This window comes from Tachyglossus aculeatus, chromosome 3 (genome assembly GCF_015852505.1).
Source record: "Tachyglossus aculeatus isolate mTacAcu1 chromosome 3, mTacAcu1.pri, whole genome shotgun sequence".
Lineage (NCBI taxonomy): Eukaryota > Metazoa > Chordata > Mammalia > Monotremata > Tachyglossidae > Tachyglossus > Tachyglossus aculeatus.
The window spans coordinates 13,814,909-13,886,997 of record NC_052068.1 but is presented as its reverse complement, the minus strand read 5'-3'; the positions used below and the strand labels follow the sequence as shown (position 1 = coordinate 13,886,997).

At 44.2% G+C, this 72,089-nt stretch overlaps 1 protein-coding gene and 1 non-coding gene across 3 annotated transcripts; both read right to left on the bottom strand.

Annotated features, from left to right (window-relative positions):
• Positions 1-37,032: 37,032 nt before the first annotated feature.
• On the bottom strand, positions 37,033-58,713 carry CXCL12 (C-X-C motif chemokine ligand 12). Of its 2 annotated transcripts, none has more exons than XM_038743504.1 (4): positions 58,575-58,706; positions 49,431-49,548; positions 46,453-46,536; positions 37,033-39,612 (listed from the first exon to the last, which is right to left on the bottom strand). In XM_038743504.1, the coding sequence occupies exons 1-4, from the start codon at positions 58,633-58,635 to the stop codon at positions 39,597-39,599; spliced, it is 279 nt and encodes a 92-aa protein (XP_038599432.1). In that variant the 5' UTR covers positions 58,636-58,706; the 3' UTR covers positions 37,033-39,596. The 2 variants fall into 2 exon arrangements, with proteins under 2 accessions (XP_038599432.1, XP_038599433.1); XM_038743505.1 differs by lacking the exon at positions 37,033-39,612 and adding an exon at positions 42,346-43,614 and having other exon boundaries at positions 58,575-58,713.
• Positions 58,714-71,247: 12,534 nt separating this feature from the next.
• On the bottom strand, positions 71,248-71,385 carry LOC119926175. The gene has a single exon (XR_005450074.1). It is a non-coding gene; the product is annotated as a small nucleolar RNA SNORA7 (small nucleolar RNA).
• Between the last annotated feature and the right edge of the window lie 704 nt (positions 71,386-72,089).

Genomic DNA, 72,089 nt, shown 5'->3' with positions numbered 1-72,089 from the left:
AGTAGCAGAAAGGGAGGAAATATCCTGTTGAAGTAAGAAAAACACAGAATTTATTCCCTAAACCCTAGCAGGGACTCCAAAATAGAGGAGCTTCAAGGCCCTCACTGAACAACAGAGAGTGGAAACTTCACAGCTGCCCACTTGGATGGAGTTTCAGACAGGACAGTCGTCAGTGTCCCACCGGGATGATGAGGTAGGGAGAATCAACATCATCAGTGGTAAGAGAAGCAGCGTGGCTCAGTGGAAAGAGCCCAGGCTTTGGAGTCTGAGGTCATGGGTTCAAATCCTGACTCCGCACTTGTCAGTTGTGTGACTTTGGGCAAGTCACTTAACTTCTCTGTGCCCCAGTTACCTCATCTGTAAAATGGGGAGTAAGACTGTGAGCCCCCCGGGGGACAACCTGATCACCTTGTAACTTCCCCAGCACTTAGAACAGTGCTTTGCACATAGTAAGTGCTTAATAGATGATATTATTATTATTATTATTATTATTATTATTATTACTTATGGAGCACTGTACTTAGTGCTTGGGAGAGTACAGTACATTTTAGAGAAGCAGCATGGCTCAGTGGAAAGAGCACGGGCTTTGGAGTCAGAGGACATAGTTTCAAATCCCGGCTCCACCACATCATCATCAATCGTATTTATTGAGCGCTTACTGTGTGCAGAGCACTGTACTAAGCGCTTGGGAAGTACAAATTGGCAACATATAGAGACAGTCCCTACCCAACAGTGGGCTCACAGTCTAAAAAGTCTGCTGTGTGACGTTGGGCAAGTCACTTAACTTCTCTGGGCCTCAGTTAACTCATCTGTAAAATGGGGATTAACACTGTGAGCCCCACACGGGACAACTTGATCACCTTGTACCCCCCCCCCCCAGTGCTTATAACAGTGCTCTGCACATAGTAAGCACTTACCAAATGCCATTATTATTATTATTTATTAATGGGAGAGAACAGGCAGCCTGCATTCCTCAGCTAAACATGCTAGGAGTAAGGAAGGAGTATAAATCTGGGTCTTCGGGAGCTTAGCTGGTGAAACATACCTATTTGATTTCTTCATTTTTTTATGATATTTGTTAAGTGCTTAATGTTTACCAAGCACTGTACTAATTGCCGGGGTGGATATAGACTAATGATAATGACAATAATAATAATATATTATATAATCATTATATGATAATATATCATTATTATTATTATTATGGTATTTGTTAAACACTATGTGCTGGGGTAGACACAAGGCAATGAGGTTGTCCCATGTGGGGCTCACAGTCTTAATCCCCATTTTACAGATGAGGCAACTGAGGCAAAGAAAAATTAAGTGACTTGCCCAAAGCCACACATCTGACAAGCGGTGGAGCCGGGATTCGAACCCATGATCTCTGACTCCCAAGCCCGTGCTCTTTCCACTAAGCCACGCTGGTTGTACACAGTCCCTGTCTTACATGGGACTCACAGCAGGAGAAGCAGCATGACATAGTGGATAGAGCACGGGCCTGGGATTCTGAAGGTCACGGGAATCCTGGCTCCCCCACTGTCTTCTGTGTGACCTTGGGCAAGTCACTTCACTTCTCTGTGCCTCAGTTATCTCATCAGTAAAATGGGGATTGAGACTGTGAACCCCACATGGGACCGGGACTCTGTCCAACCTGATTTGCTTGTATCCACCCCAGCACTTAGTACAGTGCCTGGTACATAGTAAGCACTTAACAGATACCAGAACAATTATGATCATAATTATTAATCCCCATTTTACAGATGAGGTTACTGGGGCCCAGAGAATAATAATAACAATGGTATTTGTTAAGTGCTTACTACGTGCCAAGCACTGTTCTAAGCACTGGGGAAGATCCAAGGAAACCAGGTTGTCCCACGTGAGGCTCACAGTTTTCATCCCCATTTTACAGATGAGGTAACTGAGGCAAAGAGAAGTTGACTTCCCCAAATGCAAACAGTTGACGACTGTGAGCCCGCTGTTGGGTAGGGACTGTCTCTATATGTTGCCAACTTGTACTTCCCAAGCACTTAGTACAGTGCTCTGCGCTAAATAAAATAAATTTTATTTATTTATAAATAATTATAAATTGATTAAATAAAATAATTTATTTTATTAATAAATAAATACAATTGAATGCATGAATGAATGAATGAATGACAGAGCTGGGATTGGAACCCAGGTCTTTCTTCCTTTCAGGACCATTTTCTAACCACTAGGCCACACTGCCTCTCATTCCTCAGGAATGTCCTGGTTCTGAAGTAATTGGATCAGAGCCTCCCTTAAACCAAATTCAAAATCAAATGCAAATGGCAAGACAGGAATAAATTATTAACGCCCCTATGGCAATCTATAGTTTTTTTTACTGACAGTTTGTTCAGTGCCCAGCTCTATACTAAGCGCTGGCGACAGTACAATTGTGATATTGAACTTGATCCCTGCCCTCAAGGAACTTACGCTCTGAGGGAGACAGATACAGAAATAATTTACAGTTGGGGGAAGTAATAGAGTGTAAAGATATGGATATCAGGATGAGACTGCCCAAGTTCTTAGATGAAGCACTGAACCGGCGGGTGGGTAAATAAAGGGTGAGGATATGAGCGATTAGTCAGGCAAGGCCTCCTGGAAAAGGTGTGATTTCACAAGGGTTGTGAGATGGAGAGAGATATGATCTGCTGAATGGGAAAGAGGACGGAATTCCAGGCAAGAGGGAGGACATGAGCCTTCCGTCTGTGGTGAAAAGCAAGAAAAGAAGGCGGCACTGTGAGGAATAATAATAATGATGGCATTTATTAAGCACTTCCTATGTGATCATAAGTATTAATCCCCATTTTACAGATGAGGTTACTGAGGCCCAGAGAATAATAATAATGTTCTAAGCGCTGGGGGAGATACAAGGTGATTAGGTTGTCCCACGGGGGGCTCACAGTCTTCATCCTCATTTTACAGATGAGGGAACTGAGGCCCAGAGAAGTTAAGTGACTTGCCCAAAGTCACACAGCTGGCAAGTTGTGGAGCCGGGATTTGAACCCATGACCTCTGACTCCAAAGCCCAGGCTCTTCCCACTGAGCCATGCTGCTTCTTTAAGTAGTTGACTTAAGTGGACCGAAGTGTGCAAGCTGGGATGTACTGGGATAGGAGTGAGGATAAGTAGGGGGGAGAGAGCTGACTGGGTGTCTTGTTGAAGCAGTCAAACAATGGTATTTATTGAGTACTTAATATGTGAAGGTTTCTGTGGCTTAGTGGAAAGAACACGAGCTTGGGAGACAGTGGTTGTGAATTCTAATCCCGGATCCACCACTTGTAAACTCTGTGACTTTGGGCAAGTCACTTAACTTCTCTGTGCTTAAGCACTCAATAAATACGACTGATGATGATGATGATGTGCTTCAGTTACCTCATCTGTAAAATGTGGATTAAGAGTGTGAGTCCCATGTGGGACAACTTAATTGCTTTGCATATTCATTCATACATTCATTCAATCCTATTAATTGAGCATTTACTGTGCGCAGAGCACTGTACTAAGAGCTTGGGAAGTACAAGTTGGCATATAGAAATGGTCCCTACCCAACAGCGGGCTCACAGTCTAGAAGGGGAGACAGACAACAAAACAAAACATGTGGACAGGTGTCAAGTCATCAGAATGAATAGAGATAAAGCTAGATGCACACCATTAACAAAATAAATAGAATAGTAAATATGTACAAGTAAAATAGAGTAATAAATCTGTACTAGAACAGTGCTTGTCACAAAGTAAGCACTTAACAAATATCATCATTTATTTATTCCTCCATTTTTACTAAGCACTTGGAAGCATGCAGTACAATTGAGCTGGTAGACACATTCACTGCCCACAGGGATCTTAAAGTCTACGGGGGGAGACAAACATTAAAGTGAATAACTGAATTATGGATATGTACATTTGTGTCAGGGGAGGAGCTGAAAGTGGAGTGAATATCAAATGCTTCAAGGGTACGGATCCAAGAGCATAGGTGATACAGAAAGGAGAATAGGGGGAAATGAAGGCTTAATCAAGGAAAGCCTCTTGGAGGAGATGGGATTTTAATAAGGCTCTGAATTTAGGGGGAGTGGTTATCTATTGTACATGAATGGGGAGGAAGCTCTAGGGCCAAAGGAAGGACATGGGCAAGGAGTTAAAGGTGAAATAATGATAATAATGATGGCATTTATTAAATGTTTACTATGTGCAAAGCACGGTTCTAAGCACTGGGGAGGTTACAAGGTGATCAGGTTGTCCCACATGGGGCTCACATTCTTAATCCCCATTTTACAGATGAGGTCACTGAGACCCAGAGAAGTTAAGTGACTTGTCCAAAGGCACACAGCTGACAAGCGGTGGAGCTGGGACTTGAACCCATGACCTCTGACTCCAAAGCCCGGGCTCTTTCCACAAATTGAGGTCCAATGAGTAAGCTGGTGTTAGAGAAACGAAGTGTGCAGATTAGATCTCACCTTTCACACCCCCTGCCCAGCTTGCCCACGCCCTGCCTCTGGCTCCAAACTCCCTCCCTCTTTAAATTGATAGACTATCACTCTTCCCACCTTTAAAGCCTAATTGAAAGCACATCTCCTCCAAGAAGCCTTCCCCGACTAAGCCCTCACTGCTTCTTCTCCCACTCCCTTCTGCATCACCCTTGCACTTGAATTTGCATCCTTCATTCACCCGTCCCTCAGCTCCTGGCACTTATGTATGTCTGTAACCTATTTTTATTGTCTGTCTCCACCTCTAGACTGTAAGCTTGTTGTCAGAAAGGATCACGTCTACCAGTGCTGTTACACTGTACTCTCCTAAGCGATTATACACCGTAACCACTTAATACATACCACTGGCTGATTGATTGATGGATTGGTTGTAGTAGAAAATCAGTTTGGTCAAAGAAAGGAAGGGCAGCTGTTGAGTGCTTTAAAGCTGATGGTAAGGAGTTTCTGTTTCTTGTGGAGATGGATGGGTAGCCACTGGTGGTTCTTGAGGGGTGGGGAGATGTGGACGGGACTTTTTTTAGAAAAATAATCCAGAGTAGAGTGTGTTCGGGAATGGGAAGAAACTGGAAGCAAGGAGTCTGATGCAGTAGTCAAGGTGGGAGAGGATGAGTGCTTGAATTAATATGATAGCAGTTTGGATGGAGAGGTAAGGACAGATTCTAGAGATGGTGTGAAGGTCGACTTGAAGGGATTTGGTGGCAGATTGAATTCATTCATTCATTCAATCGTATTGATTGAGCGCTTACTGTGTGCAGAGCACTGTACTAAGCGCTTGGGAAGTACAAGTTGGCAACATATAGAGACAGTCCCTACCCAACAACAGACTCACAGCCTAGAAGAAGCAGTGTGGCTCAGTGGAAAGAGCCCGGGCTTTGGAGTCAGACGTCATGGGTTCAAATCCCAGCTCTGCCGATTGTCAGCTGTGTGACTCTGGGCAAGTCACCTCACTTCTCTGTGCCTCAGTTCCCTCATCTGTAAAATGGGGATTAAGACTGTGAGCCCCACGTGGGACAACCCGATCACCTTGTATCCCTCCAGCGCTTAGAACAGTGCTTTGCACATAGTAAGCGCTTAACAAATACCATCATTATTATTATTATTATAGAAGAATATGTGGGTGAATATGTGAATATGTGCATTTGGTTCAATGAGAGAGATGAGTTGAGGATAGTGCCAAGGTTATAGGATTATGAAGGAGGGAGGATGATGATGTTGTATACAATGATGGGAAAGTCAGGGGAAGGATGGGTGGGAAGATGAGTTCTATTTTGGACATATTATGTTTTAGGTGTCAGTAGGACATCCATGTACAGATGTCCTGAAGACAGGAGGAAGTGTAAGACTGTAGAGAAGGAGAGATCAGGGCTGGAGAGGTTAATTGGGCAATTATCCGCACAGAGATGGGATTTACAGAGAGAGAAGATGTGGGCACAGATGAGTTCTTCAAGGGAGTGAGTGCAGATGAAGAATTGAAGGGGAGCCAGAGCTGAACCTTGAGGGACTCCTAAGGTTAGAGGGTGGGAGGCAGAGGAGAAGCCTGCAAAAGAGACTGAGAATAAACAGCTAAGAGAGATAGGAGGAGGACCAGGAGAGGAAAGTGTCTGGAAAGCTAAGGTAAGCTGAGCAACGAAGCAATGCTCACAGCTATCCAGCTCTGCTGCAGGGGGACAACCTGATAACCTTGTATCTCCCCCAGTGCTTAGAACAGTGCTTGGCACATAGTAAGTGCCTACCAAATACCATAATTATTATTATTATTATTATTATTACTATTATCAAATCATAAATATCAAGAAATCTGTCTCCTTCTTCAATGTATTCCAGCACAGTGGTTTTCTTTTTCCAAAAGGTATTTAAGTGCTTACTAAGTGTCAGGCACTGTAGTAAGCATTAGGGTAGATACAAGCTAAACAGGTTGGACACAGTCCATGCCTGACATGGGGCTCACAGTCTTAACACCCATTTTACGAATAACGTAACTGAGGCACAGATAATTTAAGTGACTTGCCAAAGGTCGCACAGCAGACAAATGATGGAGCTTGAATTAGAACACAGGTTCTCTGATTCCCAGAGCTGTACTTTATCCACTAGGCCATGCTGCTTTTCATTGTTAATAATGACAACAATAGTAATAATAATTGTATAACCAGCGTGGCTTAATGGGCAAGTCAATTAACTTCTCTGTGCCTCAGTTACCTCATCTGTAAAATTGGGGTTAAGACTGTGAGCCCCACGTGGAACAATCGGATTACCTTGCATTTCCCCCAGTGCTTAGAACAGTGCTTGGAATAGAGTAAGTGCTTAACCAATACCTTTATTACTATTATTATTATTATTATTAAGTGCTGACTATGTGTCAAGCACTGTTCTAAGCACTAGGATATTTACAAGGTAATCGGCTTTGACATAGTCCCTGTCACACATAGGGCTCACAGTCTCAATCCCCATTTTTCAGATGAGATAACTGAGACCCAGAGAAGTGAAGAGATTTGCCCAAAGTCACACAGTAGAGGAGTGGTGGATCTGGATTTGAACCCATGACTTTTGACTCCCAGGCCAGTGCCCCACTAGGCCTGGATTCTCTGGAATCAAGAACTGCCAAATGGCTGTGAACCGTTGCTGGGTAGGGACCATCTTTATATGTTGCCAACTTGTACTTCCCAAGCACTTAGTACAGTGCTCTGCACACAGTAAGTGCTCAATAAATACAATTAAATGAATGAATGAATGTGATAATAAGGGGGTTATAGCCCCTCAGGGCTACAGAATGTCCAAAATACTTCTTTCAGGCTCTATTTGAGAATTGGAAAATGACTCACACTACGGGAAAGAGTATTATTTGCCAAACTGTCTTATCTGTCTCTGATTTATATATATATGTGTATATTTTTTTTGGTTTTGTGTTAAGAACAACACTCTGGGAGGTTTCCTGGTGGGATAGTTCCTTCTTTCTGTCTTTCTATTTTATATTTGAACTAAAAAAAAAAAAAAAGGAAAATCTTGGATGAGAGAACATGTGGTTAGAAGACAGCAATGCCTTCTCTGTTAAAGTGAGGCGGTGCTGGGACCCCCTAGAAGGAGAGCTGTCGAAATCGATTTGCCAAGTTTCAAACAATTGAGAGTGAAGGGTAAAAAGTGGAGTGCTAAACTCCCATGAATATATGTTCAAAGCTGCGGTGATTTGCGGTTCCTGAGCAATCAGCGAAATTTAACAATCCAAGGAAAATAAATGGTTTTCAATCCCGAGCAGGAGAAAATGCTCTCCAATTGTGGGTTCTACAGCAGGTTTCTAATCCAGGTCCGTGGGATTTAGCAGATAGGATCGGAGAGCTAGAAGAGACGACAAGATGTCTAGTCTCCTGTCTCCAAGAAGGTCCAAATTTAAACCATTCAAAACAGATGGCTGTCTAGCCAGAATTTCCAGGAATGGAAATTCCACAACCCTGGATTCATTCATTCATTCATTCAATCATATTTATTGAGCGCTTACTGTGTGCAGAGTACAGTACCAAGCGCTAGGAAAGTACAATTCAGCAACAAATAGAGACAATCCCTGCCCACAATGGGCTCACAGTGTAGAAGCTGGGGGAGATCAGCTGCTTCACTGGAGCTCCCACTTACCTACCTGACTTTCTAGTATTGTCTTATGCTGTCGAGTGGTCTCTGACCCATAGTGATGCCATAGACACATCTCTCCTAGAACACCCCGCCTCCATCTCCAATCGCCCTGGTAGTGGATACATAGAGTTTTCTTGCTCAAAACCTGGAATTGGTTGACCATTGCCTCCTTTCGCCTCCTCCAGGAGGCCTTCCCAGACTGAGCCCCCTCCTTCCTCTCCCCCTTGTCCTCCTCTCCATCCCCACCATCTTACCTCCTTCCCTTCCCCACAGCACCTGTATATATGTATATATGTTTATACATATTTATTACTCTATTTATTTATTTATTTTACTTGTACATGTCTATTCTATTTATTTTATTTTGTTAATATGTTTGGTTTTGTTTTCTGTCTCCCCCTTATAGACTGTGAGCCCGTTGTTGGGTAGGGACTGTTTCTATATGTTGCCAACTTGTGCTTCCCAAGCGCTTAGTACAGTGCTCTGCACACAGTAAGCACTCAATAAATATGATTGATTGATTGATTAAACTTGAGTCTCCACCCTCAACTCTCTCCCAGGCCACTGCTGCCCGCACGGGTGAGTTTGACTTGTAGCAGATTACCTTCCTCTCGGCTAGCCACTGGCCAAGCGAGGAATGGAATGGTTAGCCCCCTGCTTGACTCTCCCTCCCATAGTCGAGACTGGTAGAGGACTGGAAACTCTCCAGGTGTGACCCTGAGAGGCTTAAAAAAAATCTATCTTACTTCATTTTAGATTGTGAGACAGAAACTATGTCCGATCTTATTATTCCTTATTGACCTCAGCTCATTGTGTGCAGTACAGGCTCAGTGAGTACCATCTTCATCATCCTGATTATTATTATTACTAATAATTTGGGCAAGGATCGTGTCTGCCAACTCTGTTGTACTGATCCCTCCTAAGTGTACAGTGCTCTACACCCAGTAAGGGCTCAATAAATTGCCGACTTGTACTTCCTGAGTGCTTAGTGCAGTGCTTTGCACACAGAAAGTGCTCAGCAAAAATGATGGAATGAATGAATAAATATGAGTGATAAATATGATTGATGGTTATTATCAATCAATAGTATTCACTTGTACTTCCCAAGTATGAATTAAATGTGATAGAATGAATGAATAAATATGAGTGATAAATATGATTGATTATTATTGTCAATCAATAGTATTCACTTGTACTTCCCAAGCACTTAGTACAGTGCTCTGCACACAGTAAGCACTTAATAAATACGATTGAATGAATGAATGAATTGAGCACTTACTCTGTACAGAGCACTGTACTAAGTTCTTGGGAGAGTATAATAGGGTACGTAAACACAAGTCTGGCTCTCTTTATAACCAGGAAATAACCTGTCTCTGGAAAATCCCATAGGAAAGACACAGTTCCCTGGGCCCCATCCTGCGCTTAAATAATGCCCAAGGAAACTGACTGCATTCATTCATTTCTTCACCTATTCATTCATTGTGGTATTTGTTAAGTGCTTACTATGAACCAAGCACTGTACTAAGCACCGGGGTAGAAATAATATAACTGGGTTGGACACAGTCCCTGTTCCACGAGGAGCTCACAGACTAAGGGGGAGGAAGAACGGGTATTGACTCCCCATTCTTCAGATACGATAACTGAGGCACAGAAAATTTAAGTGACTTGCCCAAGGTCACACAGCAAGAAAGTGGCTGAGTAGAGATTAGGACCCGGGTCTTTTCACTCCCAGGCCCATCTTCCACCAGGCTGTACTGTTTCTGTCTGTTGAGTTGATTGTGAACTTCAGGAATTCCACTGGAATTTGGGAACACACATCAGGATTAGCAGCAAACATTCTGGCCTGGGGAAATTTAAGAAGAAACCTCAGTGTGAGAAAAGCAATTCTAGAGGGAGGTCAGAAGAGTCTGGTGCCAGGGATTACTGACTTGAGAGATGTCATCTGTCAAAGGGAGGGCAGGTCATATGGGAACGGCATAAACCTAGCCTGAGCCATAGACCCCATCGAGGCAGACCACCCTTCTTCTTCCCTCTGTCTACAGATTGCTGCTTGGGCCTGTTTCATCTCCTCCTCCTCCTCCTCCTCCCAGGGAGCACTAACAAGGAGGACACAGAGTTCAGCCCAGCCCCTGGGGCAGTGTTTGTTTCAGGGTTTTGCTTCCCGCCCCCACTTTCTCCCCTCAAACAAAAATCCTGCAAATGACCTCTTTACAGCCAGAGGAATCCGGGGGAGGGAACCGAATGGATAAGCTTGTTCTTCCTCTTCACATCCTTGGCAAATAACTTGGAAGCCTCAGACTAGTGACCCACCTCAGATAAACCTTTGGGAAATGCTCTGACCAAAGAGAAACTTTGCAAGAGGCATAAATATATGTTTTTCTCCGGGGCGCCAAACTGAATCTGAATTGGCCGGTTTCAACTGCAACAGCTGCTGAAGGGAGCAGAGGCCACTGGAAAATTTTTTAAGAGTAAAAAAACAGACGGTACAAAATGGAGGCTTCATCATCCTCATCATCCCCCTCCTTCCTTTCCCCCTCCTACCCCTCCCCATTCCCCCCCGCCTTACCTCCATCCCCTCCCCACACACCTGTACATATGCATATATGTTTGTACATATTTATTACTCTAGTTATTTATTTTATTTGCACATATTTATTCTATTTATTTTATTTTGTTAATTTATTTTGTTTGTGAGCCCGCTGTTGGGTAGGGACCGTCTCTATATGTTGCCAACTTGTACTTCCCAAGCACTTAGCACAGTGCTCTGCACACAGTAAGCACTCAATAAATACGAAATAAATATGATTGAATGAATTAATGAATCATCATCATCATCACCCAGATTGCTCAAGAGATTCTGTTGAATACTCTTTGGCTCCATGGGTTTCTATCAGGCAATACGATCCAGCTCATCCAGTAAGCGAAGTTCACTCTGCTGTCCAGATCGTTTTTCTAGCTCAGTGCTTTATAGAAGGCTCCCCAATCTCAAAAACCACGTCCTACCTCTGGCCTGGAATGCCCTCCCTCCTCACATTCACCACACTAGCACACTTCCTCCCTTCAAAGCCCTACTGAAAGCTCAGCTCCTCCAGGAGGCCTTCCCAGACAGAGCCCCCCTTTTCCTCTTCCCCTCCTCCCCTTCCCATCACCCCGACTCCCTCTCTCTGCTCTACCCCCCTCCCCGCTCCACTACACTCACGTATATATGTGCATATTTGTTATTCTATATATTTTATTAATGATCTGTATATATCTATAATTCTATTCATTTATATAGATGTTATTGATGCCTGAATGAATTTCCCAGTGGCAAGTCTGCCACTTAATTTCCCTGGATAATATGAATTTCCCAGCATAGTCTTATAATAGGCATACTATTTTAGAGATAATTATCTGTTTATTACCTGGATTTATTTAATGCTTTTCCTTCGCAAAACTTTTTATGTTTTGTTGTCTGCCTCCCCCTTCTATTCACTCATTCAATCATATTTATTGAGTGCCTACTGTTTGCAGAGCACTGTACTAAGCGCTTGGGAAGTACAAATCAGCAACGTATAGAGACGGTCCCTACCCAACAACAGGTGCACAATTCTAGAGTGTGAGCCCATTGTTGGGTAGGGAATGTCTCTATTTGTTGCCGAATTTTACTTTCCAAGTACTTAGTACATGCTCTGCACACAGTACGTGCTCAATAAATACGACTGAATGAAAAGCCTCCAATGGTTACATATCCATTCCTGTCCTCATCAATCAAATCAATCGTATTTATTGAGTGCTTACTGTGTGCAGAACACTGTACTAAGCGCTTGGGAAGTACAAGTTGGCAACATATAGAGACAGTCCCTACCCAACAGTGGGCTCACAGTCTAAAAGGGGGAGACAGAGAACAAAACCAAACATATTAACAAAATAAAATAAATAGAATAGATATGTACAAGTAAAATAAATAAATAGAGTAATAAATATGCACAAACATATATACATATGTACAGGTGCTGTGGGAAAGGGAAGGAGGTAAGACAGGGGATGGAGGGCGCGGTGAGGGGGAGAGGAAGGAGGGGGCTCAGTCTGGGAAGGCCTCCTGGAGGAGGTGAGCTCTCAGTAGGGCCTTGAAGGGAGGAAGAGAGCTAACTTATGAATATCGGCTTTAAGGCATTCAATCGACTCTCCCCTCTACTTGATGATGCTGATGGTATTTGTCAAGCGCTTATTATGTGTCAAGCACTGTTCTAAGCTCTGGAGTAGAAGCAAACTAATCAGGTTGGACACAGGCCCTTTCCCACATGGGGCTCAGAGTCTTAATCCTCAGTTTCCAGATGCGGTAACTAAGGCCCAGAAGAAATAAAGTGATTTGCCCAAGGTTTGCACAGCAGACAAGTGGCAGAGGCAGGATTAGAACCCAGGACCTTCTGAATCCCAGGCCCCTGCTCTATCCACTAAGCCATGCTGCTTCCCATTTTCGTCCCACATCTCCCAGGATACTGCAGCTTGCACACTTGACTCCTCTCGAGCTAATCTACTCACTGTACCTCTTTCTCATCTCTACCCTCCCTCCTCCCCTTTCCCACTAGACCACTGTTCTCCCTTGGCTTCAAAGCCATTCAGAAATCCCACCTCCTCACCACCTAACTCCTCAACTCTCATTTCATCACTTCTGTGCTACCTTAGGACTTAAGTACTCACAGCTTACTTACATACCTTTATACTCTATTACCACCTCTTATCTGTAATTTATTTGAATGTGCATCCTTCCTCACTTGATTGTTAGCTCCTTGAGGGATGGGATCATGCCCTTTAATTACATTATACTCTCCCAAATGCTTGCAACTCATCGTAGGTGTTCAATAAACACCACGGACTGCTTGAAATGGGGACAAATTAAATAAAATAGGTCTTTATTGTGGAAGGGAATCTGCTGAGTGGTCTTTCTCCAAGTGGTTATAGATGATGCTTTCTGCTCTTGAAACAGCAGTGATGTTCTTACTTACAGCCAGTTTGGAGATGTTTAATTTAACTCAACACTTGACTTGAAAAAGTGATTTATCTTCTTCCAAACTGTATTATTCCTCTTGGCTACATCAACTAGGCAGAACGGATGGGCTCCATAGATAGCTGTATTGTGAGCCTAGGATGGTCTGCCCCGGCAATTAGCACAGTGCTCCCAATGTAGTAGTTGCTTAATAAACACTTTAATTGTTATTATTATCATTATTATTATTATTGTGATTATTGCTATTATCAAGCTCCTCTCCCTACTCCCACATTTTCCAGCATTCAAGTCAGTCTCTCAACTCTCTCCCGTGACGCTGCTGCCCAGCCCAGGTGAGTTTTGACTGGTAACATTAATTCATTCATTCAACCGTATTTATTGAGCACTTACTGAGTGCAGAGCACTGTACTAAGCACTTTCATTCATTCATTCAATCTTATTTATTGAGCATTTACTGTGTGCAGAGCACTGTACTAAGCGCTTGGGAAGTACAAGTTGGCAACATACAGAGACGGTCCCTACCCAACAATGGGCTCACAGTCTAGAAGGGGGAGACAGAAAACAAACCAAAACATATTAACACAATAAAATAAATAGAATCGTAAATATGTACAAGTAAAATAAATAGAGTAATAAATCTGTACAGACATATATACAGGTGCTGTGGGGAGGGGAAGGAGGTAGGGCGGGGGGATGGAGAGGGGGAGAGGAAGGAGGGAGCTCAATCTGGGAAGGCCTCCTGGAGAAGGTGAGCTCTCAGTTGGGCTTTGCAGGGAGGAAGAGAGCTAGCTTGGCAGATGTGCGGAGGGAGGGCATTCCAGGCCAGGTGAAGGACATGGGCTGGGGGTCGACATCGGGACAGGCGAGAATGAGGCTCGGTGAGGAGGTTAGTGGCAGAGGAGCGGAGGGTGTGGGCTGGGCTGGAGGAGAGAAGGGAGGTGAGGTAGGAGGGGGTGAGGTGATGGACGGCCTTGAAGCTGAGAGTGAGGAGTTTTTGCCTGATGCATAGGTTGACTGGTAGCCACTGGAGATTTTTGAGGAGGGGAGTAACATCCCCAGAGCGTTTCTGCACAAAGATGATCCGGGCAGAGGCGTGAAGTGTAGACTGAAGTGGGGAGAGACAGGAGGATGGGAGATCAGAGAGGAGGCTGATGCAGTAATCCAGTCAGATAGGATGAGAGACTGAAGCAGCAGGGTAGTGGTTTGGATGGAGAGGAAAGGGCGGATCTTAGCGATGTTGTGGAGGTGACACCAGCAGGTTTTGGTGACGGATTGGATGTGAGGGGTGAATGAGAGAGCAGAGTCGAGGATGACACCAAGGTTGCGGGCTTGTGAGACGGGAAGGATGGTAGCACTTGGGATGTACAGGTCAGCAACATATAGAGACTGTCCCTACCCAACCACAGGGTCACAGTCTAGAAGGGGGAGACAGACAACACAACAAAACATAATTGTCTTCCACTCTCTAGCCACTGCCCAAGCTAGGAATGGACTAGGGGGTCTCTGCTTGACTCTCTCTCCTCCTATAGTCAAGACTGGTAGAGTACAATATTAGAGGGAGGGGAACGAAGTATTTAGTCCCCATTTTAACGATGAGGAACCCGACAGGCAGAGAAGTTAAGTAACTTGCCCAAGATCACAGAGCAGATAAGTGACAGAGCCAGGATTAGAACGCAGGTGGTCTGCCTCAAAGGCTGGTGGTCTTTCCAGTAAACCCTACTGCTTCTTTAAAGAAGAATTCATTTCATCCCATTTTGTTCAGCACCCCATTCTCCATCATCTCTTTAGCTTATTGGCAGTAGCTTTTAGATTTTCCCGATATAGTCTAGCGGATAGAGCGCAAGCCTGAAACTCAAGAGAACTGAGTTCTGATCCCAGCTCCGCCACTTCCTTGTCGGGGACCATGGGTGAGTCACAACTTCTCTGTGCTGCAGTTTCCTCTCCTGTAAATTAGGATATAATGACTGACCTCTCTCCTTAAAACTGTGGGAAGGGGATCAGGTCTGATTTGATTAGCTTGACACATAGTAAGTGCTGAGTACATACCATTATTATTAGGAATGAAGGGCATTCTCATGAAGTTTGAAAACGTTCTGGGGCCTCAGAGTGACAATGCCACTAAAAATGCCAGAGTTTGGGTAAGACGAATGTTCTTTTCAGGTTCTATTTTGGAAAGACAGCACTCTGTGGATAGCAAGAAAGTAGAAACACGGCAACTATGCTTACAGTTGTGATTGGTGGTTGGTATCTTTTGGGACTGGTAGGATTTTTCTGTTTCTCAAGGGAGGAAAGTTTAGGGGTTGATCCAAACCTGAGAGAGGGGAGCTCTCTGTTTCCAACAGAATTGTATTTGGGTTTTAAACTGATCCCTGATACCCTGGAAGCAACCCCCGTTCTCCAACTCTGAAAGAGCAATGACCACTTCACTCATTTTGAACTTCAAAGCCTCACCAGAGTCATTTAAATGCTAAAACTAATGTTGTTATCCATGGGCTAACACTCTGCATTGACGTATGTATCTTTAGTCTCCTGTCATTCCTCATGGCCCCAGGGCAAGCTCCGGATCATTTTAAGTTTCTGGTCGGGTATGGGCCCAGGAATCCAGGTAGGAGTCCTGTCCGCATCCTCCCCCACACCTCAAAAGCTTCCTCTCCTCCACTCCTCACCTAAGATAAGAGGTTTCCCCTAATAATCACTTACTGGGGAGGTCCCACCCCTCTCTATAACTCCCTTGGGGCAGTGGATGTAGAGAATCTGTCCTCAATCAATCAATTAATAGTATTTATTGAGTGCTTTCTCAGTGCAGAGCAGTGGTCTGTCCTCATTAGAATTCTATTACAAGAAAATCTCATTCAATCATTCATTGAATCGTATTTATTGAGCACTTAATGTGTTGAGTACTGTACTAAGTGCTTGGGAGAGTACAATAGAACCATAAACAGACACAAACCCTGCCCACAACGACCTTGCATTCTAGAGAAGCAGCGTGGCTTAGTGGAAAGAGCCCGGGCTTTGGAGTCAGAGGTCTTGGGTTCAAATCCCGACTCAGCCAACTGTCAGCTGTGTGACTTTGGGCAAGTCACTTAACTTCTCTGTACCTCAGTTACCTTATCTCTAAAATGGGGACTAAAACTGTGAGCCCCATGTGGGACAACCTGATCACCTTGTAACCTCCCCAGTGCTTAGAACAGTGCTTTGCACATAGTAAGTGCTTAATAAATGCCATTATTATTATTATTATTATTATTATTGTTATTATTATTTTACTGATGAGGGAATTGAGGCACAGAGAAATTAAGTAACTTGCCCAAGGTCACGCAGCAGACAAATTGTGGAGTGGGGATTAGAACTGATTTATTAGCATTTATTTATTCATACTTATTTATTAGTATCAATTATCAATATTTGTTGCTGAATTGTACTTTCCAAGCACTTAATACAGTGCTCTGTACAAAGTAAGTGCTGAATAAATACAATTGAATGAATGAATGAATAGTACTTATCAAGTACTTTGTGCAGATCTAAGTATATACTTTTCTGCCTGGCATGGACAGAATTGCTGCACTACAACATGTGATATTAGTTTAATGCTTTTCTACAGCCCAATTTATGGATGACAACATAGATTTCATCACTTCATTCAGAGTTCTAATCCCAACTCTGCCACTTGTCTGCTGTGCAACCTGAGACAAGTCACTTAAATTTCTCTGTGCCTCAATTTTCTCACCTTTAAAATGGAGATTACACATCTGTTCTCCTCCCCTGTTAGGTGGTGAGCTCCATGTGGGACAGGGACTGTTGAATCTGATTTTATTGCATCAGTTCCAACACTTAGCACAGTGCTGGGCACATAGTTGTTATTATTATTATTATTATTATCATTGCATTTATTAAGCACTTACTATGTACAAAGCACTGATCTAAGTGCTGGGGAGGTTACAATAATAATAATAATAATGATGGTATTTATTAAATGCTTACTATGTGCAAAGCACTGTTCTAAGCACTGAGGCAGTTACAAGGGGATCAGGTTGTCCCACATTCATTCATTCATTCATTCATTCATTCATATTTATTGAGCACTTACTGTGTGCAGACCACTTTACTAAGCGCTTGGGAAGTACAAGTTGGCAACATATAGAGACAGTTCGTATGGCTCACAGTCTAGAAGAGGGAGCACATGGGCCTCATAGTCTTAATCCCCATTTTACAGGTGAGGTAACTGAGGCACAGAGAAGTGAAGTGACTTGCCCCAAATCATACAGTTGACAAGTGGTGGAGCCGGAATTTGAACCCATGACCTCTGACTCCAAAGCCCATGCTCTTTCCACTGAGCCATGCTGCTTCTCATTATTATCATTCAGTCAAAAGGACTTACTGAGCACCTCTTAGGTGCAGAGCGCTCTAACAAGCACTTGTGAGTGCAATGGAAGCAGAAAATATCGGTGTCCTTGATCTGATGGTAGAGGCAGTGTGACCTTTCATTCATTCAATCAATTGCATTTATTGAGTGCTTACTGTGTGTGGAGCGCTGTACTAAGCGCTTGGGAAGTCCAAGTTGGCAACATATAGAGATGGTCCCTACCCAACAGCGGGCTCACAGTCTAGAAGGGGGAGACAGAGAACGAAACCAAACATATTAACAAAATAAATTAATAGAATAAATATGTACAAGTAAAATGAATAGAGTAACAAATATGTACAAACATAAATACATATATACAGGTGATGTGGGGAGGGGAAGGAGGTAAGGTGGGGGGATGAGGAGGAGGAGAAGGGGGAGCGGAAGGAGGGGGTTCAGTCTGGGAAGGCTTCCTGGAGGAGGTGAGCTCTCAGTAGGGCTTTGAAGACCTGGTAGAAAGAACATTGATCTGGGTTCTAATCCCTGCATCACCTCTTTTTTTTATGGTATTTGTTACCATGTGCCTGGCACTGTACTAAGCACTGGGGTAGATACAAGCTGCTCAAGTTTGTTACGGTCCATGTCCCACAGGAGTCTCACAGTATGAATGCCCATTTTACAGATGAGGTAACTGAGTCAAAGAGAAGTAACTTGTTCAAGTTCACACAGTGGACAAGTAATAATAATAATGGTATTTGTTAAGCGCTTACTATGTGCATAGGACTCTTTTAAGCTCTGGGGAGGTTACAGGGTGATCAGGTTGTCCCACGGAGGGGCTCACAGTTTTAATCCCCATTTTGCAGATGAGGTCACTGAGGCACAGAGAAGTGAAGTGACTTGCCCGAAGTCACACAGCTGACAGTTGGCGGAGCCGGGATTTGAACCCATGACCTCGGACTCCAAAGCCAGGGCTCTTTCCACTGAGCCGCGTTAGAACCCAGGTCCTTCTGCCCTCCAGGCCTGTGTTCTAACCACTGGGCCGTGATGCTTCTCCTCCCACAGCCTCTTGTTTGCAGTGTGACCTTGGGCAAGTCACAACTTCTCTGTGTTTTTGTTTCCTCGTCTGTAAGACTGTGAGCCCTATGTTGGTCATGGGCTGCATTCAAGCTGTTTGTCAGTGCTTAGTTGAGTGTCGGACACATAATAAGCGCTTAACAAATACCATTAAAAAAGGTTCCTATTGGATAATAATAATGATTATTATTATGGTATTTGTTAAGCACTTACTATGGGCCAAGCCTTCTTCTAAGTGCTGGGGTAGATATGAGGTAATCAGGTTGGACACAATAAGGGTAAGGTTTTCTTTTTTTTTCTTTTTCCTTTTATTATATTTACAAAGGGTAGCATGAAAATTACCATTCTCCCTACGGGCCAGCTCCTCCAATGTTTTCTCCAGGCTTAAGAACTGCTACAACTTAATTTCTGAAGTGTCCATTACTTTTTCTGTGGAAACTATTGTGCATTCTAGAAGATTTGAATCAACGAATAACCTAATGATAATACTTAAAAAATGTTATTGTTTTTGTTCAGTGCATCTAGCTGCGTGGCTTAATTCATTCATTCATTCATTCATTCGGTTGTATTTATTGAGCGCTTACTGTGTGCACTGTACTAAGAACTTGGGAAGTACAAGTTGGGGCAAGAGACCGGGCTTGGGATTCAGAGAACGTGGGTTCTAATCCCAGCTCTGCCACTTGTCTGCTGTGTGACCTTGGAAAAGCCACTGAACTTCTCTGTGCCTCAGTTATCTCATATGTAAAATGGGGATTAAGACTCTGAGTGCCACATAGGACAACCTGATTATCTTGTATCTACCCCAGCCCTTAGATCAGTGCTTGGCATATAGTAAGCACTTAACAAATTCCATAATCATTATTATTATTGTTATTATATATATTATATTATATTATATTATAATATTATTATTATATTATATTATATTATATTATATTATATTATATTATATTATATTATATTATATTAATTATATTACATTAATTATATTATATTATATTATATTATATTATGTTATATTATATTATATTATATTACATTAATTATATTACATTAATTATATTATATTATATTATATTATATTATATTATATTATATTATATCATATATTATAATATATTGTATTATATATTATAATATAATATTTTATATTATTATTTCATTATATATATATACCTGTATATATGTATGTATATATGTATATATATATTTGTACATATTTATTACTCTATTTATTCATTTATTTATTTATTTTACTTGTACATATCTATCCTATTTATTTTATTTTGTTAGTATGTTTGGTTTTGTTCTCTGTCTCCCCCTTTTAGACTGTGAGCCCACTGTTGGGTAGGGACTGTCTCTATATGTTGCCAATTTGTACTTCCCAAGCACTTAGTACAGTGCTCTGCATATAGTAAGCGCTCAATAAATACAACTGATTGATTGATTATTAAGTGCTTTACCAAAACTGTGGTAGAGACAATACAGTCAGTTGAGTGTCGGACACATAATAAGCGCTTAACAGATACCATTAAAAAAAGTTTCCTATTGGATAATAATAATGATTATTATTATGGTATTTGTTAAGCACTTACTATGTGCCAAGCCTTCTTCTAAGTGCTGGGGTAGGTATGAGGTAATCAGGTTGGACACAATAAAAATCAAATCAAACAGTAAAAAATATCAATCATGTCAGATCCAGTCCCTGTCTCAAATGTACCACAGCCTAAAAGGGAGGGAGAACAGGTATTTAATCTCCACTTTACAGATGAGAATGTAGACTGTAAGCCCGTCCCCTCTAGACTGTGAGCCCATTGTTGGGTAGGGACCGTCTCTATATGTTGCCAACTTGTACTTCCCAAGCGCTTAGTCCAGTGCTCTGCATACAGTAAACACTCAGTAAATACAATTGAATGAATGAATGAATGAATGAATGAAAAGATGAGAAAATTGGAGCACAGACTAGTTCGTTTGCCCAGGTTCATACAGAAGACAAGTTTGCTTCCTTGTAAATGGTTAGCTGAATAAAATTTTCACCTGCTCAAGCCAGTTTCACATCCAGCCATATCCCAAGCACTAGAAGGCAAAGCACACCGTCACCTGTGTCGCAGGTGATTGGAGCAAAAGAGGAAGGAAATGGAATTAGATGACCCATAACCAGCCTCACAAAATTCTCACAAATTCCCTGTTATGGAAGATTAGTCACATAATCACTGGAGCTAAATCGAGACCTAAGGCTATTTCACACACCCTTGAAAGGGACACGGCAGTTAGCTTGGAAATGATCTGTATAGTTATTTCCGGGTAGGGCCAACGCACACACACACAGCAAAGAGATGTCAAGTCTAAGAAGAAACAAGTCCAAAGACAGAATTAGTGATCCCACCTTTCCCTGGATTTTTGTTCTTATTTGCCGTTTAAACCTGGCATACACATTAGTAGATTCCAGATCCCATTTCGGAGAGATGGAGCAGATACAAGGGTGGCCCCTTTCCTGAAGTTCCTTCACCAGGATACCAAACCTCTGAGTTTGACTTTCCATGTCAGGTAGAGAGAAGCTAGATACAAGTCCAAGCTAAAAGGGACTGATTTTATCTGGCTTAGAATTGAAATATTTTAATGCCACTTAGTAATCATCGAAGGTACACAGTGTTGAAGGCAGCTAAGAGGTCGAGAAAGAATAGGATGGAGGAGAGGTCCTTGGATTTGGCAAGAAGGAGGTCATTGGTGAATTCAGAAAGGGTTGTTTCCACTGATTGAAGGGGTTCATTCATTCATTCATTCAATCATATTTATTGAGCGCTTACTATGAGGAGAGGAAATGAGGGCGGGGGATAAGCAATTTGTTCCAGGCGATTGGAAAGGAATGGTAGGAGGAAGTTGGGATCAATGTAGGGATTTTTTTTAGCATAAGGGATACGTAGGCGTGTTTGAAATCAGTTGAGAAGAAGCCATTGAAGAGGGAGCTGTTGAAAATGATGGTCAGAGAGGGAAGGCGGGGAGGACGAGCGTTTTAATAAGGTGCAAAGGAATGGAGTCTGAGGCACAGATGGAGAGTGTAGGGGATAAGAGGAGGCAGGAGATCACCCTTGAAATACTACTGAGAAGGATGGGAGAGTTGAAGATGGAGGAGAAGGGTGGGACTGGAAAGAAGAAGGGGGGATAGATAGGGAGGGTCTACTTTACTGTTTCAATTTTATTGATAAAGTACATGGCAAGATCACTAGGGGCAAGAAATGGGGAAGGCCGGGGGACAAGGATTTTGAGGAGGGAGTTTTAAGTCAGAAACACCTCGGTCAAGCAATGGCCAAAGGCTGGAGAATAAGGCTGGAGTGCTTAGTACAGTGCAAGCGCTTAGTACAGTGCTCTGCACATAGTAAGCGCTCAATAAATACGATTGATGATGATAAGGCTGGAGAAATATTGTTCCCGGGAGGAGGAAAGGTCTGAACTGAATCAGGTTAAGATGAATTTGAGGTGGATCAGGTTGTCCTGTTGTCTGGATTTTCACCAGCAATGCTCTGCAGCTTGAGCACAAGTGTAAAGGAAGTATACTGAGGAGGTGACAAAGGGCTGAACATTGGTGGTCTCCTTTTCTCTCTACCGCCCTTTCCTGCTTCCCTCCTCCTCCAATATTGAGCAACTACTGTGTGCAGAGCACTGGACTGAGTGCTTGCAATGGTACGATATAAGCTCCTGTCCTCAAGAAGCTTACAATCTAGCAGGAGAGGCGAACACTGAAATACATTGCAGGTGGGAGGAAGGCTCCTTGTGGACAGGGAAGGTGTCTACCAAATCTGTTGTATGTTGTATTCATTCAGTCATATTTATTGAGCCCTGTACTAGGCCCTTGGAAAGTACTATATAGCAATAAAGGGAGACAATCCCTGCCCACAATGGGCTTACAGTCTAGAGGGGGGTATTCAAACATCAATACAAGTAAACAGGCATCAATCAATCAATCGTATTTACTGAGCGCTTACTATGTGCAGAGCACTGTACTAAGCGCTTGGGAAGTACAAATTGGCAACATATAGAAACAGTCCCTACCCAACAGTGGGCTCACAGTCTAAAAGGGGGAGACAGAGAACAAAACCAAACATACTAACAAAATAAAATAAATAGAATAGATATGTACAAGTAAAATAAATAAATAAATAAATAAATAGAGTAATAAATATGTACAAACATATATACATATATACAGGTGCTGTGGAGATGGGAAGGAGGTAAGATGGGGGGGATGGAGAGGGGGACGAGGGGGAGAGGAAGGAAGGGGCTCAGTCTGGGAAGGCCTCCTGGAGGAGGTGAGCTCTCAGTAGGGCCTTGAAGGGAGGAAGAGAGCTAGCTTGGCAGATGGGCAGAGGGAGGACATTCCAGGCCCGGGGGATGACATGGGCCGGGGGTTGATGGCGGGACAGGAGAGAATGAGGTACGGGGAGGAGATTAGTGGCGGAGGAGCGGAGGGTGCGGGCTGGGCTGGAGAAGGAGAGAAGGGAGGTTAGGTAGGAGGGGGCGAGGTGATGGACAGCCTTGAAGCCCAGGGTGAGGAGTTTCTGCCTGATGTGCAGATTGATTGGTAGCCACTGGAGATTTTTGAGGAGGGGAGTAATATGCCCAGAGCATTTCTGGACAAAGATAATCCAGGCAGCAGCATGAAGTATGGATTGAAGTGGAGAGAGACACGAGGATGGGAGATCAGAGAGAAAGCTGATGCAGTAGTCCAGACGGGATAGGATGAGAGCTTGAATGAGCAGGGTAGCGGTATGGATGGAGAGGAAAGGGCGGATCTTGGCAATGTTGCGGAGCTGAGACCGGCAGGTTTTGGTGACGGCTTGGATGTGAGGGGAGAATGAGAGAGCGGAGTTGAGGATGACACCAAGGTTGTGGGCTTGTGAGACGGGAAGAATGGTAGTGCCGTCAACAGAGATGGGAAAGTCAGGGAGAGGGCAAGGTTTGGGAGGGAAGACAAGGAGTTCAGTCTTCGACATGTTGAGCTTTAGGTGGCGGGCAGACATCCAGATGGAGATGTCCTGAAGGCAGGAGGAGATGCGAGCCTGGAGAGAGGGGGAGAGAGCAGGGGCAGAGATGTAGATCTGGGTGTCAGACATCAGTATAAATAAGTAGAATTATAGATATGTACATATATACATAAGTGCTGAGGGGAGAAGGGAGAAGAGCAAAGAGAGCAAGTTGAGGTGACACAGAAGTGGGGGGAGCTGAGGACAAGGGAGCTTAGTCTTTAGTATAGTTTTCTGCACACAGTAGGCACTCAATATATACCTTTGATTGATTGACTGATGACATCCTTAACAAATAGCAGTGGAAGTCCTTGTTCCTGTCCCTCTTTGAGGTCCAGAAAATGTGATTCCTTGAAGGATAGTATTAACCATTCAGCAGTCCTAATTCTGTTTCATCTACCTGCTGTCCGATGGTAACTCCCACTCACCAGGAGATAATCAAACTTCTTGTCTAAGACAGAACACCATTTTTTTTGTCAGTAGTGAGATGATAAGGCCTGTGAGATTCTCAGAATTCCTTGGAGGTATAGAAGGCACAGCCCATAAAAACTACTGAAGCCGAACCCAGAGACCTCTAACATATATGCCGCAGCCTAATTAAAACAGAATCATAAGGCCTCACAGCTTAGAGACACACCTCACCTAAAGAGGTAGAATCTACTTTGCACTTAATTAACTTTTCTTGCACTCATCTTCACTGTTTGACCTCAAAACCATCACCTCTTCTTGCACTCATCTTCATTGTTTGACCTTAAAACCATCAGCTCTTCCAAGTACCATCCTTCTCTCCCTATTTTCTACCATCTGGTACTAAAAACACCTCATTTAAAAGAGTGCTGGTTAAATTAGGGTTGGATAAGTTCTTATGTGGGTCGGGAAACCAGTGGCCCTCAATTCCCCTTGGTCCTGATAACCACTGAAGTTGAAATGAGAAGGACCTTGGAAATATTTCTGGTATTTATTTATGTAACTTGGTAAATGCTAAATATGTGCATAGTTAAGCTATCCAGGCATATGCTTCAGGTGTCCCTTTTTCCATCACCACAAATTTCACTATAAATAATTATCAAATCATTTCACACATTAACCGCTACATTCAAAGGCTCAACAATCTTGAAAAAGGAACTTACAACATATTTGTTGTTTTTTTAATATGTGAAGTAAGTCTGGTTGTTTATCTAAGGCGACAGAAGATTTGAACTAGGTGGGGTCATGCCCAGTTCTGGTCAATCAAATCAATCAATCAATTGTATTTATTGAGCACTTACTGTGTGCAGAGCACTGTACTAAGCGCTTGGGAAGTACAAGTTGGCAACATATAGGGACAGTCCCTACCCAACAGTGGGCTCACAGTCTAGAATGGGGAGAGAGACAACAAAACCAAGCATATTAACAAAATGAAATAAATAGAATAGATATGTACAAGTAAAATAAATAGAGTAATAAATATGTACAAACATATATACGTATATACAGGTGCTGTGGGGAAGGGAAGGAGGTAAGATGGGGGGGATGGAGAGGGGGGCGAGGGGGAGAGGAAGGAAGGGGCTCAGTCTGGGAAGGCCTCCTGGAGGAGGTGAGCTCTCAGTAGGGCCTTGAAGGGAGGAAGAGAGCTAGCTTGTCAGATGGGCAGAGGGAGGGCATTCCAGGCCAGAGGGGCCAGGGGTCGATGGCGGGAGAGACGAGAACAAGGCACGGTGAGGAGATTAGCGGCAGAGGAGCGGATGGTGCGGGCTGGGCTGGAGAAGGAGAGAAGGGAGGTGAGGTAGGAGGGGGAGAGGTGATGGACAGCCTTGAAGCCAAGGATGAGGAGTTTCTGCCTGATGCGCAGATTGATTGGTAGCCACTGGAGATTTTTGAGGAGGGGAGTAACATGCCCAGAACATTTCTGGACAAAGACAATCCGGGCAGCAGCATGAAGTATGGATTGAATTGGGGAGAGACACGAGGACAGGAGATCAGAGAGAAGGCTGATGCAGTAGTCCAGACGGGATAGGATGAGAGCTTGAACGAGCAGGGTAGCGGTTTGGATGGAGAGTAAAGGGCGGATCTTGGCAATGTTGCAGAGCTGAGACCGGCAAGTTTTGGTGACGGCTTGGATGTGAGGGGTGAATGAGAGAGCGGAGTCGAGGATGACACCAAGGTTGCAGGCTTATGAGACGGGAAGGATGGTAGTGCCGTCAACAGAGATGGGAAAGTCAGGGAGAGGGCAGGGTTTGGGAGGGAAGACAAGGAGTTCAGTCTTGGACATGTTGAGTTTTAGGTGGCGGGCAGACATCCAGATGGAGATGTCCTGAAGGCAGGAGGATATGCGAGCCTGGAGGGAGGGGGAGAGAGCAGGGGCGGAGATGTAGATCTGGGTGTCATCAGCATAGAGATGATAGTTGAAACCGTGGGAGCGAATGAGGTCACCAAGGGAGTGAGTGCCTGGAACTCTCTCCGACTCCATATTGACCAGACCACTACCCTCCACTTTCAAAGCCTTATTGTTGTTGTCTTATGCTATCGAGTCGTGTCTGATTCATAGCGACGCCATGGACACATCTCTCCCAGAACATCCCACCTCCACCTGTAGTCATTCCGGTAGTGGATCCATAGAGTTTTCTTGGTAAAAATACAGAGGCAGTTTACCACTGCTTCCTTCCCCGCAGTAACCCTGAGTCTCTGTTCCTGACTCTCTCCAATGCCGCTGCGGCCCACAAAGGTGAGTTTTGACTTGTAGCAGATTGCCTTCCATTCGCTAGCCACTGCCCAAGCTAGGAATGGAATGGACAGGCCTCTGCCTGACTCTCCTTCCCATAGTCCAGACTGGTGGAGTGTGGAAACCCTCCAGGTGCGACCCTGAGAGGTGTTAAAAATCTTATTAAGGTCAAATCTCCAAGACGCTTTCCCGATTAAGTCCTCTTTCCCCCGGGTCCCTTTCCCTTCTTTGCTATCTCTGCACTTGGATCTACGACCTTTGAGCATTTGGTGTTCACTCCACTCTCAGCCCCAGAGCACTTATGTCCATATCTGTAAATTATATTTTATAAATTATTTATTTATATTAACATCTATCTCCCCCTCTAGACCGTATGCTCTTTGTGGGCTACCAGCTATCAGCTCTGTTGTATTGTACTCTCCCAAGCGCTTACTACAGTGATAATCATAGTAGTAATAATAATGATATTTGTTAAGCACTTACTATGTGCCAGGCACTATTCTAAGAGCTGGAGCAGATACAAGATAATCGGGTTGGACACAGTCCCTGTCCCAAATAGGGGGTCACAGTCTTAATCCCCATTTTACAGATGAAAGAACTGAAACACAGCTAAGTGAAGTGACTTGCCCAAGGTCACACAGCAGACAAGTGGAAGAGCCAGGGTGAGAGCCCAGGTCCTGTGGACTCCTAGCACTGTGGTTTATCCACTAGGCCACACTGCTTCTCTGCCCACAGTAAACACTCAATAAATACCTCTGATTGAATGATTGATATTCATGCATGTTTGTTGGGGACAGCTCTATGTCCCGGCCTATATGTCTTCATTCACGTTTTTCAACTTTCTCCTTTTCTCTCCTGTTGTTTCCTCGCCTTCCCTTGCCTATTCTTGCATCATAAGCTCAAATTCCAATTAATAAATTAAAAATGTCCACCTTCTGCACCCCTTCGAGATCCAGAAACTATGATTGCCCCACGCTTATCTCCTTTTACTGACAGATGCCAGGAAAGCTTGGACTTTAAAAAGTCATTTTGTGTGTGGGGAACGGTAAAAGAAGGGAAATTTATGTGTTTTCAGTTACCTAAGTGCTATGGGCCTGTCGACCAATTTAAGGAAATTGAGAAAGTGCCTCCCATTCCCCTTCAGTCCAAACAGTACTATTGGTACTTGGTTCATTAGCCCATTAGTAGGGAGAATTGCTCCTAATGTTTTTTGTGCACTTGATCACAAAAAGTAATAGAAAGCATTAGCATAGCTCAGTGGAAAGAGCCTGGGCTTTGGAGTCAGAGGTCATGGGTTCAAGTCCCACTCCGCCTCTTGTCAGCTGTGTGACTTTGGGCAAGGCACTTAACTTCTCTGTGCCCAGTTACCTCATCTGTAAAATGGGGATTAAGACTGTGAGCCCCCCGTGGGACAACCTGATCACATTGTAACCTCCCCAGCACTTAGAACAGTGCTTTGCATGTATTAAGTGCTTAATAAGTGCCATCATTATTATTATTATAAGAGTAGTATTCTCCCCAGCACCTGGTTAGCTTGGAAGGTAGGGGTGACCTCAGATGTAATAATAATAATGATAACTGTGGTATTTTGTTAAGCATTTACTATGTGCCAGACACTGTACTAAGCTCTTTTAGGGAATACAAGCAAATTGGGTTGGACAGAGTCCCTGTCATTCATTCATTCATGGCTCAGTGGAAAGAGCCCTGGCTTTAGAGTCAGTGGTCAAGGGTTCAAATCCCAGCTCTGCCGATTATCAGCTGTGTGACCTTGGGCAAGTCATGTCACTTCTCTGTGCCTCAGTGACCTCATCTGTAAAATGGGGATAAAGACTGTGAGCCCCGCGTGGGACAACCTGATCACCTTGTAACCTCCCCAGCACTTAGAACTGTGCTTTGCACATAGTAAGCACTTAATAAATGCCATTATTATTATACTAAACTCTTGGAAGACTACAATATAATTAGTAGTCACAATTTAATGAGGTAGACAGATGTACAGTGCTCTGCACATAGTAAGCGCTCAATAAATACGATTGATGATGTCAAAATAAATTATATAAATTATAGAATATTGTATAAATAATATAATATAATTATATATAATAATATAATATAATTATATATTATATTATATATCATATTGTATATTTATAATATGATATGATATATAATATAATATATTATAATATGATATAATATGATATAATATGATATAATATGAATACATAAATTATAGTTGAGGAAATAATAAAGAATAAAGTGATGTAGATAAGTGCTCCCTTCTCATTCATTCAATTGTATTTATTGAGTGCTTACTGTGGGCAGAGCACTGGGAAGTACAAGTTGGCAACATCTAGAGACGGTCCCTACCCAACAGCGGGCTCACAGTCTAGAAGGGGGAGACAGACAACAAAACAAAACTAGTAGACAGGTGTCAATACCATCAGAATAAATAGAATTATAGCTAGAAATAGAATTGGAGAATTTCCAGTCCTCTAGCAGTCTGGGCTATAGGGGTTGGGGGAGAGTGAAGCAGAGGCCTACGATTCCATTCCTAGCTTGGGCAGTGGCCAGCGAGGGGAAGGGCATCTGCTACATGTCAAAACTCCCTTGTGCTGGACAGCAGCGACATGGTAAAGCGTCAGAGAGACTCAAGTTTACTGCGCGGAAGGAGGCAACAGTAAACCGCTTCTGGATTTTTACCAAGAAAATTCTATAGATCCTCTATCAGAACAACTGCAGATGGTGGTGGAGTGTCCTGGGAGAGATGTTTCCATGGCGTCGCTATGGTTCGGCGATGACTCAACAGCATAAGACGAGACAAGATAAGTGCTGCAAGGGGTTATGAGTACCTAGATTTTTATGTGGCCCAGAAGGCCTGTAATGGAAGTTGGGAGAACATAAGGAAGAGGAGGAGCTTGCAAAGACGCTGGGAAATAACAGCCAGAGAGATAGGAGAACTAGGTGGGGGACAGTGTAGGTGAAGCCAAGGTTGGAGAATGTTTCCAGCGTGGCTCAGTGGAAAGAGCACGGGCTTTGGAGTCCGAAGTCATGGGTTCGAATCCCAGCTCCACCACTTGTCAGCTGTGTGACTTTGGGCAAGCCCACTGTTGGTTAGGGACCGTCTCTATATGTTGCCAACTTGTAATAATAATAATAATGATGGCATTTATTAAGTGCTTACTGTGTGAGAAGCACTGTTCTAAGCGCTGGGGAGGTTACAAGGTGATCAGGTTGTCCCACAAGGGGCTCACAGTCTTCATCCCCATTTTACAGATGAGGTACTGAGGTACTGAGAGAAGTGAAGTGACTTGCCCCAAGCCACACAGCTGACAATTGGCCGAGCCAGGGTTTGAACCCATGACCTCTGATTCCAAAGCCCAGGCTCTTTCTACTGAGCCACGATGCTTTTCCCAAGCGCTTAGTACAGTGCTCTGCACACAGTAAGCGCTCAATAAATATAATTGAATGAATGAAAAGTCACTTCACTTCTCTGTGCCTCAGCTCCCTCATCTGTAAAATGGGGATGAAGACTATGAGCCCCACGCAGGACCACCTCATCACCTCGTATCCCCCCCAGTGCTTAGAACAGTGCTTTGCACATAGTAAGTCTTAATAAATGCCATTATTATTATTATTATTATTATTATTATTATTATTATTATTATTATTATTATTATTATTATTTCCAGGAGAAGGGGTGGTCCTCAATGACTGGAAGGCAGCACAGAAATTGAGGAGGATTAAGGTGGAGTAGAACACAATTAAGGAGTTGGCACAGTAATGATGACCTGTCACATCATTGAGAAGTAGAATGGCCTATTGGAAACAACACAAGCCTGGGAGTCAATAGACCTGGGTTCTAATCTCAGTTCCACCAAATGGCTGCTGTGTGACCTTGGACAAGTCATTTTACCTTCTCTGCATCTCCATTTCTTCATCTATAAAATGGGGATTAAATATTTATTCCCCCCACCCCTTTTTGACCGAACCCCATGTGGTTCAGGAACAGTGTCTGGCCTGATTATCTTGTACCTATCCCAACATTTAGTACAGTGCCTGCCACCTAGTCAGTGCTTAAAAAGCACCATGATTAACATTATCTTCAAAGAGGGCAACTTGATGGTTGAAAATTTGAAAGTACTCTTCCTCCCACCTACCAGCAAATAATAAGCAGCCTCTAGGTGACCTCCAGGAGGCCTTCCAAGACTGAGCCCCCTTTTTCCCTCCTCCTCCCCATTCCCCCTCTGCCTTACCACCTTGCCCTCCCCACAGCACTTGTATATATTTGTACAGATTTATTACTCTATTTATTTTACTTGTACATATTTACTATTTATTTTGTTAATGATGTGCATATAGCTATAATTCTATTCATTTTGATGATTTTCACACCTATCTACATGCTTTGTTTTGTTATTTGTCTCCCCCTTCTAGACTGTGAGCCCTTTGCTGGGTAGGGACCGTCTCTACATGTTGCCGATTTGTACTTCCCAAGCGCTTAGTACAGTGCTCTGCACACAGTAAGTGCTCAATAAATACGACTGAATTAATGAATGAATATTTGTACAGATTTATTACTCTATTTTACTTGTACATATTTGCTATTCTATTTATTTTGTTAATGATGTGCATATAGCCATAATTCTATTTATTTCGACGATTTTGACACCTGTCTACATGATTTGTTTTGTTGTCTGTCTCCCCCTTCTAGACTGTGAGCCGGTTGTCGGGTAGGGACCGTCTCTATATGTTGCCGACTTGTACTTCTCAAGTGCTTAGTACAGTGCTCTGCACACAGTAAGTGCTCAATAAATATGATTGAATGAATGAATAAGGCCTTTGGGAGATACAAATTAATCAGGTTGGACACAGTCCCTGTCCCACACGGGGCTCACAATCTTAATCCCCATTTGACAGGTGAGATAACTGTATTCAATAAATTTCAATGAATACAATTGATTGATTGATTGATTCATTCATTCATTCAATTCAATCGTATTTATTGAGCCCTTACTGTTTGTACATATTCTTTACTCTATTTTACTTATACATATTTACTATTCTATTTATTTTATTTTGTTAAAATTTTTTTTTTTTTTTGTCTGTCTCCCCCTTCTAGACTGTAAGCCCGCTGCTGGGTAGGGACCGTCTCTATATGTTGCCAACTTGTACTTCCCAAGCACTTAATACAGTGCTCTGCACACAGTAAGTGCTCAATAAATACGATTGAATGAACGATTGAATAACTGAGGCCTAGAGAAGTTAAGTGACTTGCCCAAGCACACAGAGCAGATCGCATTAGAACCCAGGTCCTTCTGACTCCCGGCCCATGCTCTATCCACTAAGCCATGCTGCTTCCTAAATTAAGATCTGAATTAGGATTAGTGAGACATGATTCCAAAAGTGTTATGGCCTAGGGGAAAGAGCATGGCCCTGGGAATCAGATGATCTGAGTTCTAGACTCAGCTCTACAACTTGGGTGCTCTGTGACTTTAGACAAGTCACCTAACTTCTCTGTGACTCAGTTTTCTCATCTGAAAATGAGAAATCAGTACCTGATTTCCCTCGGACTTAGACTGTGAGCCAGCGTAGCGCAGTGGAAAGAGCCCGGGCTTTGGAGTCAGAGGTCATGTGTTCAAATCCCAGCTCCGCCACTTGTCAGCTGTGTGACTTTGGGCAAGTCACTTAACTTCTCTAGGCCTCAGTTCCCTCATCTGGAAAATGGGGATTAAGACTGTGAGCCCCACATGGGACAACCTGATCACCTTCTATCTCCCCAGCACTTAGAACAGTGCTTTGCACATAGTAAGCACTTAATAAATGCTATCATTATTATTATTATGTGGAACTGGGACTGAGTGCAATTTAATTATTGTGTATCAACCCCAGTGACGTGCTTGACGCATAGCAAATTCTTAACAAATGTTTTATTTATTGAGGCTTAATCATCAGAAAGCTGGTTCGTTCATTCATTGTCGTATTTATTGAGCGCTTACCGTGTGCAGAGCGTTGTACTAAGCACTTGGAAAAGTGCAATGTAACAGTAAACGGTGACATTCCCTGCCCACAATGAGCTTACACTCTAGAGCGGAGGAGACAGACATCATTATAAATGAAAAAAAATTACAGATATGTACATAAGTCCACACAGTAAGTGCTTAATAAATACGATTGAGCGGAAGAATAAGTGCTGTGGGGCTGGGAAAGGGGAAGAGCAAAGAGAGCAAGTCAGGGTGACGCAGAGGGAGTGGGAGATGAGGAAAAGTGGGGCTTAGTCTGAGAAGGCCTCTTGGAGATGGGCCTTCAGTAAGGCTTGGAAGGTGGGGGGAAAGGAATCGTCTGTCGGATTTGAGGAAGGAGGGCATTCCAGGCCACAGGTAGGATGTGGGCTAAGGGGTCGGCGGCAAGACAGGCAAGAACGAGGCCCATTGAGGAGGTTAGCGGCGGCGGCGGAGTGAAGTGTGCGGGCTGGGCTGGAGAAGGAGAAAAATGAGGTAAGGTAGGAGGGGACAAGGTGATGGAGTGCAGATTTGGGCCATGCTCGATTTTTCTAATTTACATCCTTGTTCTTTCTTCTTGTACCGGCTAAAGCTGGTGGGGGGGAAACATCGCCCAGATCTGTTTATACAGTGCTCACATCATTTTTGTACACAAGACATGCAAGAAATAATGATCATGGCATTTAAGCGCTTACTATGTGCCGAGCATTGTTCTAAGTGCTGATACAAACTTGCATTTAGAGTGTTTTTCATGAAGTGTGTCTAGAATCCAGTATAGAGTTGAGCCCAGGGCATAAAAAATTGTCCAGATTTTTGTGAAAACAGGGATGGCCATTTCAAACCCTTTTTACCTAGTGGACTAGAGAAAAAAATCCACTCAATAAAAGCAGAAGCAGCATGGCCTAGTGGATAGACGTGAGCTTCAGAGTCAGAGGACCTGGGTTCTAATTTCGGCTCTGCCACTTGTCTGCTGTGTAACCTTGGGCTACTCACGTCACCTCTCTGGGCCGCAGATAACTCATCTGAAAAATGGGAATTAAGACTTTGAGCACCATGTGGGACATGGACTATGTCCAACCTGATTAGCTTGTACTTACCCCGGCGCTTAGTTTAATGCCTGGCACATAGTAAGCACTTAATAAATGCAGGAGGCAGAAATGGTAAACCCCTTTGGTATTTTTACCAAGAATACTCTATGGATACCTTACCAGAATGCTTGCAGATAGAGATGGGGTGTTTCAGGAGAGGTGTGTCCATGGATTAAGACAAGACACATGCAAGTAGCGATGGCAGAATCTTTTAAAGACATTCAGTTTGGTCTATCAACAAACTCATGGAGGAAATATGTCGATGGGGACCAGCCTAAAGTGAGACAGGAGGCTGATAGGTGGTAGGGGCTTCAGAAAGATCAGGAGTTGTGGAAACACTCACAGGCATGGCAATGGACAGCTTTTCTTGTTGTTATTCTTGTCGTTATTTTGGAGGGGATAGTTTAATGGTATTTGTTAAGTGCCTGCAATTTGTCAGGCACTGAATTAAGAGCTGGGGTAGATGCAAAGTAATCAGATGGGACACAGTCCATGTCCCACATAGGGCTCAAAGACTTAATACCCACTTTACATTAAAGGTATCTGAAGCACGGAGAAGTTAAGTGACTTACCCAAGGTCACACAGCAGACAAGCAGTGGAGTTGGGATTAGAAACCAGTCCTTCTGCCTCCCAGATATGTGTTGTATCCACTAGGCCACACTGCTTCCCTAGGGATTGTGTGTGGTATGGTGAGCAACACTTTGCACCGTGCTTGGCACATGAGAAGCAGCGTGGCTCAGTGTGGCTCAGTGGAAAGAGCCCGAGCTTTGGAGTCAGAGGTCAGGGGTTCAAATCCTGGCTCCACCAACTGTCAGCTGTGTGACTTTGGGCAAGTCACTTCACTTCTCTGGGCCTCAGTTACCTCATCTGTAAAATGGGGATTAAAACTGTGAGCCCCCTATGGAGCAACCTGATTACCTTGTAACCTCCCCAGCGCTTAGAACAGTGCTTTGCACATAGTAAGCGCTTAACAAATACTATTATTATCATTATTATTATTATTATTGCATAGTAAACACTTCTAGACTGTGAGCCCACTGTTGTGTAGGGACCGTCTCTATATGCTGCCAACTTGTACTTCCCAAGCGCTTAGTACAGTGCTCTGCACACAGTAAGCGCTCAATAAATACGATTGAATGAATGAATAACCACGTAGCAAATGTTACTATTATTTAACGTGAACCACAGGAAATAATTATTGATTTAGCAAAAGCCTTTTCCCCCACATCTGAACACAAGAAGGGGATCTTTGGATAAGGAAGACTGTGTTTGTGGACTGAAATCTAGGGATGCTCCCTTCTTCATGGAAGTAGGAATGAGTTTCTTTGAGGGCAGGGATCGTTTCTATCAGCTTTTTATGATATTGTACTCTCCCAAGCATTCAGTAGAGTGTTCTGCACCCTGTAAGCATGCAATAAATGTCATTGATTGAATGATTAACAGACCAGAATACACGGATTGTCATAGGGGAAGGCACCGTCTCTTGTCACATTCACCTGCAACTAACACGTCCCCTTGAACAAGATTTTTTTTTTTTTACAGTATTTGTTTAGTGCTTACAGCGTGGCTCAGTGGAAATGATAACAATAATAATGATGATGGCATTTATTACGTGCTTACTATGTGCAAAGCCCTGTTCTAAGCACTGGGGAGGTTACAAGGTGATCAGGTTGTCCCATGGGGGGCTCAGTCTTAATCCCCATGTTACAGATGAGGTAACTGAGGCCCAGAGAAGTTAAGCGACTTGCCCAAAGTCACACAGCTAAGTGGCGGAGCCGGGATTTGAACCCATGACCTGTGACTCCAAAGCCCGGGCTCTTTCCACTGAGCCACGCTGCCGGGCTTTGGAGTCAGAGGTCATGGTTCAAATCCTGGCTCCACCAATTGTCAGCTGTGTGACTTTTGGCAAGTCACTTCACTTCTCTGGGCCTCAGTTACCTCATCTGTAAAGTGGGGATTAAGACTGTGAGCCCCATGTGGGACAACCTGATCACCTTGTAACCACCCCAGCACTTAGAACAGTGCTTTGCACATAGTAAGTGCTTAACAAATACCAAAATTATTATTATTATTATTAGTAGTAGTAGTAGTAGTAGTAGTATTATGTGCCAGGCACTGTACTATATACTGGGGTTGATGCAAGGTTGACATAGTCCATGTCCCAAATAGGGCTCACATTCTTAATCTCCATTTTACAGATGAGGGCCAGAGAAGTGAAGTGACTTGTCCAAGGTGGCACAGCAAACAACTGGCAGACCTGGGATTAGAACCCAGGTCCTTCTGACTCTTAGGCCCGAGCTCTATCCACTAAGCAACACTGCTTCTATGTGCTCTTGTAAGTATTGAAGAAACTTCTGGATTAATTTTTCTGCCAAGTGAGGGAAGGGGCAGGTAAGACTTTTCCTCCAGTCTGTCCATGTCTTCGGATGCTGGGGGGGTCTTCTGAACTGGTGGAGGTTTTCTCAGGCAGGTGGTTAGGAGTGAACGAACCCCCGCTTACCAGCCGTGCGACTTTAGGCAAGTACCTTAACTTCTCTGCGCCTCAGTTACCTCATCTGTAAAATGGAGATTGACTGTGAGCCACACATGGGACAACCTGATGACCTTGTATCTACCCCAGTGCTTTGCACATAGTAAGTGCTTAAAAATATCATCATTATTATTATTAGAGGTGGTTTTAGAAAAATGATCTCTCTCTCTGAAGTGCTCACTGATTTAGGAGTAGGTCTGAGGGCCAGTTTCAAACAGGATGGCTTTAACTGACCCACTTAGTTTCCACTGGAGGATGTATTACAGGACTGAGAAAGTTTGTTCTTTATCAAGTAATTTTTTTAATGGTATTTATTAAGTGCTTACTATGTTCAAAGCACTGTTCTAAGTTCTGGGGAGGTTACAAGGTGATCAGGTTGTCCCACATGGGGCTCACCGTCTTAATCCCCATTTTACAGATGAGATAACTGAGGCCCAGAGAAGTGAAGTGACTTGCCCAAAGTCACACAGCTGACAAGTAGCGGAGTCAGGATTTGAACCCATGACCTCTGACTCCAAAGCCCGGGCTCTTTCCACTGAGCCATGCTGCTTCTCCTTAACCCCGCTTAATCGTAAGCTCCTGTAGAGAAGGGACTATGTCAAGTAATTCTATCACATATCTCAAATAGTATAGTGCTTTCTATGGAGTGTCTCAGTATAACCTTTTGATTGATTGATTAATCAAAACAAGCATATTCCCTTCACAAATTTATTGGTCTAATGTGCCTTGATACAATGGTGAAGTTATTGTAATAATTATTATTATGGTACTTATTAAGCGCTATGTGCCAAGTACCGTTCTAAGCACAGAGGTAAATACAAGGTAATCTGGTTGTCCCACATGGGGCTTACAGCCTTAATCCCCACTTTACAGAGGAGGTAACCGAGGCCCAGAGAAGTGAAGTGACTTGCCCAATGTCACACAGCTGACAAGTGGCGGAGTCAGGATTAGAACCCATGGCCTCTGACTCCCAAGCCCGGGCTCTTTCCACTAAGCCACTCTGCTTCTCTCATCATCAGTTCACCAGTTTACAAACAAGGATGGCTTCCCTGAATCTCCATAATCCATTAAGTTCTATGAAGTAGGTAGAAGGGGAATATGAAATCAAAGGTGACAAATCCGGAGAACTAGAGATTACACACATTTCAAACAAACGGATGTGGATTTGGAATACAGATTTTTATTAGGAAAATTATAAGTGCATATACATCTATCAAAGACATGAGCTTGATGTAAAAAAGATTGCTTCTTAATCAAAAGGATTCTTTTTAAGCACACAGTATACATCACTCTAAAGCTGCCATCTTCAGAAACATTTTCACATTATTTGGGAGATGCAACTTTTTTTAAAAGAAATACAAAATACAGTATTTATCACATTTTTTTTCTTACCACTGAGTTATCAATGACGAGGTACTGAAAGACCAGAAGGTGGTAGTTTCTGAGTGAAAGCTTTCTTTGGTGCATTCTCCTGCTACTAATATTAAGGGATCTGAAGAGTGTTATGATTTGGTTTATTGTATTTATTCATTTATTTATTTGTATGTGGACAAAGAGCCCTTTTAAGTGCTTCTATGCTGGAAACTCACCTTTAGAGATGAGTAGCTCATTAGGAGAGAGAGCCCCAGTTCTTGGTCATACAAGACAAACAACCCCCAAAATAATAAGGGTAAGACCCTCAAAGAGGAAAAGCAATGTCAATTCTTAGGATTGCAACAGAACCAAAATATCAATTAGTTATAAAACCAAAACATCTGAAAATTCAGACATCGGCTTGGAAACATTTTTTTTAAGTCTATAACCACAAATGAAATTCATAATGTAAGCAAACACTGGGGTTTTTTGCTGGATTTGATGTGTTTGCAACTGCCAAGAGTCATGGCTGGGACGCTTGACCATTTCGGGAAATGTGGTGTTTGCACAGTTTCACTGCTTTTTGGCTTTCTCTGTTCAAACATGTCATTGGTTGCTATATCCTTGTGTTCTGCTGACTGTTTCCCTGGCTTTGTCTTTGGTCAGCAGTTAGTTATACCAAACTGACCCCCTTCCACTCAGTGTATCAGCATTATGATACCAAAGCCTCTCAGTCTGCCAAGACCTGAAATTGGGACATAATTCAAATAGTGCAAGAAGCTTTTACTGCATAGGGATCTTGTTTCTAAAAGAAGTAGCATTGATTATCGCTTCATTTTCTTTATTCAACATTTCTGATGCAAAGGATGTGAGTGAGGGACTCCAGGGGGTTTATGGAGCGAGGTTAGATACATGTGGATGACAAGCACCTTTCATTATTAGGGAGGGTTGAATAATTTAAGTTGAATAGGGGGGCTATGCAGTGTCAGGGGCTGAGGAGTCTGCTTTTCCAAGATGTGGAAGGGATGGGATCCCAAACCCGGTATCCCCAATGCTCCAAATGACAGGAGTTGAGTCCCAAGATTTCTGTTCCCCATTCCCATAGACCTTCATTTTGAAGCTGTCATGACAAAGTCTCCACTGAGCCCAAATGATGAGAATTCTGCTTTATGGTTTTTGAACAGATCTGGTCCCCAGAAGCAGTTGTTGCTATGAATTGAATCGTGATGCACTGGGCAAAATCCATTTGCACCACAAGTGAGTGTAGAAAATAAGGCATTCCCCAAACACAGGAATTACAGTAGTAGTTTAACGATGTTGAGGCACTTTGGTGCTACTTTCAAGATGCAGGAGTAAATCACTCACTACCATCCTTTGCATTCCATAGAATATATAAAAAGCTGCATCTGGAATCTAGAAGTCCTTCTAAACACAGAAACGATGTTTGGACATTTGGACAAGACTTCACACAGAACACATACTCCACAAGTTCACACACAAACTTGGCAAGACACTGGTTTGGGCCAGTAATTTCCACTCATTTCTCAATGCTCACTTTAGACAAACGTGCTCTCGCTTGAGATTCTTCTTTTTCCTGGACAATCGACGGGGACTTTCTTGGATGCAGATGATGATGGGTGAGAAAAAGGAAATGAGGAGGAGGAAACGATGGGATGGAGTTGATGGCATGGAGTAGTGGTTCTAAGCCTGCACTAGCTAACCTCTCTCTGTTTGACACCTGGTAGAAAGAAACCAGGCCTGGTTCAACCATAGTCTCCCAGGTTTGGGCTCTGCCATCAGTTCTTGGTTAAGGAGAAAGGTCAGCAAGCCTGGTACTGGAAAATTCAAGATGTCCTCATCATTGGTTAACCCCACTTACTTGCATCTCCTAGTTTGAGCTTCCCATGAAATCTCCCCCATCTTAATCATCTGCACTCTTCAACTCAAGCCCTAGAATGCTATCCAATAATGTGTGTCCTCCTACATTTTAACTCCTCTCCTCCTCAGCCTTTCACAATCTTCGGTGTGCCCAGAAACTGAGTGCAATATAAGCTAAGGCTTACATGAAAATAATGTTATAATACTATAATAGTTAACAATAAAGGACTTAAGTCTAAGTTCATATCTGTCACTGGCGACATTCAATAAACCAAACTTCATTTAAAAAAAAAAACAAAAAAACCTTACTGTATTAAAAATACTGTGAAAGCAAGGCAATTCGTGCAAAAAAAAAAAAAAAGACTTTGAAAAATGCAAATAGATTAGCATTGCCTTATGCTGTGTGGTGACAGCAAAATGCACTCTTTCCCTAACTCATTATCTGCTCTTTGGTCTTATAGTATGAAATCCTCTAGACGACTCATAATGGATGCCTCTTACATCTTGAACCTCCTGTTAATGAAGAACAGAGTAAAATACTATTAAGGCGGTTTCCAACTACAGGCTTTCTCATAGAGCTCTAATAAAGCAAGGAGGGTCATTATCCATGATTATGACAAAGTCCAAACATCAATCAAGAGCTTAATTCCTTGCTCTGCACCCAGGAAACCCTCCATAAACACTATTGACAGTTGATTGATTGATTGGCAGGCCCAAATTGAGGTTGGGTCTTCCAACCGTTACTTCAAAATCTCTTGCGATGTCGTTCCTTTCGGAAAAGCCACTGCAAGCCAGGGCACATCGCGGTAGGAGCGTTGGTGAAAACTGTTCAGGGTTAGTAGTATGGACAATGCTAGAGAGGATGAAGAGGATTAGGAAGAAACTTACTTGGAGGTGAAGGGTGGGCGAAGGAGCAAAGAGAGGACAGAGAAGGCCCAGACGTACAAACACGGTGACAAGGAAACCAGCCTGAGTTTGGGTCACATTTGGCTTAAGAGTCAACCAGGAAACTGACCTTTGGCCATAACCTCTAATATATCAGTGCAACAGAATTCAAGAGAAAATGCCTTCTCCCTGAGGTCATAAAGGAATCCCTGAACATTCATACTTACACAGCAATTTCCCGGAAAGGGGAAGAATTTGACGACGGGCTGGGCAGAGATGAGGATGTCACTGTTTTGCTGAATCGCAGTTTTGTTGATCAACAACTGGCATGTCTCATCCTCTGGGCCTTGACCCAGTGTTCCAGGTTAACAATCCCCCAGTTGCAAGAATTCATTCAGCCCCTTTTAACTTTTGACCTCCAAAAGCATTTCATTCAAAGAAGATGGTGCTGCCCTGTAGGGTATTCACTTTCAGTCGCTAGTGGGTTGGAAGTTAGACCACGTCCTACTAGCTTCCAGTTCCTTCCATCTGTCATGCCTCTGTTACCTGATAAGACTGTACACTGAAGATGACTCCAGTGAAGATCTGTTCGAGAATACGTTAAGCCAAGGCCACCTGGAAACCGGGCTAATCCCCTGCTAAACCACCCCCTTCTTATTACGTTCAAGGGCTTGATATTTATCATGGATCCTACCACATTAGGTCAAAAAGGAATATTTGCTGGAAGAAACACCTCCTCAGTCGATGAGAGACATCTGCCCTAAACTCAAGGATCAAATCAAAACCCAGCTCTGCTCTTGGGATTCTAGGAGAATCACTTTACTACTTCGTGCCTCAAACTCAATGTCGATCTGGGACCTATACCATTAACACAGAACACACAGTAACTGGGAATAACAGTTTACAAAAAGTCTCATAAGTTATATGGCAAAATAAAGTGCTCTAAAGATGAGTAATAATTAGAAAGCTGGCATATGACCAGGTGACTATAATCATTGCAATTTCCCTTTGTGGAGGCATTCTCTTCGGTGCTTCTTGGAGGGCACGTTGACATTTTCACCCAACCTAGTCAAAATGAGTTTAAATATCATCTACTCCCATACATGTCAGGGGAGAGAAGATTATTGGTCTCCCAGATCCAAAGGGTTTGATACAGTAAGATCCTAAAATGCCTGACTGAACTGAGAAGGGAGGTTTCCTTAATTACATTAGGGGAAATACAAATTTGTGTTACACATTGAGACTTAAAAAAACGTGTTTTGGCCCTAGCTCACTGTTTCAGGGAATCAAATGATTCTCCGTGATGCAATGGGCTAAAGCCAACTTAATCATTGACACTGCCACATCTAAGCATTGTTTCAACAGTTTGAAGAATTAATGAAAAACATTTTGTCAAGTTCAAAGTGTTTGTCAAGGAGCTGGGCTTAGGACACATCACATGGCTTTGCTCATGTAAATGAACAATCGCATAGGGGAACCTTTGCCAAGAACTGCCCCCCACCCCCGTTCACCTAAACGGGAATTTTCCCATTCACTTAAACAGGAATTTTTTCCAGTATTTGAGTGGGCCACACCCTCTATTTCACCACTATTTGGTGAACAAATAATCAACTTCTAGTGTTTTGTAAGGGAGAAAGGACCCCAGGACTGTTATCTTTCCCAAGAATAAACTCCTCCACCTCAGACTGCATAAATCTACTGTCCACAAAGTGCTGACAACGCACAGCTTTCTCCACACTTTATCTTTGACAAAATGCTACGGAACTTAGAAACAAATGCTCTTTTGTGGCTTTTTAACATGGTTCTTTAGACAATTTTCTTCGACAATAAAATGAATCCTGTCAAATGGTAAATAAGATGGGGATTTTAAAATGGGGAAAGGGAAAGAGGGGAAACAGTGCCTCTTTGGTCATGCTTCATTTGACATTCCTTTAGGCCAAGGATACATTTCAATTTTGAGGACTTACATCGATCTGACCCTACCTTCCACCATTTTATCTTATTAAAATGGTGCGTGGACAAGATGATTGAAAGAATCACTTCTTCCTTAATTTGGAGGCTAGGACCGATTAGACTGGAATCATTTTCTTTCCCCTATAATGCCCACCGATGGGGTTTCTACCAATCACTGAGAAATCATTCATGGCTTTTATCCCAGTAGACTCCACTCCACATCTGGAGTTCCAACCCATTTCAAGGAGAGGCAAATGAGTCAGGTTGAGTAAAGGTAACACTTCAAAGACCCAGTTTGGAGGCTTAAGTAGACAAATTTACCTTTGAAGTCAGTGGACACATGAATTACCATACACTAAGCCCCACTCTCCCTCCCCCTTCAGTCTCCCTCCCCCCACAATTCGTTTTCATTCCAAGTGACCCCATTTTCTAACCCTTGCATCTTTCAAACAAATTGTCCACGGGAAATATTGCTTGATATGTCATTAATCCAGCCTCATCCCTGAATGATTAGTATATTCCCAGAAACAAAACCTACTGCTAATTTACAAGTATCAGAGAGAGAGAGAGAGAGATAAAGAAACTGCAACCTTAAAGTAAGTTTGAGGTCCTGGTTGCGAATTCAATGGAGGCACTTAAGCTTCTTGATGAAGTTCGGGGCAGGGATACACTGGCAACTACCAAGTCATGGCACAGAGTCATGAAAGTTAAACTCAGGAGCGAGAGTGGATTGCAATTACCACCTGCACCTACAAAGTTGCCTGCCCCAAACATCTGTTTTGCCCAACAGCTCCTTCCTTTGGTGAAGAAGAATAAATAGCATATTTCTAAATGACCCACATTTCTGATTGCTGTCTCCTCTGCGGCTCCTTCCAATCTAGGGAGAAAAAGTTGGGAATGCTGCCCTGAAGCTTGCTTGGTGAGATGGAAGTAAGCCCACCCTGAGGACGGGCAGGAACACCACATTATGCAACGAATGCACACCGGTGCATTTCTTGGAGAGGACGTCGCAAACTGAGCAATTTTAAGAATGGGGGTGCTGTTTCAGCAGCAGTCTTTCGAGAGGATTGAGGCCTCGGGCAGGTCTAGAATAACCAAAGTCCTCTGGCCAGCTGGCTTGATCTTACAGATTCCCCATCCCCATTTCTGAAAAACTACCTTCTTCGCAACTTAACTGGGCCTCCAAAAAGTCTCAGAAGAAAATGAACACGTGGATCATCGCAGCTCCAAAGGTTGCTCAAACAATGATCCTCAGTCACTGAGAGGGTGAAAAAACTTCAGTAGTAAGTGGACGGTTTGTATCTTTACCAGTGGACGGCGATGTAAGGGAGAAGCTTTTGAGGCGTTTACAAAAGTGAGGAGGTTAAATATCAGAGCATACAGGGGATCCATTCCTTCAGTGTGCCAAGGAAATTCTAGTGTTTCTTTTTTTGAGCGGCTTTATGAGCGGCTTTTGGAGCGACTTTATGCACGGCTTTTGGAGCGAACTTACGAGCGGCTTTTTGAGCAACTCTTTGAGCGGCCTTTGGAGTGAACTTTTGAGCGAATTTTTGAGCAACTTTTTGAGCGGGCTTTGGAGCAGCTTTTTGAGCAACTTTTTGAGAGCCTTTTCTCTTCTTCTCTCTCTTCTTCTTTCCTATCTTTTCTTTTTTCCCCAATTTTTCTTCTCTGCGCCCCCTTAGATAAAATTGGTAGAACTGTTAATTATTGTGAAACGAACATTTTGGTCTCAGTTTGCAAGACACTTATCAGCACCTTGCACTTTAAGCCACCCCATTCTTCACATTCTGAAGCCCAAAGGCCTCTGGGTTTTAACTCGCTTGAAAGCGCATCCAAATGAAACATTTTTTGGAAAGAGAGAAATATGAATAGGCTTCATTCAGGGTGCCAAACTGCCTAGCAGTGGGCTTGTTTCCCCCACTCCAGTTGGTTTGCACCTGCAGATCGAGAAATGCATTGATCCTTGCTCGGTTCATGAGTGCAAATCAACTGCAGCGGGGGCGGAAATAGTGGGTGGGAGGAAGCATCAGGAGTTTGTAACCCGTTCAGTACTAATCTGTGGCTTCCTGCAAATACAAGTACCTGCTAAAGCCGCATCAGGAAACAGAAGGCTGCTGCAATTTCTAACCCAAGGATTTCTAGCTCACAACGCTGATCCCCTCCCTTTATTGCTCTCTCCCCCAAATCCCCAGGTCTCTTCGACTTCCAGCACTAACAGCAGAGCCAAATAAATGCAAACACTTCAGGTTGGATAGAGCTGTCACCCCCAGTTCACCCTGGCAACCAGGAAAGGGCAGAGAGGAAAACGTTTCTTTTTCCTCCTGTTTATTCTTGTCTGCCTGAACCCCTTTTGTTATGACTGGGACTGTTCTGGAGTTCAATGTAGGTGGTTAGCAGGATTTAGGAGAAGAGCGACTGGTCGAGTAACTGCAAAATTAAAATGATGTGAACTTAATGGCATTTGCTGAATGATTTATGCAGTGAGACGAACTGTTCTCTGGGATGGCTTAATATTACTGTGGCGTAAGGTATTATTACATGGGTTGGGAGTGGATTGGGGGGAGGTTATGAGAACCGAGTAGAAGGAGAGAGGTAAGCAGATTAGTGGGTAAAATTCTGGCCTACCGAAAGCTCGCATCATTGGAACAAAAAGCTGGTGACAGGATTAGGTCTTCGACTAGCCTGTGAGCGGAGAGGCGTTTAAGGCATTTGAACATTAGGTTGGGTGAAGGTTGGGTTTTGTTTTGAAACTTAAGCAATCTACAAGAGCCCCATCTACAAAACTTGGTAATTTTATTCCAGATAAATAAATTCCCAAATACAGTAGGGGGTTTTGTACCATTAAACAATTAGCCATTTTATTGCTAGTGCATATAATGTCACATTTGATACAGTTCAGTACAAGTGAAAAAATATAGTATATGGCTGATTGAGATTGATAAGCTACATTAACATTTATATATCTTATATATATATTTTTACAAACTGTCAGTAGTTTCGCATAAAAGAGCAATTTGAACTACTGACATTCATATGGCTCCAATTCAAATATATGAATTGTTCAATGAACTATAAATATATTCTGAAATACATTTGTTTTCTGACAAAAAGTAAAAAAAAATGTGCGCTAAAATATATCGAAAACAAGCCTTGCGAAAAGTTACAGACACCAACAGAACCATCTGTGGATACCATTTATCCGTGGAAATTTTGTCCCTGCCAACGTTTCTGATTGGAACCTAAAACCAAGTTGCGGTTGTGTGATTTGGAGGATTAGAGGATAGATTCCTTTTTTTATCTATGATTTAAGAAACCTCAGGGTTTGGTTCAATCTGGAGGAGGTATTTGAGCTCCATGTATAACCAATCTAGAAAGTCAAATACTTAAATATGATTGGATCAGAGGTTTCATTCGTTTCTGCAAAGACCTGTTTGTTTCTAGGAGAGGAGGGGTGCCAATCGAATAACCCCAAGATAAGGACACTGTTTCTTTGTCCTTAAGGGGAGCACACTGAACTTGTAAGAACTGCAGCCTGGGGAGGCTGGAACACAAAGGCCCAGAAGGGGAGGAGCCCTGGAGGCAGTTGGCAGGTTTGAAAGCTTTGTAGCATGATCTTCCTCCTCTTTCCCCTCTCTATCTTAGCCCCACACAGAAACTAGAAGCAAAGGCAGGATTAAGCATGGCTATTTAGGGATACTGCAATGGTGACAGGAGAGTCCTTAGAGGGGGAAGGATTCTGGGTGCACAGGCTGACCTGATGCTCACAACCACCAAGGGGGAAGGCATTTCTTTGACTAAGTTATTTTCTTCAACGCAAAGAGGATATTTATCTCAATCAGGAGAACCTCCCACAGTGTTGACTTTGAAATGATGCAATATCTAGCGTACCCTCTCATCTCTTAACGGCTTTATGTCAACCAGTCGACCGGACTGCAGTGGGGTAAAATCAAATCTGTCAAAATATCAGTCATCTCTGACCTCTGACTTAGTGATGCTTAGTGACTGACAGTTCTCCAAGGGAGGGGCAGAAATGAAATCTAAACCCACCCCGATGAGAAAAGGAGGATTTGGTCTCCCATTCCCTATTATATATAAGCCGCCTGTGCACCCAAGCTTCCACGGAAGGAAAGGAGAAAGCTCCCAGGAAAGTTGCATAATACAGATTTTGAAGTAATCATGGTTTTAAAAAATAAAAATAAAGAAAGCATCTGACTGGTGAGAAAAGTGGTTTTTAAAAAGGCAATGGTTTAGAAAAACCCCAGTTATAAAGGATCCGATTTGCAAAGTCAAATCTGGCCCCCGATACTGATGAATATCTATGGAAAGAAAGTACCGTTAAACTGCACCATGAACCGCTTGTGTACATATTGGGCAAACTCAAAACCCATTCACCAGGTCAATGCCTTCTCCATTTGAACTCCTGGTCCTTATGGGTCAGGCCTTCCCCAAATCTTTACCCTTCAAATCTTTCATGGTGTTTTAGCTGCAAAGTCCTTTTTTGTTTCTCTTGCTTACTTGTTTAAAGCTTTCTCCAGGTATTCCTGAATCCACTTTAGTTTAGGGTCGATACATACTTGTCGGCTGTTCTTCAATCTGGCCCTGTCGAAGGAGCGAGGAAAAAAAGAGCAACAAAAATTGAGAAAAGCTATACTGGTAGGGAGACTCTGTACCGCTTCGTTTGTCTTCCCTTCAACATTTCAAGAGCTCTTATCAGTAACAAATTTGAGTTGCTATCCAGTTGGAAGAAAGAGGAGCAACTTTGCAATAACTTTAGAATGAGATTCTCCTGGAAGATTATTTTGCAATCTTTGTCAAGAACTCCCCCACAACACAACACGGGACAAAATTCCATCATTGCAGAGACCTAGGGTCAATTTTGTTCAAAGTTCTGGGCTTTGACCTCCAACCTGGGGAAACATTAAGCTTTGCCCAAAATTCCTTTGAACCTAAAGCTCCTGATGGAGACACAAGTAATCTGAACAGAAAATAAACTGGACAATGCAGAACATTCTTACTGCACCCATTCCAGTACTAAGTAACAAATTTTATTTTGGAGTCATTTTGACTATTTCACTTAAACTCTAACCCTCCTGCACTTTATTCCTCTCTCTGCCCTCCAGGAGAAATATCCATTTAACAAGTGTGCCTTACTATGGGAAAGGCATAGCAAGAAGGGAGCAAGAAAAGTGGCTCTTTTTGAGGTGAAGTGACAAAGACCAGAAGCACAAGAGAAAACAGTACAGGTAACTGCAAACAATAAACATGACAACATACTGAGATAACTTCTGTCTGTGCACAGTGTAGTTGTGTGGTTTCCCAATCATTTATCCAGGGGGGGAATTTCACTGCTAGTGGTATCTTCTTTGAGTACAAAGACCAACAAAGGACTATCCCCAGCTTCAAAGTCTAATTGAAGGCACATCTCCTTCAAAAAGCCTTCCCAAATTGAGCCCATCTTTACTCATCTCCCACTCCCTTCTGCATCACCTTGACTTGCTCCCTTTGCTCTTCCCCTTTCCCAGCCCCACAATACTTTTGTACATATTTGTAATTGTACTTTGTATTGATGTCTGTCTCTCCCATTCTAGACTGTAAGCTTGCTGTCGGCAGGGAATGTGACTGTTTATTGTTGTAATGTACTCTCCCAAGACCTTAGTAATAATAATAAAAATAATAATGGTATTTGTTAAGTGCTTACTTTGTGCCAAGCGCTGTTCTAGGCACTGGGTGGGGGGATACAAGGTAATCAGGTTGTCCCACGTGGGGCTCCCAGTCTTAATCCCCATTTTACAGATGAGGGTCCTGAGGCCCAGAGAAGTGAAGTGGCTTGCCCAAAGTCACTCAGCTGACAAGTGGTGGAGCCAGGATTAGAACCCATGACCTCTGACTCCCAAGCCTGGGCTCTTTCCACTGAGCCTCGCTCTGCACACAGTAAGCCCTCAATAAATATGTCTGAATGACTGAATGAATGACATCAAAGGCACTATTCTCATACGTGGCCACATGATTATCTCTGGATACAGTGAGCACTCGTCACACACACCAAAGTGAGGAAGACTATGCTTTCTGATTAAGCCTCAAAACAGGCAGATGGAAAGTTGACCAAACTGCCTACTGGCATCTTGGGGAAAGTTTTAGGAAGCCCAGATAATATGATCTGAAATGAATTAACCATCCAATCCTGATCTCAGAATAGCTGGGGATCAAATACAAAAGTATTGTTTGTCTAGGGATTTCTCAAAACTCATTACTGCTTTCTAGAACACATGATTTTAATATGGAAGTGAAACTCGATCACTTCTTTCTCAAGGAACATGTCTGCCAACTGCAATACTGTACTCTCCCAAGCACTTAGTACAGTCCTCTGCTCACAGTAAACCCTCAGATACAATTATCAAGAATGCATAATGAATGCAATTAACTGGTGTAATCACTTCACTGCAAAACTTTCTCAGTGCAATGTCCTTCCCAATTCAATCTTAGTGAACTGCCTCTCAAAATAGATACCACAATCATGTTTTATTCTATGTCTTGAGTGAAAAAGCTCAGTGCTATTTTTTTTCCCCCAATATACTGCAAATAATAAATTAAGGCAGCACAGCCCCTAATGGGAAAGGGAGTCATCTAAAAAGTGGGGATAAATGAAGATAAAATATCTGCTCTCTCTACCTCTTGCATGAGGAGGCCCAGATGGGACAGAGATTGTGTCTGAGCTCATGATCTTCTTTCTACTCTAGCACTTAGCACAGTGCTTACAGCACATAGCTAGGGTAAATACCATCATTATTATTGTTAGCTCTCCAAAGACCAAAAATCCGGTTGCTTTTTTTAAGCAGAGGGGGTGACATGGATAGTACAAATCTAAAATGCTTGGCATTATTCTGAAATAACATTAGCAAACATGAGCCCTCTCCTCCCATTCCTCAGTTCCCAAGTTTAGCTCTGACTTCCAGTTTTTTGAAGTATCACCAGAGGGCCAGAACTTGCAAACGATCACAATTGCATGTTCCTAGATTTGTTACAGGGACCAGTTCAACTTACACTCATCCATTCATACTATCAGTTTTGCTCCCTTTCCCCATTCCTCACTCCTAAAAACCAAACACTGCCTCATTTGTGTGTGGCTGTGCATTCCCCATCCCACCCAAATGAAAATCAAATGTTAACTGACTTCAATGCAAAAAAATGTTGAATCTTCTATAAAAGTAAAGTAAAAAAACCCTAATTTGTGGTTGATTTAGGAAGTTAAAATTTGCTCTGGACTAAATTTGAGGATGCGAATGTTTCTGAAAATACATTCTACTTCAGGAATTAAGGGTCACTTCCACTTTAGCTGTATTTTGATACCGTCAGCTTTGACTTACCCCTAAAATATAACATCTTGAGGAGTCTGTGGCTGTTACTTTAATTTAGTCTGATTGCATTGATCAGAAAGCACTCGATAAATACCACTGACTGCTTAGTCGGCAGTCACCCCACCTCCCCACACTTACACAATCTGAAGTGCACAGTTAGGAGTGTTCAGGATTTTGAGTTGTTTAATGTTGGCTTTAGCAACGTTGCTCTCGGAGAATCGGCAGGGGCATCTGTAACTCAGGCTGATAGGTTTACCTGGAAGGTATAAGAAGAAAGACACATTATGCTTTCACTGCCTCGGGTTATCTATTCTGGCCAAATTCAAAGTGGGCACTCTCTGGGAAAAGACAGCAGACAAAACGTGGTGCTGAGAAATGAGGCACAAAGCAAAGTGTTCCAACTCCTAATTCCCATCTGGGTGTCTTAAAAAAGAAGCATTTGCAAATGAAGGGGACAAAAGAAGGGGCCAGAAGTTGGAATTTAAAACACAGGGAGAAGAGATTAGAATAAGGAGCCATCCAATTGTGCTGATGTGTGGCTGGTAATTAGATAAGATAAAGGCCATAATCCTGAGCACTTATCTTCTACGTTTTTCTTTGGGAAATGATTTTGCCTCGCGGCCAGCTGAGAAACTGGATAAAGGAAGAAAACATCGAAATTGATCCTCAATCTTCCAAATAAAAGCAAAAATTTCTCCTTTCCTGCAGTTTTACGTGAGCAGATTTTCTCCAGAGTGCCCTGGTGCCTCTCCCGGGTGTTTTCAGGGTTTTGCAGGAAAGTTCTGGAAAGAGTTAACCCACTCATCAGTGATCTAGAGTCTTTAAATTCACATTAGCAACCTGCAGGTCCACAATAGAGCCACTGTTTCCTACCTGGGAGTTCCCGATGGGAAGTGTCTGAAAACATTCGGGGATCCCACAGCCCAGGAAGAGATCCCAATGTGTTTTGCACCGTACCACGTCCACATCGGTGCTCTCAGCCTCCTGAATTGTATTATTGTCTTTGCCAATTTGCCACATGCCACAATTGACACTCATTAGCGCAAATTAGCAAGAAAATGCTGCAATCCCAGCAAAACCTGCTACTTACTGTCTATAATTGCAAGCCCTGCGGGTCTGAAATATTCTGGGGTTTTTTGGAATCTTTTACAGCCGCATGCTCACCTCTCTAGTAATTGCCCAGATGAATTTCATCAGGGATTAAACAGACGACAGGGAATATTTTATCCATGGGATTAAAGGTAGGAAAAGGCATGTTTACTGAGGTAGGAGATGTATGGAATGAGCTTTGAACTCTGCCCAGGCATTATTTCAGGATTTGTAAAGTTTGTGTCTTTCCATTCCCCACCCCAAAGCCTGATGCCCAGTTTACTGACACCAATTCTGAGAATAGTTTATTCAGCTACCAAGCTCTAGAGAGAAAAATCTGTCCTCCAGATACAGATTTACAAGGCAATGAGCAGATGTTAAAGAACCAAGTAGAAAGAAAAAATAAATTGCAACAAAATTCTCTTTTAATGAGAACAAAGTGCTGCCATACAGCAAAGAACGCCCTAGTCAAAACCTATTCCTGCCACCTGAGGACATTAATCATTCATTCAATCGTACTAAGTGCTTACTGTGTGCTGAGCACTGTACTAAGCATTTGGGAAAGTACAATACAACCCTGATAGTGCAGGAACTGGGCTCACTAAGCCATATTTTGCATTGCCTATGCCTATTCTACCTGCAGAAGAGTTCTTTTGTCTCTGAACAGCTTTCAAAAAGTACAGAAGTCTGGGAAAGAACATTTGTTTAGATCAGTAGGGGAACGGGATTTAGTGGCTTTTCCACATCAAATGGTGGGCTAGAAACAAAATCTAATTCAGGTCTTTGCTTTTAAATTCATTGCTTCCTCTACCTGATGCAGAACAAGCCCACTGCTTGGGTCAGTCATCAGCTAATAATGATGGCATTTATTAAGCGCTTACTATGTGCAAAGCACTGTTCTAAGCGCTGGGCACTGTTCTAAGCACTCCTCAGTGACTTTACCAAATGACTGGTAACAACGCTCCACTTCTTCTGCAGTCCCAAAGGCAACTGTTTGCCCTCTCATCCAAACTCTTCCTCTACCTGATAAAACTTGTGGGCAGAGAGCCTGTTTATCCCCTTAGTTGTACTGTAGCAGTAATAATAATTATGATATCTGTTGTTTACTACATGCCAAGCACTGTTCTAAGCATTGGGATAGATACAAGGTGATCAGGTTGTCCCCCGTGGGGCCCACAGTCTTAATCCCCATTTTCCAGCTAACTGAGGCCCAGAGAAGTGAAGTCACTTGCCTAAAGTCACACAACTGACAAGTGGCACAGCTGGGATTAGAACATGATAGAGAGAGTGTAACACAATAATATAACGACACGTTTCATGTGCACAATGAGCTAAAACGTAAGAAAGAAAAGACAATATGAGCATCTAAACTCTGGTGCTTTCCTTCCCCAGCCAGCCTCTTTATCAGACTTTTATCTGAAGTTCTCCAAACCCCATGATGTATGATAGAACATGTTCCTGGGACCCCAGGGACCCCACCCTTCCTCATCACCCCCTCCAACTCACACTGTACTCTCCCAAGCAAAGAGTACAGTGCTTTGCACATAGTAAGGTCTCAAAAAATACCATCGATTGATTAAAACCAGACTCTGGGTTCAGGCAACTCTGCTCCCTATTCCCCACTAGCCAAACCCTCCTCCCGCCATACACACACTCCAAGAGAAATAAGGTCTCCAATCCAGCCCCTTCACTAGCCCTGACAAGACGGAGACCACTTCACTATACTTCACCCAAGGGGCCGCCCACCCAAGAAGCCAAAGGGCCAGTGCTTTTCAACTTCACAGCCTGGGGCATTTAAGCATCAACTCCAGGAAATCCAAGGTGTCCTGGGCCCCAGCTGCCCGGCCTGGGTAATGCCAATGCCAACTCGGTGCAGGGAGAGGAGGTGATCTCTGCCCTGCAGCTGTCTGGGGCCTGTGGATCCTTGGCAGTTTCCTCCACACCATGCACAGCACACAGCCATGCTCCAATTAGAGATGAATCAGGCAGCACTGATCCGGGAGCAGGGGGAGAGGGGCAGAGGAAGACTTTGAGGAGCCCAAAAGGAAGCACAAACTTTCTAAAGGAAGTGAAAACCTTAAAAGACTTAGTATAGTGCTCTGCACACAGTGAGCACTCAATAAATACGATTGAATGAAAAGACAAAGTGGCCATACTTGATAATGATAATCATAATAGTGATGATTGTAGTATTTGTTAAGCACTTACTATGTGCCAGGAACTGTACTAATCACTGGGGTAGATACAAGGTAATTGGGTTGGACACAGTCCCTGTCCCACATAGGGTTCACAGTCTTCATCCCCAAATTACAGATGAGGGAACGGAGGCAACAGAGGATAAAGGAGGGTGGGGAGGTAAAGTTAGGTAAGACGAGGCAAATGCTTGGCTGAAGTTCAGACCTTTTTGCCATCAAATGTGTTTGCTTCTGTGGTATCTCTCAGGCACTTAGCACAGCTCTGAGAACCCTGGTCTGTACGCCCATGCCCAACATGGCTGATTTTCAAGTCAATCCCCAAGAACAGGAGTCTCTCCCTCCTCTGTGGCCTGAGTCAAAAAAGGAGAAGGGTCCTGAGCCCCAATCAGGTCAGTGCCAGGCCAGTCTCTGCCCTGGGTCCCTCTTGCTGGGGGCATCAGGAGGCACATATCCTTCCGACAAAGAATTGAGGGAGGCACTAAGGTTAGTTTCTGCTCCACTTTCCTCCCTCCCCACCTTTGGTGGCTGAATCGGCGTTTGGCTTGTTCTAATGGTTTGAGCTCAGAGGACTGGTACCGTGAAGCATTTCAAACATACCCACCTGGTACTGCTGAGCCTCAAAAACTATGGGATACTGTAAATGATACTGTGCACCAGAAGGGTGCTTGCACAGCTAGACGGAGTCAGTGGGACGCAGGACCAAAAGGAATTAAAGAAAAGGCCGTTGGTTCAAGCTGACTGACAAGACTCTTGTGGCTTAGAGAAAAAGGAAACTTGTTTCACAATATAAGACTGCCCTCCAAGGGAAGACAGGAGAGGTGGGAACCCCAGTTCGGCAGCATTTGGAACAAATTGCTCAATTCAACGAGTATCCCCAGACCAGGAAAATTCAATCAGTCAGTCGTATTTATCGAGGGCTTACAGTGTGCCTCACACTATACTAAGCGCTTGGGAGAGTATAACACAATAATATAACAAGACACATTCCCTGCCCACAATGAGCTAAAGCATAAGAAAGAAAAGACAACATGAGCATCTAAACTCTAATGCTTTCCTTCCCCAAGCCAGCCTCTTCATCAGACTTTTATCTGAAGTTCTCCAAACCCCAGAATTTGTATTCCTGAGCCCTCTGAGTAACCCAAGAGGAGGAGATTGGCAGAGTTTGAAGGAGATTGGCATAGTACAGAGAAGAGAATTTCCAACAGTCTTAAAGGATGCTATCAGTCAGTCTAATTTATTGAGCATTTACTATATAAAGAGCACTCTACTAAGCTCTCAAGAGAGTATAAAATAACAGAGTTGGAAGACGAATTCCCCGACAAGGATCTTAACAGTCTATAAGGAGGGACAGATAGAATAAATTAAGGACAGAGACATAAGTGCTGAAGGTGGGGTGAAAAGAGGGCTCAAATCCAAGTGCAAGGGCTGCTTTAGGGCATTTTTATGTGAGCACATTCAGAAACATTTCTTCCACTTAAAATTAAAAATCACACTCTTTCAATGTCCCTGCACGTTTAATATCAACAGATGCCAATAGTTGGGAGCTGGGGAGATCGGAAGAATGAAGGGGAATTGACTGTCTTTCTTCCAGGTGAGTTAACCCTTTAGAAGGAGCATGGGGCTGGGAATCAGAAGGTCATGGATTCTAATCCCAACTCCACCACTTGTCTGCTCGGTGGCCTTGGGCAAGCTGCTTTGCTTCTCCGTGCCTCAGTTACCTCATCTGTAAAATGGGGAGTAAGACTGTGAGCCCCACGTGGGACAACCTGATGACCTTGTATCTACCCCAGCACTTAGAACAGTGCATGGCACGTAGTAAGCACTTTAATCATTAAACCTGGAATGCCCTCCTTCCGCACATCTGCCAAGCTAGCTCTCTTCCTCCCTTCAAAGCCCTATTGAGAGCTCACCTCCTCCAGGAGGCCTTCCCAGACTGAGCCCCCTAATTCCTCTCCCCTTCCCTGTCCCACCTCCTTCCCCTCCCCACAGCACCTGTAGATATGTTTGTACAGACTTATTACTCTATTTTACTTGTACATATTTACGATTCCATTTGTTTTATTTTGTTAATATGTTTTGTTTTGTTGCCTGCCTCCCCTTTCTAGACTGTGAGCCCGCTGTTGGGTAGGGACCGTCCCTATATGTTGCCAACTTGTACTTCCCAAGCGCTTAGTACAGTGCTCTGAACCCAGTAAGCGCTCAATAAATACGACTGAATGAATGATTACTAGAAGACGACAAATCTCTCCCGGTTTCTGTCCTTCCAAAATCTTGGAGAATGAAGTTTAAAGGGACGCCCATTCAACCTCCTGCTTCCCTGCATTACAAAGGGGGTTTGAACTGCAGGGGTGTTTTTGAAGGGCGGAAAGAGATGGAAAGTTGGGGAAGAGTTAAGGGGAGGCCCCCCCATCTCTGCCCGGCCTGCAAGAGCGGAATAGAAGATGGGAACTCAAGACCTGGAGCCAGATCACCGTCTTTCCCGTTCCCTTTGCACCCCGGAATTTTGCAGGTTCCCAGGACACTGGATGCAAACGGGAGGAAACCAACAGTCCGGGGAAAATCATTCCTTGAAGGGACTTAAGCCGGACCTGGGCTGTAGGTCGATTGCAAGCTGCAGGCCCGGGGAGATCCTCTGCTTTTGAGGATCTGTGATTTTATTTATTTGTATTGACGTCCGTCTCCCCGACTCTATTCATGCAATCGTATTTATTGCAGCTGTGTGACTTTGGGCAAGGCACTTAACTTCTCTGTGCCTCAGTTACCTCATCTGTAAAATGGGGATTAAGACTGTGAGCCCCACATGGGACACCCTGATCATCTTGTATACTCCCCAGCCTTTAGAACAGTGCTTTGCACATAGTAAGCGCTGAACAAATGCCACCACTATTATTATAATTGAGCGCTTACTGTGTGCAGAGCACTGTACTAAGCTCTTGGGAAGTACAAATCGGCAACATATAGAGATGGTCCCTACCCAAAAAACGGGCTAGACTGTTCGCCCGTGGTGTGCAAGGAATGTCACTATTAATTACTGTATTGTCCTCTTCCAAGAGCTTAATGCATTGCTCTGCACTCAATACTAGCTCATTAAATGTCACTGAATGAATGCATGAGGAAGAGTGAGTGATTTTTTCTCCCTCGTGGAAGATTGGGCGTTGCTCCGCCTCAAAAGTGCCCACTTCCCTGGCCAGGGTTTCATTGGAGCAGCCGCCGAAAAGTTTAAAAAGACCCTGTGAGACCCTGTAAAAAGACCCACGGGCTATAAATCACCGAACCTCCGCCAGTTTGCATGTGGCAGTAATTTCCAGCAGGCTTCCCTGGCCAAGGGGAGAGTCCTTCCATACTAGTCCAGGAAATGACCCACCTAAGATTCCCCCGTGGGGGCATCGAAGGCATCCAGGCCGGGCTATTCACCCCCCCTCTCTCCCTCCCACCCTTATAATAATAATAATAATTATGGCATTTGTTAAACGCTTCCTCTGTGCCACTGTAATAAGCTCTGGGGTGGATACAGACAGATGGGGTTGGCCCCAATCCCTGCCCCACTTGGGGCTCACAATCAATCAATCGTATTTATTGAGCGCTTACTATGTGCAGAGCACTGTACTAAGCGCTTGGGAAGTACAAATTGGCAACACATAGAGACAGTCCCTACCCAACAGTGGGCTCACAGGCTCACAGTCTAAAAGGGGGAGACAGAGAACAGAACCAAACATACCAACAAAATAAAATAAATAGGATAGAAATGTACAAGTAAAATAAATAAATAAATAGAGTAATAAATATGTACAACCATATATACATATATACAGGTGCTGTGGGGAAGGGAAGGAGGTAAGATGGGGGGATGGAGAGGGGGACGAGGGGGAGGGGGATAAATCAATCGTATTTATTGAGTGCTTACTGTGTGCTGAGCACTGTACTAAGCGCTTGGGAAGTACAAGTTGGCAACATATAGAGACGGCCCCTACCCAACAGTGGGCTCACAGTCACAGTCCCGCTCCGAATTTTCCGGATGAGGGAGCTGAGGCCCAGAGATGTGAAGTGACTCGTCCAAGGTCACACAGCAGACAAGTGGCCGAGCCAGGATTGGAACCCAGCGGTGGGGATCCAGGCGGGGCGGCAGCCAAACCACCTCAATCGTATTTACTGAGCGCTTACCGTGTACAAAGCACTGGACTAAGCGCTTGGGGGAGTGCAATGTAACAACAAAACAGACACACTCCTGCTCACAAAGAGCTCCCAATCTACGGGGAGGGGGAAGGTTAGAAAACTGAAAAATCTGCTGCCATCCGTTCGGGGGAAGGTTTCTCGTTTTCATTACAGCTGAGTCTATTTCAGCTTTTGGTTTTGGGGGGAAAAAAACAAATCTTGCAGGAATGAAATGCGTCCCAGAGACTCCTCTGAATTCCCCAAGAATCATTCTTTCATCCACCCATTCAAGAGGATTTATTGGGAGTTTACGGTGTGCAGAGCACTGGTCTAAGCGCTTGGAAAGTCCAATACAGCAATAAAGAGAGACAATCCCTAGCCTCTCTGGATTGGCCCATTTGGGCTGAGGATTTTCTCCATCGGGAGTTTAAAATCCCAAGGCGGGGAATCCCTTCTCTTTGAGATTCCTAACGACCTGACCGGAGGGGATTGGGGAGATAAAGAGGAAAGGAGAAAGTTTAGTGGAGCGGGAAGAAGCCAACGGGAAAAAAAAAAAAATGGGAGCAGGAAAAAACCAAAACTTCCCCAATTAAATCCCGGTTGGAGTAACAGCCGCATCGACTGAGCTCCTGCTGGGTGCAACGCCCTGTACTAAGCGCTCGGAAAAGTAAAACAACGAAGCACCCAGAGTTTAGCACAGTGCTCGGAGCATATTAAGCGATTAACAAAGGTTGGCGTTCTTATTACAGTGCAGAAGCTGCAAGACGTAGTGGCTAGAGCCCGGGCCTGATAGTCGGAAGGTCATGGGTTCTAATCCCGCCCGGTTCCGCCACTTGTCTGCTGTGTGACCTTGGGCGAGTCCCTTCACTTCTCTGGGCCTCAGTTCCCTCATCTGGAAAATGGGGATTGAGACTCTGAGCCCCACGTGGAACAGTCTGATGACCTTGTATGATAATGATAATAATTGGGTAGGGACTGTCTCTATATGTTGCCAACTTGTACTTCCCAAGCGCTTAGTACAGTGCTCTGCACACAGTAAGCGCTCAATAAATACGATTGATTGATTTGTTAAGCGCTTAGTATGTGCCAAGCACTGTTCTAAGCCCTGGGGTAGAGACAAGGTAATCAGTTCGTCCCAGGTGGGGCTCACAGTCTTCATCCCTATTTTTACAGATGAGGGAACTGAGGCAGAGAGAAGCGAAGAGCTTCGTACAGTGCTCTGCACACAGTAAGCGCTCAATAAACTTCCCAAGCGCTTACTACAGTGCTCTGCACACAGTAAGCGCTCAATAAATACGACTGATTGACTGACTGAATGAAAGTGGCTCGCCCTCGGTCACACAGCTGACAGTGGCAGAGCCGGGATTAGAACCCACGCCCTGTCTCCCAAGCCCGAGCTCATCATCATCATCAATCGTATTTATTGAGCGCTTACTGTGTGCAGAGCACTGTACTAAGCGCTTGGGAAGTACAAGTTGGCAACGTATAGAGACAGCCCCTACCCAACAGTGGGCTCACAGTCTAAAAGAGCTCATCCCACTAAACCACGCTGCTTTTCTACCCCAGTGCTTAGAGCAGTGCTTGGCACCTAGTAAGCGCTTAACAAACACCATCATTATTTATTATTATTATTCTGGGAGATCCTAGAGTAAGGCCTCGCCCCGGAGCTCCAAGGGGGCGACAGTAATAACAATGATAATGTAATTTATTAAGCGCTTACTATATGCAAAGCACTGTTCTAATTGCTGCAGCCCGCTGCCCAGCTCCTCTAGGCCCCTGGACCCTCTCACCTCTCCCAACCGCCCCTTTACCCGCGACCGGAGCAGGGTCTCTGCGCCCCACTTACCCTCGGAGAGGGACAGGGTGACCAGCAAGAGGGTCAGCAGTGCCAGGCCTTTCAAATCCATGGTGGTGGGCGCAGTTGGGGGCGTCCAATCGTGCTGACAGTAGCAGGGAAAGGGGAGCGACTGGGCAGCAAAGCGCCTTCCCTCCTGCCTCTTTAGAGGGTCTGGGAGAGGGAGGGAGGGAGGAAAGGGGGCGGGGATGCTGAGCAGGGCAGGCCAGGGGGAGGGGGCTGCCCAGGATTGATTGCTCCTGGCACGCTTTCCATCCTTCCTCCTCTATTAAAACGCCTGCAAGCGGCCCAAGGAGGAGAAAACGCAGGGCTCTTGCCGCTGCAGCCGGCCAAATAATCATAATAATTATTATTATTACGGTATTAATAATAATAACGGCATTTGTTAAGCGCTTACTATGTGCAGAGCATTGTAAGCGCTTAACAGCTCTTCGAACAGTGCTTGGCGCAGAGTCAGCGCGCAAGAAATGCCGTCGTTATTATGAACAAATGCCATTGCCAACTTGTACCTCCCAAGCGCTCTGCACACAGTAAGCGCTCAATAAATACGATTGAATGAATGAATGAATTGTGCCAAGTGCCGGGGTGGATACAAGGTAACTGGGTTGGACACTGTGAGGCCGCTGTTGCACAGGGACCGTCTCTATATGTTGCCAAGTTGTACTTCCCAAGCGCTTAGTACAGTGTTCTGCACACAGTAGGTGCTCAGTAAATACGATTGAATGAATGAATGAGTGACACAGTCCCTGTCCCATATGGGGGCTCACCAGGCTTCATCCCCACTCTCCAGATGATGTAACTGAGGCACAGAGAAGTAAAGTGACTCGCCCAAGGTCACACAGTCGGGATTAGAACCCATGACCTTTTGACTCCAAGGCTCATGCTCTATCCACTATGCCATGCTATGCTGCTTACTATATGTCAAGCACTGTTCTAAGCGCTGGGGTAGATACAAGGCAATCAGGTTGTCCCATGTGGGGCTCACACTCTTAATCCCCATTTTACAGATGAGGTAACAGGCACAGAGAAGTGAAGTGGCTTGCCTAAGGTCACACAGCAGACAACTGGCAGAGGTGGGATTAGAACCCACGACCTCTGACTCCCAAGTCCGGGCTCTTGTTACTGAGCCACACTGCTTATCAAAGTTGATCCAACTCGATGCCTCCCCCGCAAAAATATTTTTACTCCAGTTGCGAGAGGTTCCAGGGGCTCCTGGGTCTGGGCTGGGATCACAGATCCCGGGGAAGGCAGGAAGGGTTGAGAAGGGATGGAAGCGGGTGCGTGGGTGGGGAGTGGGGTGCAGCGTGGGCATCTCAGCGTGGCTCATTGGAAGAGCATGGGCTTTGGAGTCACAGGTCATGGGTTCAAATTCCGGCTCTGCCAATTAGCTGTGTGACTTTGGGCAAGTCACTTCTCTGGGCCTCAATTACCTCATCTGTAAAATGGGGATCAAGACTATGAGCCCCCCGTGGGACAACCTGAGCACCTTGTAACCTCCCCAGTGCTTAGAACAATGCTTTGCACATAGTAAGCACTTAATAATTGCCATTAATATTATTATTTTTATTATTGTTATCTCGGGTGCCAGGCTGTGCACTTGGCATCATCCCCCGCTGGGCCCAATTCTCGTGGTCTCTGGAGGAGATTATCCGGGGGGGATCCAACCCTAGGCCAGGGGGAGTGCAGGATGTGGTCAGAGGAGGAGGAGGAAGGGCACAGCACAGGCAAAGGTGTGTGTGTGTCTGCGTGGGTGTGTTGTGTGTTGTGTGTATGTCCCCTATATTGGGCCACCTCCGACTGCCAAGGCTGCAGCGCCCACCTGGAGGGATTCCCCGGGGCTGGGTAAAGGGGAATGCCTTCCCCTTCGTCTCTTACTCCCCCCAACCTGACCCTGGGGGTTTCTGACAAAGAGAAGCAGTGTGGACTAGTGAAACTGGGGCTCGGGAAACCTGGGTTCTCATCCCAGATCTGCCACTTGCCTGTTGGGTGACCTTGGGTAAGCCACTTAACTTCTCGCATCTGTAAAAAATTAATCCATTTCTTCAATTGTATTTATTGAGCACTTACAGTGTTCAAAGCACTGTACTAAGCGCTTGGGAGAGAACAGAGAAGGAGCGTGACTCGTGAGAAGCAGCATGGCCTAGCGACAAGAGCCCGGGCTTGGGTGTCAGAAGGTCGTGGGACCTAATTCTGGCTCTGCCACTTGTCTGCTGTGTGACCTTGGGCAAGTTACTTCACTTTTTTGGGCCTCAGTTACCTCATCTGTAAAATGGATATTGAGACAGTGAGCCCCATGTGGGATAGGGACCTGATTGCCTTGTACCTACCACAGTGTTTAGAACAGTGCTTGGCACATAGTAAGTGCTTAACAAATGCCATTATTATTATGACTATTATTGCCCCAGGATTGTGGAGAAGGGGAAAGAAGAAAGGGCCTGAATCGACCTAAAGGTTTAATTCAGAGAGCTGCTTCCGCCCAGGGGTGTAATAATAATGATGTTGGCATAGTAAGCTAGACTACAAGTTTGTCTCTGGACTGTAAGCTCACTGAGGGCAGGGAAAGTGTCTACCTACTCTGCTTTATTGTCCTCTCCCAAGCTTTCAGTACGGTGCTCTGAATGCAGTAAGTGCTCTATAAATTCAATTGATTGATCGATTCATTGATAGTGAGAATAATTTTGGATCCTCTTCTCTTCCCCCATAGCCATCTGTGGAGCTACTTTGAAAGTCTGAGTGCGACCTCAGCTGAGACCGGCATTACCTGCTGGAGTTGACTTTGAGCCCATCATTTTGCAGATGACCAGGATTAGCTGGAACCTGGGCGGAGATAATAATAATAATAATGGCATTTAATAAATGCTTACTATGTGCCAAGCACAAGGTAATGAGGTTGTCCCACGTGGGGCTCACGGTCTTCATCCCCATTTTACAGATGAAGTAACTGAGGCCCAGAGAAGTGAAGTGATTGCCCAAAGTCACACAGCCGACAAGTGGCGGAGCTGGGATTAGAACCCATGACCTTAGACTCCCCATCTCGGGCTCTTTCCACGGAGCCATGCTACTTCTCAGACGGAATCGTCTCCCTCCCCCTGCAGAAGTGCACAACTCTGCACCCCAGTGCTAGGGCTGAGGCCTAAAGCCGGGGTGTGTCAGCCTCAGGACCTGAGGTGGGGAAGGGGTAGATATTGGAAAGAGCACGGGCTTTGGAGTCAGAGGTCATGGGTTCGAATCCCCACTCTGCCACATGTCTGCTGTGTGACCTTGGGCAAGTCACTTAACTTCTCGAAGCCTCAGTTACCTCATCTGTAAAACGGGGGTGATGACTGTGAGCCCCACGCGGGACAACCCGATCACCTTGTATCCCCCCAGCGCTTAGAACAGTGCTTTGCACATAGTAAGCACTTAACAAATGCCATCATTATTTATATTGGGGTGGGGGAAGGAGATAAGTCTTGGGGAGGAGGGGGCAGCCTGCTCTTTCCCCACCAGCGTCTTTGATCTGGATGATCACATTAGTTTCTGGTCTGTAGGCAAAAAATGACTTTAATAAGGAGCGGTACAGGAGACTAGCAAGAAACTCTGCAGCCCACCCTGGGGAGAAGAGCAGAGGGTGCTCAGGTTAATGGCCACAAACAGTGCCAGTGCTAGTCAGTCAAGAAAAAGAAAGGCAGGAGAGGATCCACATGATTTGTTCATATGCAGCATACAGTACTCTAAAAACTGTTCCTCTTACCCTCACCTCTGTTTGTTACGCAGACCCAGCCAGAAAACAAAAGAAAATCAAGTAAAAGTATTTACTGAGAGTCTATCGCATGCCGAGCACTGCGCTAAGCGCTTGGAAGAGCCGGATGGAGGAGGTGAGAGACCTTTGATCCCTGCTCCCAGAGCAGGGCTATTGGCTGCTCACAGTTGGTACTTTAGCCCGGCCAGGGGTGAGGTAGAGTGACAGAAATAAAGACCGTGAGGGGCTGTAGTTCATTCATTCATTCATTGTCGTATTTATTGAGCACTTACTGTGTGCAGAGCACTGTACTAAGTGCTTGGGAAGTACAAGTTGGCAACATATAGAGATGGGCCCTACCCAACAGCGGGCTCAGAGTCTAGAAGGGGGAGACAGAGAACAAAACAAAACATATTAACAAAATAAAATAAATAGAATAAATATGTTCAAATAAAATAGAGTAATAAATATGTACAAACATATATACATATATACAGGTGCTGTGGGGAAGGGAAGGAGGTAAGGCGGGGGGGATGGGGAGGGGGAGGAGGGGGAGAGGAAGGAGGGAGCTCAGTCTGGGAAGGCCTCCTGGAGGAGGTGAGCTCTCAGTAGGGCTTTGAAGGGAAGAAGAGAGCTAGCATGGCGGATGTGCAGAGGGAGGGCATTCCAGGCCAGGGGGATGATGTGGGCCGGGGGTCGATGGCGGGATAGGCGAGAATGAGGCACGGTGAGGAGATTAGTGGCAGAGAAGCGGAGGGTGCGGGCTGGGCTGGAGAAGGAGAGAAGGGAGGTGAGGTAGGAGGAGGTGAGGTGATGGACAGCCTTGAACCCGAGAGTAATGCGTAGGTTGACTGGTAGCCACTGGAGATTTTTGAGGAGGGGAGTAACATGCCCAGAGCATTTCTGCACTGATGATCCAGGCAGCGGGTGAAGTATGGGCAGCGGCGTAGTGTTAGTAGGGTAGTTTGGTAAGCACTTAGGAGCATCCCAGGGCCTGGCTCTCCCCTCCCATCCCATCAGGAGAGACGCCTGGAAATTGTGCATCCTGCATTTTCCAAGTTTGTGGAGCCACACAACTGTGCATTGGCTCCCTCTTGTGACCACCGGCCCGAGGAGCCAAGAGCCCAGGGCCTTGAAACAGCCCTGAGCTGGCTCCCAGAGTCCAGTCTGAGTTACTTTTCCTCTTTTTCTTTCCCCTTTCCCTCCCCCCCGCCTCCCCACCTGGTCAAGTAGCATATGCTCGGACGTGTTCTGAAATAATTTACTACCGAAGGAGGGTAATTCGACCCGTTCTCCCAATTAACAAGCCAGCATCATAAAACTGTACCGCGCAGGACGATAAATCAGGGCCGGGGGGCTGCCTTTCGCCTGAGCATTCCTCAGAGCTCCACCGGGCAGGGTAGAGGTCAACTGAGGGCGGCACAGCTCTGGAGACAGAGCCCTGTCGCTCAGAAGGACTTATCGGTGACATATTCGGCCAGACCCAGTACAGTAGGTTTTTCCTAAAAATGATCGGCTGAGCCGAATATAAATCAAGTCGCTGCTGGAGAAGCAGCACGGTCTGATGGAAAAACTATGGGTTTGGAAGTCAGCAGATCTGGGTTCCTAGCCCAGCTTTGTCACTTTTTATAGTATTTGATAAGTGCTTAATATATAATAAGAATAATGCTATTTGTTAAGCGCTTACAATGTGCCAAGCACTTTTCTAAGCACTGGGGTAGATACAAGGTAATCAGGCTGTCCCACGTGGGGCTCACAGTCTTACTCCCCATTTTACAGATGAGGTAACTGAGGCACAGAGAAGTTACTCTGGCTTGCCCTAGGTCACACAGCAATCAAGTGGCGGAGCTGGGATTAGAACCCATGACCTCTGACTCCCAAGCCTGGGCTCTTTCCACTAAGCCATGGTCAAGCGTTGTTCTAAACTGTAGTATAGATGCAAGATACACTGGTTAGACACAGTTCCACCCAATATAGGCCTCACAGCCTAGGTAGGAGAGAGAACAGATACTGAATCTTGTACTTCCTGCCAACTTGTACTTCCCAAGTGCTTAGTGCAGTACTCTGCACACAGTAAGCGCTCAATAAATACAACTGACTGATTGATTGATTGATTGAATCTCCACTTTATGGATGAGTGAGCTGAGGCACAGAGAAGTTAAAAGACTTGCCCAAGGTCACAAAGATGGCAAGTGGTGAAACAGAGATTAGAACCTAGGGCTTCTGATGCCCAGGTCTGTACTCTTTCCGCTAGACCACACTGCTTCTCCTGTGTGATCTTGGCCACATCACTTAAGTTAATTCATTCATTCAATCATATTTATTGAGTGCTTACTGTGTGCAGAGCACTATACTAAGTGCTTGGGAAGTACAAGTTGGCAACATATTCTCTGTGCCTCAGTTCCCTTGCCTGTAAAATGGGGAGAAACTGCCTGTTCTCCCTTCCTCTTAGAAACTAAGCCCCATGTGTGGCAGGGACGATGTCAGGTACGATTACATTGCATTTTCTACGGTGCTTGCTTCATAGTAAGCATTCAACAAATACAAGTATTATTAATATTATCATTATTATAAGAAAAAGCGGGTCCGTCTTGCTACTGCTGCATGGGAACCCCAGTTTTAGAAAATATTACACCTAAGGAGAATATGAATAAAAAGAACATCATAATTTGCTGCCCCTAGTGCAATGCACTATACCACACACTTGGAAAAATACAACAGAAACACCAGACAGATTTCCTGTCCACAAGGAATTTACTCTCTAATGGCCAGAAAGACATAAACATGTTTACGAGTGTTAGAATCAGAATGAATGAGTGGTATGGCCAATCAAATATACACATAAACAAGTGCAAAGGAAGGTATAAATAAATAAACAGGTAAGTACTCCCATCTTTCCCTGATAGCCTGAAAAAACACCATAGAAAAGGACTTTCAAGACAGTTTGGGAGAAACCCAGTATCAGGATTTACCAACAACATTCCCCATTCTGCCCCAGTTTTCCGCTCCACTCCCTCCCACACATGGATAAGATCTCCTTGTCGGTAGCATCGCCTGTGACGGCTCTCTTTGCCTATACATCACGGACGAGGATATGAAAACAGAAAGAGGCCTCACGATGACTTCCTCGGACCACATAGGAAGTTGGGGCAGGGGGAAAGTTCAAACTCAAGACTTTATCCCTGCCAGTTCAGTGCTTTCTCGGCCACAACTCACTGTCTCCATTTTGGGACGTTTTAAAAATAGACCCGATTAAGCACTAGAACATATGTTGGTAAGAACAATCCCGCATTGTCATGTAGGTGAGGAGCTACAGAATACCCTCCACCGCATTCATGTTACAAGCATCAAACTGCTGTAATAACAACAATGAGGAAGGTGAAGGATGCAGACAAACAGGCACCGCTTTGCAAAGGATCAGCAACCTCCCCCCTGCCCCCTCAGCCATTCAATGCCTGCAGGGGAGAAATGAAGCTGCCACAGCCTATTTACCTCTGTAAGACCCTGCATCCTTTGTTCAACTCCTTATTCCTTCCTGAATGTCAGGGGAACTCACAGAAGACCAGGACGGACAGTACCTGGGCTGACACAGGTATTTCGGTCCATCCTAAGGTGTTTCCCTGAGGACTCTGGATCAAATCCGAACTCTGAACTTGCTCTACAGGGAATCCAATTTAAAAAAGAGGACACGACAAAAAAAGATAGGCCCAGAAACAATACTTTTCTGTTTACTCCTTTCCTACTTAACAAAAAAGCAGTTAACATGACTGAAACCATCTGATGATTTTCAGTGAATGGAACAAACACCCTAAAGGGGATAATAAAACAAATATGAACTATCGGGAGAGCCAGGGCAATAAAAGACAGTGCCCTGCTGTAAACAGGGTCCCATCTATTGTGATGTATTACTCCTTAACATTCAGGCTCCCAAAGATGTCCTGTGATTTCAGGAGCTATTTTGACCCGGAGGCAATATTTCCTCCTCTTGCCCTACCCACCCCCCACACCAGCCAGTCAATATTTGGATAATTCTGTCTACCAGTTGACCAGAGCTGAAGCCTAGGGCGGAAAGCCCGAATTCCGAGAGCTCATAACTCACAGGTGGCAAGCTAAGTTGAAAGCAGGCAAGGCCCACAGGGAAGATCACCCCCATCTTGTTTTTCCTGGCAGAGGGGGGAGAGGTTTGGTATGAGCCACCCTGTCAACGAAGATGGATGTGGTCTCATAGCTCAGTGGCTGATGCTGCCTTTGGTTGATGCCCTTACCCCGTGTCTTTCATCTCAAATAATCCCAAAGCGTTTCCCACTCCCTTACATATGAATTTCCCACTTCCATCGCCACCGTATCTAGGAGCTATGTGTGTAGCGGTACTGAAAATACCCTGCTGTGAAGGGTGCGAGCTTTGTATGAGCAGGAAACAGGGAATCTGACTACCAACTCTGTTGTACTCTCCCAAGCACTTAGTATGGTGTTCTGAACATGGTGAGTGCTGCTCAATAAATACCATTGTTGATGATGATGATGATGATAATAATAATGATGGCATTTGTTAAGAGCTTACTATGTGCAAAGCCCTGTTCTAAGTGCTGGGGGATACAAGGTGATCAGGTTGTCCTACATGGGGCTCACAGTCTTCATCCCCATTTTGCAGATGAGGTAACTGAGGCTCTGAGAAGTTAAGCGACTTGCCCAAGGTCACACAGCAGACATGAGGCAGACCCGGGATTCGAACCCATGAGCTCTGACTCCAAAGCCCGGGCTCTTGCCTCTGAGCCACGTTGCTTCTCTACAACGGGGGATGGTGACACCCAAACACAAACATCTAAATCTGAGAAAAGATAAAATGGGAGTCGCCCTCGAATAAAGAAAAGAAGCTCAAGGGAAAGCGATCCAATTTATTATTATTAGTAGTAGTAGTAGTAGTATTCATAATAATAATAATAATAATAATAATAATGGTACTTTTTAAGTGCTCATTATGTGCAAAGCAGTATTCTAAGCAGTGGGGTAGATACAAGCACTTAGTACAGTGCTCTGCACACAGTAAGCGCTCAATAAATACGATTGAATGAATGAATGAATACAAGTTAATAAGGTTGGACACAGTCTCTGTCCCACGAGTGGGGCTCACACTCTCAATCCCCATTTTCCAGATGAGGTAACTGAGGCCCAGTGAAGTTAAGTGACTTGCCCAAGGTCACCCAGTAGACATATGGCAGAGTCGGGTTTAGAATCCAGGTCCTTCTGACTCTGAGGTTCGTGCTCTACCCACTAAGCCACGCTGGACTTCGAGCATCAGGAAGACGTCAGTTCCAAAGGCAATAACCTTCCGTGGCTGTGAATCCCCTTTGACTTTCTTCCAGTTTAAGCCCAGGGACTGCTGAACCTGGGCCCCATCTTCACTCACATCACTGTGGGCAATACTTTTACGGTACCTGCTTGGGATGAGCACTGTTTCAGTCTTACCTGGTCTCAGTGGCAGGAATGTGAGCCCACTGTTGGGTAGGGACCGTCTCTATATGTTGCCAACTTGTACTTCCCAAGCGCTTAGTACAGTGCTCTGCACTCAGTAAGCGCTCAATAAATACGGTTGAATGAATGAATGAAACCCCTGATCTGTTTTGGGGGTTGAGTGAAACAGAGAGTGAACGACTGCTCTGGAGTCTTCTACCTGCTCAACCTTTAAGCAGCAAAATGTTGGAGAACATAGGCCAAGGTACGGCTCTCTACTTCCCTAGGCAGCATTCAATCAATCAATCAATCAATCGTATTTATTGAGCAATTACTGTGTGCAGAGCACAGTACTAAGTGCTTGGGAAGTACAAGTTGGCAACATATAGAGACAGTCCCTACCCAACAGCGGGCTCACAGTCTAGAAGGGGGAGACAGAGAACAAAACAAAGCATATTAACAAAATAAGATAAATAGAATAAATATGTACAGATAAAATAAATGGAGTGATAAATACGTACAAACATATATACATTTATACAGGTGCTGTGGGGATGGGACGGAGGTAAGGTGGGGGGGATGGGGAGAGGAAGGAGGGGACTCAGTGTGGGAAGGCCTCCTGGAGGAGGTGAGCTCTCAGTAGGGCTTTGAAGGGAGGAAGAGAGCTAGCTTGGCGGATGTGCGGAGGGAGGGCATTCCAGGCCAGGGTTGTATTCTATGGCAACAGAATATATATATATATATATATATATATATATATATATATATATATATATATATATGTTTGTAGGTATTTATTACTCTATTTTACTTGTACATATTTATTCTATTTATTTTATTTTGTTAATATGTTTTGTTTTGTTCTCTGTCTCCCCCTTCTAGACTGTGAGCCCACTGCTGGGTAGGGACCGTCTCTATATGTTGCCAACTTGTACTTCCCAAGTGCTTAGTACAGTGCTCTGCACACAGTAAGCGCTCAATAAATACGATTGAATGAATGAATGAACAGAATACAGCAACAGAAGCCAAGTTCCTCCTCAAAGACCTACTAGGCACCGCAGCCACGAGTGAACACACCTGCCTTAGCCCTTTGTTCCATCTGTCTTCCTCCTTGTCTGGTCCTATGCCGTTGAGTCGTTTCCGACCCATAACGAGACCATAGACACATCTCTCCCAGAACGCCACGCTCTCCATCTGCAATCGTTCTGGTAGTGGATCCCTAGAGTTTTCCTGGGAAAAATCCAGAAGTGGTTTACCACTGCTGCCTTCCATGCAGTAAACTCCAGTCTCCACCCTTGATTCTCTCCCGAGCCGCTGCTGCCCAGCATGGGTGAGTTTTGACTTGCAGCAGATTGCCTTCCATTCTCTAGCCACTGTCCAAGCTAGGAATGGAATGGAGAGGCCTCTGCTTGACTCTCCCTCCCATAGCTGAGAGTGATAGAGTACTGGAAACTCTTTAGGTGTGACCCTGAGAGGCAGTCTTTCTCTTAACAGTAGGTAAATGCGGTGCAAGATTGAGGATCAGTCGCATTTCCTAGTGTTTTATTTGCTTCTGGCAATTCTTAGCTCTCTGCAAACCTGGCATGTTCCCAGAATGGATGTAATAATAATAATAATAATGGCATTTATTAAGTGCTTACTATGTGCAAAGCACTGTTCTAAATGCTGGGGTAGATACAAGGTGATCAGGTTGTCCCACGGGGGGCTCACAGTCTTAATCCCCATTTTACAGATGAGGTAACTGAGGCACAGAGAAGTGACTTGCCCAAAGACACACAGCTAACAACTGGCAGAGCCAGGATTTGAACCCATGATCTCTGACTCCAAAGCCCCTGCTCTTACCACTGAGCCACACTGCTGATGTGGACTTGATTTTTCCCCCAAACAGGGATGACAGTTGATTCTTTTATCGAGTATTCACCCCAGCTACCCGTGATGTGTGCTTTGTGATTTGGGGTAAAAGATTCAAGGTGGGAGTTCTACAGAACATCTAGGAGGTCCCAGCGCTAGCTTGGTCCAAGAATGTAATCATGTGGTGTTTTACTAACTACTAAGTTTCCCGGAATTTTTTAATCACCCCAATTCAGATATAGCTTACACTAGAAGGTATCAGTGGGCCGAAGGGAAAAAGCAGGACCTGGTCAAGGGAGAAGCACCCTTAGAGGACAGAGCATAGACCTAAGAATCAGAAGGTCATTGGTTTAATCCTGGCCCTGCCACTTGTCTTTTGTGTGACCTTGGACAAGTCACTTCACTTCTCTGTGTCTCAGTGACCTCATCTATAAAATGGGGACTGGGACTGTGAGCCCCATGTGGGACAGGGACTATGTCCAACTCGATTTGCTTGTATCACCCCAGCACTTAGAACAGTACCTGGAACATAGTAAGTTCTTAACAAATGCCACAACTGTTATTAATTAACATTATTAAGGGAACTGGGTTCTAACCCCAACTCTGCCACTTTCCAGCTCTGTGACCTTGTGTGAGTCACTTAACTCAGTTTCCTTATCTGTAAAATGGGGATTAAATACCTGTTCTCCTTCCTATTTAGACTGTGAGCCCACGTGAAACAGAGATTAGGTCCAACCTGATTATCTTGTATCTATTCCAGCACTTAGTACAGTACTTGGCACATGCTAAGTGCTAAGAAAATACCACAGATTTTGTTCTTGTGCTTCTTCTTCTTGTTCTCCTTTTCAACCTCCTCTTTCCTTCTCCATCTTCCTTCCTCCTTCCTTCTTCCTCCTTCTCCACTAGTATCAAAACTGTGTGACAGGAGGGTCAGAGGGATTATAATAATAATAATAATAATAATAAGGATGGCATTTGTTAAGTGCTTACTATGTGCAATGCACTTTTCTAAGCGCTGGGGACAATACAAAGTGATCAGGTTGTCCCACGTGAAGCTCACAGTCTTAATACCCATTTTACAGATGAGGTAACCGACGCACAGAGAAGTTAAGTGACTTGCCCAAGGTCACACAGCTGACCATTGGCAGAGCCGGGATTTGAACCCATAACCTCTGACTCCCAAGCTCGGGCTCTTTCCACTGAGCCATGCTGCTTCTTCATCTTTTCCAGGCACTGTCAGCTAACAAAATGTACTCATTGCTGTACTGTATCCGTGCCACTGCTCAGTATAGTGCTTGTCACCTAGGAAGTACTTAACAAAAACCACAATTAAAAAATAAATATTGTTGTTATAAGGGACGTATCATGCATCTCTTCGCTTAAACTCCTAAGTCTGTAGGGTCACTCAGGTGGTCTTGTCTTATGCCGTCGAGTCATCTCCGACCCACAGTGACGCCATGGGCGCATCTCTCACAGAATGTCGCACCTCCATCTGCAATCGTTCTGGTAGATGCATCCATAGAGTTTTTCTTGATAAAAAATATGGAAGTGGTTTACCATTACCTCCTTCCGCACAGTAAACCTGAGTCTCCACCCTCGACTTTCTCCCATGTCGCTGCTGCCCAGCATGGGTGAATTTTGACTTGTAGCAGATGGCCTTCCACTTGCTAGCCACTGGCCAAGCTAGGAATGGAATGGGTAGTTCTCTGTTTGATTCTCCCTCCCACAGTCGAGACTGGTAGAGGACTGGGAACTCTCCAGGTGCGATTCTCGGAGGGGCACTCAAATGGTGTGGGGTGAAAAAGCCAATTTCTGATGGAGAGCAGGGCTGGCTCTTGGGACCTAAATCTAAATGAGGTATTTGGGTAGTGCGTAGGGTCAAAAGAACCTATTAGTTGATGAAATATGGTAATTATTAACTATCCTGGTAATCATTAACATCCTCAGCAATGTCATTATGATGCAGTGGGTTAATTTTGTGAGCAACAGAGATTAAAGTGAAACCACCTGAAGAGTAAAAATATCTGAAACAACCTCCTTTGTGTCTCCTGTCTCCTGCTGATCCTTTTGTCTCTAATCCTGCTAGCTGAGGTATGAAAATGGGAATAATTTTCTGCCAGGTATCGTCCGATGGACAAAGGCTTTGCCCCAGTGGATGGTAAGGATCTGGTTAACCCTGGAGTCTTGAAAGGATGAGGATTCCAAAATCAGACACCGGAATGTTGTAGCTGAGAAAAAGCATCAGGTCCCTTGTGCTTGCATTTCTCCAATACAACCCAATAGCATTTTATCATAGAGTAAAATCCCTATCTCTGGGTCAGTCAATCAATCAATCAATGGTATTTATTAATGATAATAATAATACTAATGGCATTTATTAAGTGCTTACTATATGCAAAGCACTGTTCTAAGCGCTGGGGAAGTTGCAAGGTGATCAGGTTGTCCCAAGGGGGGGCTCACAGTCTTCATCCCCATTTTACAGC

Bases quoted from the DNA above. Each gene is read 5' to 3' on its own strand.
- CXCL12 (XM_038743505.1), bottom strand. From the start codon at position 58,635: ATGGATTTGAAAGGCCTGGCACTGCTGACCCTCTTGCTGGTCACCCTG. The intron at 49,549-58,574 runs GTAAGTGGGGCG...TATACCTTCCAG, and splicing joins CACCCTGTCCCTCTCCGAGG to GTAAACCTATCAGCCTGAGT. The intron at 46,537-49,430 runs GTAAGTGTGGGG...CTCCTTCGACAG, and splicing joins AACTGTGCACTTCAGATTGT to GGCCAGATTGAAGAACAGCC.